This window comes from Streptopelia decaocto (genome assembly GCF_964273445.1).
Source record: "Streptopelia decaocto genome assembly, chromosome: 1".
Lineage (NCBI taxonomy): Eukaryota > Metazoa > Chordata > Aves > Columbiformes > Columbidae > Streptopelia > Streptopelia decaocto.
The window spans coordinates 192,443,794-192,508,506 of NC_138663.1; the positions used below are offsets into that span (position 1 = coordinate 192,443,794).

The following is a 64,713-nucleotide window of genomic DNA, read 5'->3' on the forward strand; positions in this document are numbered from 1 at the left end:
TAAGTACTTTTGCAGATAGCCCAATGAATTCCAGGTACAGCTTCACTTTGCATTCTTCATTTTCCTCTTTTTTTCCAAGATGTATCTGCCTATCTTATATGCAAACATACACATATCCTTGCCTGTTCTTCTGTGGGTAGTTTCTCCAAGGCATTTCATGCTGTGGCTCCTTCTAAGTAGTGTAATTCCTTTCACAGTGCAGGCGCGGTAGCTGAAGAGCAGGAGGGGCAGTTACCTACGTACCTTCTTGCAGAGATCTCAAGTCATGCAGTATATAGCTCTTCAAATGAGGACTCAGAGCTGCAAGCCGGATGCAGAAATGCTTGCTGATCCTGCTTCTTTTGAAAAATACATCCTCAACCCTTGAGCTCAGTTCCTGCTGCGAAGTAGGACAGGCAGGCAAGGTCTGTCAGAAAGCTGTGCAGACCTCTCCAGGATAATTTGGTCAGCCCAGTGTTTTGACCAAGTTAATGAATCTTGCAGAAGGACAGAACTCATTAACAAGCAGTAGCCTGGTGCCAGCCAAGCCGCACTGCTTCCCACATCCCAAACTCAGTACTTCTGTACCTACCAGCTTATTTGGATTCAGCTCAGATCTGCTTGACCCTTAGGACACTCAAGGCACCTCAAATGGGTGGGAAATGTGTGTGTATCAGGGTGTGGAGGTGTTTTGCCCCCAGTCAGAAAATCTCTAAGAACTCCTAGCGTGTTTGCTCAGTGACCACCAACAGCAGCAGAAGTCTTAGCCTTGCTTTTTTTCCTGGGATCAGCCCAGTGTTTCTTTTGAAAACCTTCCATTTTCTCTGTCCTTTCCTCTGAGAAGCTGCAGGAACAGAGGCTGGATGGACAGAGGAGACAGTCAGCTCAACACAGCTGTGAGAGGAAAGGTCTCTTTTTTACCATTCTGTCTTCCTAGCAATGCCTTACAGGGAAAAAGTAATTTTATAATGGCTGGAGTTTTCCAATGCCAAAAAGGAATGAAGGAAGGTTACTCAAAAGCCAAGAGCAGGCTTGTACCAGACATCATGGTAGCAGCAGCCGAGTGGAGGACAGATTCTTTCCATCCATGGAAAAACCTTCACAAGGAGCAGGACAAGTGGTTTGGGCCCCCAGGGCTGCCAAAAGAAGCTGAGCACATACAAACCTGAGGTTTTATGCCTAGGATGAGATCTCAGTCCTGTCAAGGACTGTAGGGTGGGAACTTGGGAAGGTGTTCACAGGTGGATTAGGTGTCTCAGGGAGACACAGCTGTGCATTGTGTGATTACAATTACAAAATGTAGAAGACAGTTGAAGCTGCCACTGAGAAGGATCAAGGCTGAAAGGCTTTCAGGGACTCCAGCAGGCCCTTGTACCCACTTACCCCTGGGTCCCTACAGGAGCATATCACTACCAGTTCCTGCTTTTGTGCCATCAGTGCCAGCTTATGCCTGGTGGAGTAGTCAGATATGAAAGCAGATAAAATCAGGGACTATACAGAATAATGTAAAGCACTGAGGGCTGCTCCCACCTTCTCTAAAATTCATTGATTTGTTGTTTTCCATGTGAGATCTTCTGCAAACTCTGCATCGCATGTAGATACATGGCATCTGCACACCTTCCTGTGCATCAGTGGGGAGCAGAGCTTGCTGTAGGGAGCAGGGACAGACACCTACTGGGGACATCATCATTGCAAATCTGCCCCTTTCCTACCCTTTGTGAGGATGAGGAGAATGCTCACAGCCCCCACAGTGTGGCTCCTGCAAGCCCTCGTTTAAGCAGGTGTCTAGGAACCCACCCTCTCTTTCCTATCCCCTGTGGGACTCTCAGTGCTCAAATGTCACAGCTTGCTTTTTTTTTCTCTCACAGGATTTTGATCTTCCTCCAGACCTTTCTGGAACTTTCCTCTCATGTAACAAAAACATTTCCAGTATTTTGAATATGATAAATTACCTAAGCCTGCTGACTCAATTTTTTTCAGAAGACATTCGACTTCCATTGATTTCAATAGGAGTTGAGGTTACCCAGTGCTTTGCAAGATCAAACCTTAAAAGCAGGCTTAATGGTAGTCCTGAAGCTCAGCTATCTCTTTTGGTTTACATCAAGTGATGATTGCCACTTGTTCTCTTATTCTATAAATTTGCAAATCTTCACCAAACATACCAATTTTCTTGCTGATGTAATCTACCATATTCCATTTATCAACCTATTAAAAAGAGATGGGTTTAGTAATTTCTTATATGAATGAGGTGTCTCAGATAATTCCCAGATACTGCTTTTCTAGTTTGCAGATTTCTGTGCTCACCTGCAAGCTCAGCCTTGATCCTTTCCTCTGCTTGGCTCCTGCACATAAAAAGGGAGATTCAATTGCCCAAACACACATTCCTCAGGAACAGTTTACATTAACATCTCTCTGCTTATCCTGTAATTGCAGTGTATGTACTCTGGCTCTTCACATTCATGTTTGTGGAAGTAGATGTATCTCATGTGTACCTGTTTTATCTATCATAACACCAAGAAAACAAAGACACTTTGAAGTACACATTTGGAAAGTGCATGACCAGATTGTTCATAAATATGCTGGTTAATCACTTCATCCATGGGTGAAAAAGGCTGCCTTAGTCTTGAGAAATGCTTGGTATATGAGGCATTCTGTGGTACTGCTTTTCAATATCCAGAAGACAGATTAAGCTATGAAGATTGTTTGGCCTTTTGGCTTACAGTCAATGCCAGCATTTGGGATACCAAAATGTCACCAGCAGTAATGGTTTCTGATCACACAATTGAGTTCTTACAGCTACACAATAGCTGAACCATGTTGTAATTTCAATTAACATTATGGTGTCTTTCTCCAATCCAAATATGTTGTCTAAATATGCATTAAGTTAACTAAATTGAATAAATAAATAATGGCATTAAATGTCTTGTAGGGTGAATAAAATGCCTTTTAAATGAAATTAGAGGATTGATGCTCCCTATGTGCTTGGCTATACTGTGCAATGCAGCACACCTATGGAACAGTTTAGGATAGAAAGGTTCAATCCTGCAATGTTCTACGTGTTCTGGACAGTCTCCAGAAAAGCCCCAAGCACAGTCTTTGTTTCAACCAAGTTATAGGCCTCCCAAAAAATACAGTTACACATGCACTCTTAAGGATGAAGGTCATGGTTCCCACAGTGTTGCAGGATCCAGCCCTTGCCAAGGAGAAATTCAATATATGCAGCAGTAAGAACCACAGGCTAACATCGTAGGACCTGGGGAGAAGGAGGGAGGGAGGGAGCTGCTCCTAGAAACAGTCTGTGCACAGGCTCCCGTCGAAGTCAATGATTCGGGATCAGATCAAAAGGGATTTAAGCTATAGCTGAAAAACAGATGGGGAGTTGGTGAGGTGGAAGGAGAGAGAGAGCAATTAATCCAGACAGCTGGCAGGGTAGTGAGGCGGGTCTGACCACCAGCAGTGGAAGGGAGCGAGGGGAAAGCCAAGGGACGGCTGCCGTGGGAGGCACCGAACAGTGTGGACAGGCTTGCACAAGTGCACATGGTACAGACACAAGCAGCTTCAGAGCATGATTTTTAGAGTAGAAAATGAAATTGCTAAAGCTCATACTAATTCTGAAAACCTTGTCATGTTGGCGGTGGGAACCTCAGAAATCAGTGATCCCCTAACTAACGTGGGGGCCCTTGACTGGGCAAGCGGGGAAGGACCTCGCAGCAACCTGGTATTTGCAGGGCTCTGGCAAAGTGCCCAAGGAGGAGCAGGAGCAATGAAAAACATGAAGTGTCCAGTGTTCAAATGAGTGATCAGCAGAGCATACTTGAAAGCCAGGGAGCTGGACCTGGACAAGCAGCTTGCCTTGCAGAAAACAAGATGTCAATCAAAGCATCCCCCTGACCCCTGTGTGCCTGGGCTCATACAAGTGCCACCGACACTGCAGCAGGAACATGCAAGCAGAATATATGTTAAGTCTGTGCTGACATGGGGATGTGAAACATCATGAGCAAAACAAGAACCTCTGTGCCCTCAGGGAGCTGCCTGGTGCACCGTGGAGGCTGTGGCTTTCCTGACCTTTTTGGTATGAGCTTTGTGTCTTGACACCTGGAGTAGTTTTTATACAGTAGAATTTCAACCTCCACATTCATAAAGAAGACAGTTTGGGTACCTGCTGGCTACAGATAAATCTTGAAAAATCTAAATCAAGTGCTTGAGAATCCCAGTCAAAAAATGTCAATATCTGCTTGTAATTGAGGTCATGGGGCTTGTGGTGATTTGGGAGTGCTTGGGACAGGTGACACAGCAGCAGGCAGGAGGCTGAACCCCAACCTCCCCCTACAACCTCCAGGGATGGTGCCTGGTCAGCTGTGCACAACACGAGTCTGCAAAGCAGCTCCTGTCTTTGGCTGTTCTGGGCAACAGAGCAAGCGCTGATTAATCACGTTTTGGTGGGTGGAATGACGTTTTCCACTCTTTGGTAAACATTAACTTCAGTCAATGTGGGCTTTACTTGTATTTCTTTTCTTTTTTTTCTTCCTCTCTTTTTAATCAGGAATGTAAATGCTATACAGTTAGGCTGTATTCGATATCAAAGGCCCTGCAGAGTGGAGAATGCTTTCTCGAGACTTATGAATCCCTTTTGAAGGGCACCCTTGATGTGGTTGCCTGCAGTACCAAAGACTGGATTCAGTGACCTTGGGGGTCCCCTCTGGCCCTATCTATTCCTTCCTCCCTCCATACAGCTTCATTTTGAGGTATTTCATTTTTAAACACAAATTCTTGAGAAGTTTTTGTGCAATATTTAAAAACTGCTGAAAACTCTGTGAAACCACAGACTGCAAACTAATTTGGGAAGTGGACTTCTAAATATGCACATCCCATCATCTGATCCACTAAAACAACTCTGCTAATTCCAGTCCTTCCGCAGAGCACTATAACTCTGTAAGAATTCTAAAAGATATCTTCTTGCCTAATAAAATGACCTGCCAAAGCGAGGGAGAATTCGGAGACAACAGAACCGTGAGGCTGCAGTTAAGCATGACTTCACCTCTCCAGTACTTATCGTGGCAATGCTATAATGCATGTTCACTCAAAAAGTTCAGCAAAATGAAACTAACTTACCTCTTCAAGCTTCTGGTTTCATATGGCTGCTTTTGATAAAACTCTCTAGAATTTCAAGGTCCAAACACAGCTAATTTCATTCTAACTAAGGTTTTTACTGGCTGAAACTCACCATATAAATCTAAATGTTTGGTTACATGTTATTTTAGCATTCTGCAGTAATTTTTTTAAAATAAATTAAGCAAAAAAATCCCATGAGTCTACATTATTAATGGTGTATGCCAGTACAATTGCTGAAAGCAGTACAATTAATCCAATTTTCAGCAGTTGTATAGTGTGAAGTAAAGCATGTATTCTAAGCTGTAAAATCATTTTTAGAAGTATAAAATTAAACTTAAGCAAATTTTCTTTTGTGCCACCTCAATATAGAAATGTTTATTTTAAATTAAAGCAGCTAAACTCAACATTGGAGGTTTTTTTGATATGTAACTTAATTCTAATAAATTACAACGGCTGTTAGTTTTCATACGTAGCATGTGGAACTTGTTAATTAAAAGCTACTTCCTTGTGTTAGGTCTTGATCACGTTCCAGAATCTCATATTTAATGTGCTATTAAAATCACTCTTTGACAGCCCCAACCTGGGAGGTGCTGAATACCATCAACTCCCAGTGAACTTTTTAGGTTGGTTTGCACTTCGAAGGTTTTCTATGGGTTAAGAGTCAGGCTGGACTGTTGTGATTGTCCCAGCTGGATGAACATCTACCCCCTGGCTCTGCATACTCCTGGAGACCTCATGTCCAGGGCTGTTCCCTCACCAAAACTAAATTTTGAGTAGTTAGGAGCAGGCGTTGAGTACACATGTGTTAGCCACATTTATCTGGTGGCTCACTAGTTTTGCTCAGGGGCTCCTAAGGGAAGAACTGCAGATACTGAACCCAGATCTCAAATATTTTGGAAATAAAAGTATTATTTTATCAGCTATGGAGAAAAGCTTTGGGGGAAACAGGCTACAGAGAAGTACAGATTTCTTACGTTCTTCCATGGGTAGCTTGAGGACATTTATATCCTTTGGCTCCTGCAGTGGCTTATTGACATCATCTTGGTACTCTGCTGACATGTAGGTCCTCAACAACAGCTCCTCCTCTGCAGAGACAGGGACTCTCTAGTCAGAGTGCTCTGTCCTTGGCAATTCAGATTTAAGTCACGGCTGCACAAACCAGTGGAGGAGACTGAGCACAAAGCCTAGCCAGGTTCCCAAGATGCCTCCATTCCATTGCTGCCTTTCCAGCACTCACTGCGGCTTTTGCTCTTTTGGCATCCTTTCCCTCCAGCCAGCTCAAGGCTTTGCCAGAGGCAGAAGCAAAGCCAGGCTCAGGTGTTAGCATGGCCAGGTCAGTGTATGGCATTCCTAGACTGTGCCAGAGAAGCCCTGGCTCTAGCACACCAGACATCTAGCTGGAATCCCTGCATAAAGCTCACCACAGAATTTACCCCAATGGGCCCTCAGTCAAGAGCAATATCTTCCTACAGAGACCACAGATAGTGTTTTAAGGTTTCTGTTCTTGATTTAAAACCTTCAAGTGATGCATTCTATTACATCTCCTTCATGAGCCTTCCTAATGATTAATTGCCCATGCCATTAACACACCCCTCATCTATATGTGTTGTTCTAGCAGGTTATATCTTTCCATTTCTCAATTCTGCAACCTTAATTATGTTTGTAGTGTACTTTTCTACATGGCTTCGTTGCCTTTTGAAAAAGGAAAATCAAGTAGTTCTTTATCTCGTGCTGCTTCTTCTCATTTACCTTTGCAGATTTTCACTCGGACCCTCAGTCATTCCCACTTCACCATCCCAACTAGTTTTCACCTTCCTTTTCCACTGCAAACTCAGTGCTCAGGGCACTCATGCACAGTGCTCCCACACTCAGGTCTCATCTTGAACTTACAGCTACTGCCAGTGGCACAGTTAACACTCAATGTGCAGACATCTGAAATACAACTTTCCAGTCCGGCCTTGTACAGCTACTCCAACCAGCATGGTCTAGTTATTTCTTGGGCCAGAGAAGTGTGGTTACAACTCTGCAACCTGGGTTTAGTGCCCATGGAAGCATGGAAAGCTAGGTTCAGTTTCTGCTCCTGTGCTACTTAATATAAAACTATGAAATGGTGAAACAGAAATTCAGGTCCTTATCTCAAATATCTTCCTGCACAGGTAAATGCTACATGAAATCTTCTTTAATTAACTCAAAGTTGGAGGTAATCTCAATTCATACTAAGGAGTGAATTAAAGATTTTGCCCTTGCAATTTGAGGAGACAGGCAGTCGATAAGCATCTACAATCTGCTGCTGTGCTTTCCTCCCTCACTCCTGCCTTCCCTTGCCTCTGAGCAGTTTGGCTTTGCTGAGCCAGGTACTCGCAGAGCTGGAAGACTGGCAGCACCTGGCACAGCCACATACATTTCGTGGAAGCCCAGCTCTGCGTGCAGTGGTCCTCGGCAGCCAGCACCGCCGCCGGGTCAGTGCCCACTGGCCTCAGCAGCTCAGGAGGAGTCTGCTGAAAAGAAGTTTTTTGAGGCAAACCTGCAGGTGAGTGCTAAAGGTCAGGATGCTGGCGGTCAAAATATATAGCAAAGCATAAAGGAGCTTTTCTGCGGAAGTGCTCTTGGATAAATAGACTTAATTCTGAGGAAATGCCAGAGTAGGCAGCAAGGGGATTGAAAGCTGTCCAAGTAACGAGGGAAGGGGCAGCAGCCGCACTCCTGCCTCCTGACCTGCCTGTGCCAGCAGCACCTGGCACGGCTCCCCGAGCAGAGGGGCTCACGACAGCACAGTCCCCCTCAGCCCAAGGATAAAAAACTACTAGGAGAGCTTGGAAGTGCCAGTGGGCTCATCAGGAGTGTGCTATCAAGTAAGCTCCCAGTATGGACTCGTTTTCTCCTAATCACTTAGCAAGTGTCATCAGATAGTGATGATATTTGCTTACTACTGAGCTCTCCTGGATTATTCAAACCCTCCTCTCAGTGCCCAGGGGGCCTTGGTGCCACCCAAAATCTTTTTTTTTTTTGAAGGAAAGTAGTTACTAAGATGTATTACACGTGGCAGGTTAAGATTAACGCTATCATTTTTACCAAACAAATAGCCATGCGTTGTTAAAGGTCAATAAACTGGCAAAGGAAAATGTAAGGCTAGTCATAAAGAAGCTTTTCTGTGAAAGTGTTCTTGGATAAATAAACATGAGTTCTTGTAAACAGTGTCTACTCTCCAGATGTAAATATTCAGAAGGTGTGCTCAAAAAGTCTGAGATGGTTCCAGCTCAGCATTTTATTCATAGGGGATGGTGAATTTTTGGTCAGCTATTAAGTACAACTTAATGTGAAAAAGTGTTTGTTTGCTTAACAAGACTTACTGTTTACACCAAGCCGCCTCCAAGATTTTGATAAGAGTACTCAGAACAGTAAAAGATACTTTGGATGTTAGCAAACACCTTGTGCAATATAGAGAGATTAGATAAGGAGCAGGTCGCAGGACGCAGGCTGGGACCGAGAATGAGGGGCGGGGGGTGCGGTTTGCAGAGTTCAAACAGGGGTAGGACAGGTTTGGTTCTGCAATATTGTTTCATATCATTAGAAAATTGTAGGTTAATTTTCTGCTTTTTCCTTTTGAATTTGAGCTTTATTCAAGCCCTGTAGTTGTTTGAAACTAGGATTTATACTTGCTGTGTGAAAAACAGAAAATTTGCTCTCAGGATGGTAACCCACCTGGGCTGGGAGGGCAAGGTGAGCTGTTGTTCCAGTTCAGAGGCACACCTGAGGGGACGGGTTTAAAAACTCCAGGTTGCTCTGGGGGCATAGAGGACGTCTGAGGCATCGCCAGAGCACACCAGCCCCTGCCATAGAAGCAGCCACCTCTCGAAGGCTGTCACCCTCGCCATAGCCCCATGGGAGCTTCAGGAAGGGACACTGCCCGTGGGCAGCTGTGCACCCCAGCCTTATTAAACCCGGTGGTTGTTTTCCTAACTTGTCCTCAGAGTCTTAATTACTGTTGCTCTAAGCACACCACCACCCTCCTTCCAAGAAAGCTGGACAGAAAGCACCTGCTGGGGTCAGGCAGTTCACCTCCCTTTTGGTTTGAGATTACTCCTACTGTGAGCTTTCTGGATTTTTTTCCCCCAGAATAACTTTAAAACCTCTAAGCAGCAAAGCTTCTGCCTCTTCCTCTGCAAGCCTGGTGCTAGGGGCTGGGAGAGCTACTGCCCTTCTCTCCCCATGGGAAGCTGGGATTGCCCACCCTGTACACTCTCAGCTCAAACTTGGTTTGCATCTCAGTGGAGATGATTGTGTAAAAATAACCGTATGTGCTTGGACTCCATACCAGCATAGGATACACATCATACATAGTACATATGCAGTCTGAGGCTTAAACACAGGATGCGTATAAACAGGGCAGAAATGCATTACAGAGACTTGCCATGCAAACAATGCTGACACCCGTGTATGGCCTTGCATCATGTTTCTTTCTCCAACAGGAGAAAGCAGCACACACAGCATCAGGCTCACTCTGGGACATGGAGACTACTTTTTCCCTCTAAGTAACACAGAGTGGTTCCCAGCAAAGGCACTGCCAAAGAGCTGAGTCTCGAAGGGGTGGGTGTGGGGGAGTGTAAGCCCCTGGGGAGAGTCCAGCTATGCAAGAAGTCCTTTAAGGGGGCTGGATCAGGTGTCATATAGCAACATATCCCAAGGCAACTGCTGAAATGCTTCTGGGCCCCATGAGTCGCTGCTTTCCAAGCCATGCACCAGTCTTCTAGCAGCCAGACAAGAAATAAAGAGGTCATTACCCTGTGCTGTAGAAAGCTCTGATGAAAGAAGAACACAATGTACAACCCAGCCCTGAGGACAGCCCAGAGCAGGGCTCTGAAGGTGGGAGTCCCAGAGGTGTTCTCAGTGACTACTCTCTGGTTTGGCTCCTGCCGGCACCGAGCTGTGCTGTGGCTCCGCTGCTCCTGCAGCACCAGCTCCCAATTTGCTGACTGGGACCCCTTGCTCCTGTCCATGTCCTGCCTGGGCCTGCCCACACACCCTCACACGGCTCATTCCCCTACCCATGTCATGGCAGAGCCAAATGGCAGCAATTCTCCCACAGAGCTCCCTCCCTGCTGTGCTCCCAAGCACCGGGGGCTGTGCTGCTGCGGGTGCTGCACCCTGTAAGCACCCACACCCAGGCGGGTGCTGCTCCTGCCGCTGGTGAGCCGAGGTGCGCTTCACCACTTCTCTCTTTATTTGCTAAAAAATAGGGAAGAGGGAAACTAGTGACATTTTAGTAGCATTGTGAAGAGTTTTCCAATGTTGTTTCGGCATCTAGGAATTTCCTCCAAATGCACGGCCGTGCGGAGAAGTCCAGGAGGGGGTGGGGAAAGGATGCCTGTGGGAGAAAAGGCTGAGCCAGTCACCTTGCACAGCAGCCGGAGATTCCCATTGTGGATGCCAGAGGAGACACAAGAACCCACCCCACACAACACATATCTGACAGGAAGGCCAGGGGTCCCTGCACACAGCTCTGAAGTCTGCGGTCGTCAACCTGTTTTGGTGCTGTGGCAGAGTTGTGTGGCTCTGGGATACCTGAAGTTGTTACAAAGGGCACATACTTGCCAGGAAAGGTCTAAAAACATCTTCCACCCCAACAGCATCTCTTTTGCAGTGATGGTCTGCCCTGGAGGACAGAAGTAGGAGGAAAACTTGATAGACATGAGGTCAGCTTGCTTTGCTTTGTGCCATGTACCAGAATGATATTTTATGTTTTTAAATCCATTTTTATATCAACCAGAATGGAAATTATTTCCTTACTGCTTCTCTGCTGTAAGAAACACTCATCTCCTTTCTTCTGTTTAGTCAGGGACCAAAAATATTCACCAGAATTTAAGAAGAAACTCACTGTACTTTTTGATAGAAATATATATCTTTAGCTTATGAAAGGTCATGCTACAAGAGGTCCTTCTTCAAGGTAGGATTAATGTGTGATACTGTCCCATTTGTTCCCACCTCTGCTCTCAAGATGAAAAGACTTCAGCCTCGAGGCAGGCTCAGTATAGGAAACTGCTGAAATATGGAAAACACTAGATAGATCTGGAGATTTAACAGATTTGCACAAGTCCTCTTTTGCTCACAAGTTCTTATTTGAATTGAAATAAATTCTTCCTCTCTCTTTTCCAGGACTAAAGTTGAATTTAGTGAAAGCCTCAAGCAAAAGCATTAAAAGGGAGAAGCAGAAGGAGAGAAAGCACGGTCCTCAGGGAGAAGAGACAAAGCTGGAGAGAACTGATCATTACTGAAAACCAGATAGCCTTCATGCACTGGTTATACATTCAGGCCCTTTTTAGATAGCTGCCTCCATCTAGCACGTGGTTGTTCACTGCCCATCTGAACATTATCCTCCCCCTCAATCCAGAGCACATTTCTTCCTCACCAGCACAGTTACATGACCCTTTATCACCAGGTTGAGCTGCCTTCCTCCGTTTCAATGCAGGTAGAAACCACCAGGGATATCATCCATTAGCCCCATCTCTCCTCCCTTCCTCCTGCCAAGAAAGCTGGCAGAGACTGTTATCTCCACCCTTTCCTCCAAAGAGGGGCTGTTCTCCAGGATGGGTCTCAGTCTCACTTCAGGCATGCCCTGGAGGTACCTGCCTGAAACAGACTGAATTGCATCTCAGTTTGAATCCTGGCACAGCTTAAGGCAAACAGCATGAGGCTCCCTCCTATTTTTTCCCCTGGATCATACATGGGTAAACTCCATACATCCCTTATTATACTACTTTAAATCACAGCATTCAAGATTTTTTAGTTTATTGACTGCTGCCACAAATCCTTTATATACTGTGGCATTAGAGGCAGTTTTTGGCTCATTCCTCACTTCTTTATGTTTAGAGCAGAGAAACAAAGGAAGGGGAGGGTGGAGTAATCTTTACACTGTCTATTTAAAGGCAGTGATGGCTGTGTGCAAACCAAAGCACACAGCAATGGGAATTACATGGCTGGAGAAAACGGTTGGATGGGTGTCTTCTATGACATTTTTTTTTCCTAATGTATAGCGAAGGAAAAGAGGTGCAGAATTTGCACATCATGTAAACTACAAAAATTGTCAAGAATGTACTAATGAGAATTAAATGCTGGTAGGTGCTCTCAGATGTCATCTGCGAAACTGAAGTGGTGAGTACCAGAAATAGGTTGCCAGCTGTCTCTGGTCATATTCTTTGTACAAGAATGCTAACAGTTCCCCCTCCTCTGCGCCCAGGGACAAACTCTGCCATTGTGTAAATCCATGCAAGCCTCCAGCTTCTCCAGGACTGCACAGCTGTAAAAGGAATCTCACAGTTTTATTAAAGGCTGAGAAAAAACACTTGGCACTGCTGCCTGCTGTCAGCTACCGCCTTTCTGGGAAGCACTTGCAGTCCAGCCCAGCTCACAGCGTCTCACTCCCCACGGCAGGCTCAGCACATTCAGCGCATCAGGATGGCAGTATTTTCACTGGCCACAGTAGGGGCAAAAATGCCCTGCATAGGGCAAAAAATGAGACGAGTGCCAGGCATGCTGAGAGTAAATCAGCCGGGTTACTTGCGGTTACGTTACTCCCTGAGCTTGCTGTCTTCCTGGGTGGTGCAGCTGTGCCGGTGCTGCACTGCAGCTCTGCTGTGCTGTGCTGCTGCATGGGCAATCACAGCCAGGCCTGGCAGAGCACAGACCCCGCTGCTGCTTTCTCCCAGCACAGCGCACAGAGCTGTCTCAAGCTGTGCAAACTCGGGACCTCTACCCACATGCATGTGAGAAAGTTATTTGCAAAAACACCATCATTCTCCACTACGACGGTGCCAGCTCGACTCTCACTGTGACAGGTCACATCTTTAATTTTGGAAATTACTATGCTCTGATTGAAGGCTGAACTGTTTATCTTATGAACACCTTTTGTTGTTACAGACTTACAAATGTCTCTACAATAATTGTATCTCTGGTTTGAAAGCTGCCTAACTGTAACATCCTCTGCCACTAGCTTGGTCCCAGCTCCCCTCTGTGCACAAAAGATAAAGGGATAATTTCCAATTTTACTTTATGGTTAACAGTTACTGGAAAAAAATCCACCTTCCTCTCTGGTAGTTTCACCACATATTTCTGCTTCACACCCCTTTCTAAAGAATTTGCCATTTATGAATAACCCTTTTCCCTCTGCTGTTCTTTAGTACTCAGCCTCTTTGCAACTTGAGTAAGTAGCCAAGCTTCAGTGTCCTACATGTTGTTTCCATTGGGAAGAGAATGACGCAAACAAGGATTTATTTTATTTTCTGCTGTAATCCTGTTTATTTAAATACTGTACATAAAGCCCTGCTGCCCTGAGCCCAGCAGGGCCCAAACCTCGGGGGATGATTTCTTTTCTCACTGATCCAGTGATGGCCCAAGACACCCCAAGGCATGTCCTGCCCAGTCCCTCAGAGGCTTCCCCGCTTGTCCGCAGCCCTTGCTCTCTTCCCCACGCTCCCCTGCCAGTTCCCATTCCCTGTCCCATATAGACAGCTGCCACCACAAAGGTTTGCCCAGCTTTGGCTTCCTGGGCAGCCCCTTCCCACCACCCCAACAGGGATATGAAGCCTCTTTGGCTGCTCCCAGTGCTTTAGCAATCTGTTAAGGCAAAAGACATTTCATTCTCATGTTAAGCTTGAATTGTGCCTTATTACACCCACTAGGAGCAATGAGGCTTCCCCCAGATTATCAATTTTAAAAGTACTATTGGTATTGTTTTGTTTGCCTCTGTTTTCCTGATGGCTCTTGACTGCTTTTACTGGAGCCTTAATGAAGTTCTCAATATTTCGGTACTTTTGGCAAAGGGGGCAGTGTTACCATGGCTGGGTACGGCCCAACACACTGGATGCTGTGTCAGCTCCCCTGGAGTCAATGTGACATTTTTAGAGGCAATGAAGGAAGCTTGTACTGGGCAAGCTGTGCACAGCAAGCAGGAACTTCCAACAAATGGGAATTGGAGGAAACGTTGCTGAGATGTTCTTTTGAAGGTGGAAATCGCTGCCGCTTAAAATTAAATCACACGAAGCTGGACAAAGAAAGATAGCAAAACACGTGCCAGACGAACCACCACTCAGCTAATACATTACTTTCTAAATATAAAAACAATCTGCTGCTTGCACTGACAGTTCAGCACATAAGCAAGAAGGGAATAATGTATAACACCAGACTGAGCTGAGGCTGCAGAAGCATATACTCATCTTAGTTTCCTCTCTGTAATTATTTATGAAAGAGTGCTGGGGAGATAGGGGAAAGCCTGTTCAAAGAAGAGAAGCAGTAGCACAGAAGTTGCTCAGCTGAGCCCCTTTTACACACAGGGTTGTCCAAACCCACAGGTGACACTGGTGTCAGAGGAACTTATACTGCATTTCCCCCACCCAAGATGATTTCTTGCCTTCTTCCTTTATGTAGCTGCTCAGAAATGCTTAGAAAAAAATGCCTATAAGCCACTGCAATAGCTTCTGACATGCTTGGCCATGAAGACAACCCTGGGCTCTCCCTAAAGTTATCCTGAAACACATTTGTGGAGAAAAGCAAGATATAAAATGCTCAGGTCTTCATACCCTTTGTTATCCCAGTCAGCTCATTCTGCACTGCAGATAACCTTCTTCAGCCTGAACCAATGTCAAGTATAGAACACCCTGCAGATTGACAGGTTTCTCATTCTTTTTTCAATTCCCCAGTCTCATGCAGCCAGAGAGTAAGACAGTGATGAGAAGAAAGAAACAGATCATTTTCTTACCCTTAGTTCTGTAACCTTTATTTCTCATCTGGCCAGCCCCACCAGAATGCTATTTCTACACTGCGCTTCTCTTTCCTTTTCAAATTATAATACAATCAATTCACTTGTGTATGAAGCTATTTTTAGATCCAGTTAAAAAAAATAAAAATCTATCTGTAACATTTCTATGCTGTTGATTAAGAAAAAACAGCTTTCTGAGAGACCATAATACATATTACTGAAGCTCACATATAAAATTCAATTGATTACCTAAAACCTTATGTAATTACATGCACTTTTCTTTGAAATTAATAAAAATAATTCTGATCTTGGGAAAGCTTGAAGATCTCTGATCACTTATGTCAATGCAAAGAAAAATTCTTTTCCTTTAGGGGGGAAAATGGATTGACTTTGGCCAGTAGTTCACGATCTACTAGATTTTACCCTCATGCTGCTCCAACATCATCATACTTCCTCCCCCAAGATTCAGCTCTCAATACATTTTCAAGGCTGCACTCTGAAACTCTGAGAACTAGAAGCATCATGGTCAGTCATCAACCCCAGCAGCTGCTGTGGCAGCTAAAGTTTGGTTAAACTGGGAATGAGAATGGAAATAATTAAGAGAGCTTGAAGTAGTTCTACTTTAAAATGTATGTTCTTATCAAAAGAAGCTAATAAATTAAAAAATATTTTACGTAGTGCCGAATATTAACATTATAAAAATTAATAGTTCACAAAACCTAAATAAGGAAGGTTCACATTTGTCCTTTTTTGTGTCTCTATGCCAGCCAAGCACAAAAACACAGGTTACTGAGAGCCTGAAGAAAGCTGAACACAAAAGTTCTTGCTATACCTGCACTTCAGTGGCTGTTTACATACAGACAAGTTCTGCCTGCAACAGGGTCTCAGTCAAGCCACTTAGGCTTGGAGAGAGAGGAAACACAACAGCTTTCTGACTATTCATCTCCCTAAATTCCAGGAAATTGTTGATACTTGACACCATTTAACGTGGAAAATATGTCAATAAATTATTTTGATTAATTAGATACCTCCTGCATTTTGAGGCCCAGCATTGCATAACCTGTCTGGGCTAGAGACACTTTGGTACATCAGGACAGATAACTTTCAGGATCATTTTTGACAAAGCAGAAATTAAAAATCTGCAGCACTGACTTTCTAGAACTTCTTCTAGTGAACAGACCTGGAAAAATATCTGAGTTTGGTTTCATGGGTCCTTTCAGCAGCTGGATCCCCAGCCAGTGAGAGTGCTTTGTATTAATTTCAAACGCCTGCATCATGATTCGAACCTGCTCCTGTGCCAAGTGGTTTGCACTAAGTTAACACACAGAAGTATTCAGGCCCATGCTGGAAATCTATTCACATTCCAGAGCACTTGAGTAGATGGGCACCGGGTTGTCATTCACATACTCTGTCTAGCAAAACAACGTTCCCAGCTTACTTACACAGAGCAAAAGTGTTCTAGGAATTTGCAAATGTGATGTTCTTAGAAACAGCAACCTGCAGCCACTTCTCCTGGAAGCATAAGTGTTACTGCTGGTCTGGCGACAGAAAGATACTCTAGAAGGAACATTTGCATTGGAAAGGTCCAACCAGTACGGGGGGAATAGCTTCAGGAAAGTTACAGGGCTCCTCTTCCCCTGGGGATATCTCACAGTGTTGTAAGCACTGGATGCAGGAAAGCTTTCTTCTTCTCAGATGTCCATCTTTCTGTCTGTCTAGCTGTAGGTTGTAAGTGAACAGAGGTAAGACTTGGTAATCCCATGCAGGAAATGTCATACCTATGCTAACAACAATCTAAAGGTAGAAAGATACTGTCAAATTAAAAAATAACAGAAGAAAAATCAAACTCAGTATGGAGCTGGAAGCTATTAACTGTTTGTAGCACCGAGTCCTCTGTGTAACTCAGACTCCAAATGTGCAGGTATCACCTCCTTGCATTTCCTTTTTCACAGTTGAAAGCCACCAAAGCAGGACACACCAGATACACATTCAGATGGTTCCAACCTTAATGTAACTGTTCAGCCTGTGAGGGGGAAATGCCACCTCCTGTTTCCTCCAGTTTTAAAATAACGTTGCTCAGCATCGATGAAAGTTATCAGACAGTAACTCAGATTTGCACAGTAACTCGCTCTGGTCTGCTGTAATAAGAATGACAAAACGATTCAACATTTTGTGACTCAGTCCTTTAGACCTCCTTTTGGGTTGCAGGAGCTCCCAAAATCACCCTTTGAATTTCCCAATCTTGTTTTGTCCCCTGTGGAAGAAAAAGTTATATAAAATGACAGTAGCGGGCATGGCCTTCCATGAGTCAGAATCCAGTTTTACTGATAATGCCTCACTTAAATATTGTCAAAATGTTACATATCCAAAATATATTTTTCCACACAGGACTCTCCTCTTGAACTGTCTAGCTGAGCTGAGGTTTTCTCACTGAAGATTTTGGTTACTATTGTTCTTCCACTGCTAGCAAATGAGGATTCCTTTGCCTCTGAGAAGGAGTCTTTTCATTTTAGAGGGTTTAAAGTGTTAAAAAATCCAGCAAGAAATAATCCTAGTTGTTGTACAATGTCCTAAGAAGTTTTTTGTCACATCTGTGGTATATGTTTTTGGATATAGTGTGTAAAGATCAAAAACTATGTACCAGTTTGAAATAACATTGTGATCTTTGTGTATATTTATAATGAAATTATTTAGTAGAGTAACTTGTATAGCTTCCCTTTATTTAGATACAAAAAAAGGAGAAACTCAGACTCTGCTGAAGCCAACAGCAAAACTCTGATTGGCACAAACAGCAACAGGCGCTCACCCGTAATCTATATCATAAAACCATAATTGGCTGTCTCCATTAGGACTAAAGTAAGAGGAATGTTGTAGGTCAGGACGAAGGTGTATTTGCAGCCTGCATAGTTTCTGCACACATTAATAGTCCTTCATGAGTATTATGTTCACATTTTTCAGAATGTATTTGTGGTATTTTGTTTGCTAAAGCCTGGTCGGGTGGTCACTGCTGTCTGAGACAGAAAATTATGACAGTCCCAGGCCTAATCAACAAAACTAAACAGCAGCTGAGCTCACTCAGGTTGCTTGATAAGCCATACTGGTCAGGAGCAGCGCTGCCCATTGAGTATCTTTCCCTATCTGTCTTAGGACATCAGGAATTAGAGAGGAGAAAAATCTCTTTGAGAAGGATGAGAAATGCTGAAAGTGCACAGTACGTACGGGATGAGAACTCTACGGTTTGTTTAATTTGCCTCTTTTTCTGCCCCAGCAGGAGAGGAAGCTGAGTTTACAGAACGGCAACTATGGAACAGCAGGGAACTTGCTCAGCCGAATCCTGACTCATGCTGCCGGTCTTTCTTGGGGTCAGGAGCTCTGGTTTTGCTTATTTACTGCAGTAGTGGTCAAAGAAAGTCAAACCTGGTGCATTAGACAGGAGCCAGTGTTATGCCTGGTAGCTGCCATAATGCTTGACTTTCAGGGCCAAATCAGTAGGTATTTTTTGGTGGCAAAAAGAAGGACAAGCGAAGGGTGCCCTAAGCAGGAGCTGAGCTGAAGTCCACCTCCAAGCCTGTGAGACCCTTCCCAGTGCCCCCAAGTTGTCCCAGCTGCATCCCCATCACAGGAGCTGCTGGCTCTGCCTCTGTGCTCCTCCAGCCCCTCCGGCACTGCTGGTCCAGGGGGCTGGGTGTTGAGGACCACTTTGTGTGCTGGCCCCAAGCCCTCAGACTTCCCCACATACAGATGAGCCCGTTTCACACAGGGAGGCTCCGAGAGCAGCAGCGTTGCCCATCTCAGTGGGCTGCAGCATTGCCCACCCCAGTGCGACTCCCAGCTACTGCCTTCCCCGCTTGCCGCAGCAGGGAGTGAGCGAGCTTCTGTAGCACTAAAGCAATAAATGTCACGTGAAGGGAAATTATATTTTGATCTATTTCTCTGTACTTTGCTTTTCAGCTACCTTTTCACACAGTTCAGACAGGTCAGTCCAAAAACCAGCAGTTCAAAAACTCCACTAAAAAACAAAGTATGTGAAACGAAATGAGAAAATTCTCCTAAAATTCCCCTGGTCCAGTTTCCAAGGTAAGTACGGACCCTTTCTCAACTGCTTCTCCTCAAATATGTGTTGTCATGAACACAAATTCAAACCAAGCCTCCTAACTGCAGATTAATTAACATTCCAAATGAATGGGGCTTTTTTATTTTCAGATAAAGGATTTTGCTGCAGAAGGTCACTTTGCTCTGAAGGAGCTGAGAAGAGCATACTCTGCTGCACCACACTCTGCAGCAAGTGCAGAGATTTAGTCCTGTCAACCCAGCACTTCTATCAGATCTGCACTTTTTTATATGCTTAAATAACTGGACATGATGCTCTGATCCAATGCTTTAAAGCAGGGACAAAGAAGAGGATGAGGGTTCGATAATTGCATCTTGTGATATGAGAGGGACTTGGCTTATCAGAGATCCTTTATTATTAATAAAGGAGACAGGGCATGTCTGCAGTGCGTCAAAAATGTGAAATGCTGTGCCCAGTTTTGCATCACATGCTTACAGTTCAAGAGGGATAGCAAGAAACCAGAGAAGGTCTAAACTGGAGCGTTACCAAGACAGTTACAACAAATGATCTGCAAGGGCAGATGAGCATCCTATAGTTACATGAAGGACAGAGACAATGAGACCTGAGACAAGATGGTGGCAGAAAATAAATCAAGGAGAAGCCAATGGGCTTACAAGACTGTGTAAACAAAACAGCTACCTAGTGAGCTGAGCTTCTGTTTCAGCTCGCTAGTAGCTCTTCATTTTGCCATTAAAATCAATTTTCCAATGACTTGGAGTGTTCAGGAGCAAATGAGGTCTTTTTTTATGGATCCCACAAGAGTTCCACTGTTGAACGTTCAGCCCCAAAAATATTAGGAAAAAAATTAAAGCCAAAATTTCGAAAGGACAATAACTCTTTCCAGCGCTTCTTTATTTCAGTATCACAGTTTGGGGTGAATTTCTTTTGTTTAGCTTCAGAAATTGAATATTCTGCTATGTTTTTCTTAAGCATATAATGTTTTTTCATGTTTTCATTAAGCATATAGTCAAATATGGGTTATTGGGTTGCAATTTTAAACAGCTGCCTTCCAAAATCACAACACGCATCCAGGTATTGGCTCAACAACTACTGTCCCCTTGCAATGACTTGGTTTGTGCAGGTTATTTCCAAAACTCCTGTATAACTTACTAGTCGCAAAGTGGATGCTACCTGTGTGTTTTCACATTTTTAGGAGGTGCCCCCACCCAGATCTCTCCAGAACCAGGTTCTAGTGCCAATTTCCCAATCCTTCCTCCTCAAACTAAATAGAGCAAGCACTTGCATGTGGCTCCCTGTGATTTTTCAGAACAATTCACGGCCAGCTTCTCCTCAAAATCTCATAGTCTGATATATTTAAGACATCTATCAAAATAAATGTTCGCTATGAGAGATCAGGGGCCTTTCAGCTCTGTTACTACACAAAGAGCTATAGCCTGTTTACGTGGGGTCACAATCTGCTATTTTTCAAGTGTATTCATGTGGGACAGTTTGGTGGCTGTGCTGTGGCTTTGCTTCCCAAGAATGGCTTCAGGTGAGCTGCTAAAATACTGGAAGTTCGGCTGGGCTGTGTAGTAGACACTAAGCCAATCTCAGTCTTTGAGTTTGGTTTATCCTGCTGTTACCTCAGTGGAGTTTGTACAATATTTCCATGAGTTCAAATGTCAGACTCTTGGCCCAGACTTTCTTTGAATATTGGGGAAAGTGAAGAAGAAGGTTCTTGTACATCTCAACAAGAGCCGTTCTGTTTGGATGAGCAACATCTTTGTCTGCATCATGGAGAGCACACAACTTTTAGCCAGGGCAGGAACAGCAGCATGGTCAGAGCATGAGCAGCAACATAAGGTTCCACAGAAGACTAATTGCCTACTCTTACAGGAGGTGAATGGAAGGGTGGCGAGTACTACAAGATCATGTAAGCCGTAGCTCCTGATGAGGAAACAATAACAGAATACGCAAGTTTTCAGCTAAGGTCTAAGGGCAGTTTCTTTGTTTGATTTGTTTGCTTTGGGGAAGAGGACCAGTTTAAGAAAGGTCAATTCCTTGTCTGGATCTTCCATAAAACATAACAGGTGCCAAGCTCTGTGCTTCTGATATTTTCCATCATCATAACAAACACCTATGAGAAGGAATAGGAGAAAGCAGAAGCATTTTGCTTCCAGATCAATAGCCAGTTACCACCTCATAGAATCACAAAATCATGGAATGTCCTGAGTTGGAAGGGACCCACAAGGATCACTGAGTCCAACTCCTGTCCCTGCACATGACAACCCCGCATTTCACACCATGTGTCTGAGGGTGTTGTCCAGTCTCTTCTTGAACACTGTCAGGCTTGGGACTGTGACACCTCCCTGGGGAGCCTGTTCCAGTGACCACCACCCTCTGGGGGAACAAACCTTTTCCTAGTATCCAACCTAAACCTCCCCTGGCACATCTCCCTGCCATTCCCTCGGGTTCTGTCATTGGTTACTAAAGAGAAGAGTTCAGCACCTGCCCCTCCTCCTCCCCTTGTGAGGAAGCTGTAGACATGATGAGGTCTCCCCTCAGTCTCCTCCAAGCTGAACAAACTAAGTGATTTTAGCTGCTCCTCATATGTCTTCCTCTCCAAACCCTTCACCAACTTTGTAGCTCCCTTCTGGACACCCTCCAGTACCTTTATATTCTTTTTATCCTGTGTCACCCAGCACTGCACACAGTGCTCCAGATGAGGCCACACCAGTGCAGAGCAGAGCGGGACAATCACCTCCCTGCCCGGCTGGCAATGCTGTGCTGGATGCACCCAGGATATGGTTGCCCTCTTGGCTGCCAGGGACACTGTTGGCTTATGTTCAACTTGCCATTCACCAGAACCCCCAGATCCTTCTCCACGGAACTGCTTTCCAGCCTCTCATCCCCCAGTCTGTGTGTACGGCCAGGGTTGCCATGTCCCAGGGGCAAAATCCAGCACTTGCTCTTGTTGAACTTCATGTGGTTGGTGATTGTCCAGTTCTCCAGTTTGTCCAGATCCCTCTGCAGGGCCTCTCTGCCCCTGAGAGTGTTGACAGCTCCCCCCAATTTTTTGTCATCAGCAAACTTACTAAACAATCCCTTAAGTCCTTAGTCTAAGTCATTTATGAAGACATAAAAGAGCGCTGGCCCTAAGATGGATCCCTGTGGGACCCGCTAGTGACTGGTCACCAGCCTGACATAGGCCCATTAACTAGAACCCTTTGAGTCCAGCCTGTCAGCCAATTGCTCATCCACTGCATTGCATGTTTACCCAGCTGTGTGATGAACATCTTGTCACCTCAGGTGATAAGGCACTGGTGTACTTGATGGTCAGTATTTAGAGAAATGATAAAGTGACTGTTTCTGCCATTTTGGGAGGCAGAAGCAAGTCAAAGTAACAGATTCTTTTCTTAACCTCACATCTCCTGCCTTCTTCCTAGAAGAATCACACTGCCATGGATTTCTGTTAGTCTTTAAAGGCCCTAATTTAGGCATTAGCTTTATGGACATGGTTAAAGCCCTGTCTATCCTAATTATCTGCAGACATAAATTTTCAGTTTGAGAGTGGGAAGGAGAAGAGGCAGACACAGTTCATGGAAAGCTGCTGTTTCGCTGGTTTTTACTAGGAAGGATAAAATACAAAGAAAAGAGGAAAAAACATGCTTGATAGCTTGCTGTGGGAAATAATTTTTCCTATTTATCTTAATCAAATCTTAACTCTAAGAGAAACCTCCTTTTTTAAACTGGATGTTAATTCTGAAATCCAGGGAGCTTTTGCTGAGAGAGAGCTCAGAGACATTGATGCCATCACTGAAATGGTTTTGGTCTTGCCCAGCAGTGCTACAGCTTGAATGCATGGAGATGGTGAGTGCTGGTCCTTGGTTCCTCTGAAGTAAAGGGCCACTGCACCCCTCCTGTACCAGCCCTTACCCCCAGCACACCAGGAGGGTGAGCCAAGGGGGCACTGTACACCCTACCCACTGCCTGTTGCGGTTGCCCACAGAGACAAGCAGCAGGTCCCAGGAACATATGCTCTTTTCACCCTGTGATGCTCACAATGTTGTTTTCATCCTATGTATTTATTTCTACAGCAGGCTATAGCACAAATAATACATTCTAACTGGCTGTTGGAGATCAAGCAGTGAATGAGCATGACCCCAGCAAGAAGAACAACTCTACAAAAACCATTGATTCATGTCTGTGATGAGCAGCATTATGGAAGAAAGGAAGACTTCAAGGCTATCCTACCTTCTCTCACTATTAAGCTCAATTCCTCAGTTGCATCAGTTATACTGATTGTACATGTTTTAATTTCCTCCAAGCCAGGACTTAGCTATAAACTCATTTACATTAATTAAAAATAAGAACTAGTTGCCCACATCTTCAGTAACTGCCTGTGGCCACCTGGGAATTTTGCAAAGAAGGAGCACAGGTGTCTTCTGACACAAGGCAGTCACCTGCTCAGCAGCCACCTCCATTGTCACCACCACAGCCCAGCAAGCACCTTGCAGACCACACTCTACAGCACCAGCTTATGTCAACTGCAAGGCTGTTACAGACCTCAGTATATGAAGGAAGGGTTCCCTAACCCCAGCAAGGCAGGACTGGTTGCAAACCAAACTCTCTTCTATGATTTTAATATTTTAGTGTCACCTGAATTACGAAACTAACCCTTGAGGAGATGGATCACTCACTAAAGGTGTGCAATGCATGATCTTCTAAAGCTGCTATGTACCAGTTACTTCAACTACAATTCATGATAGCTGGAAAGTGAAGAGGAGCAGGTGTGCTTGGAGGAAAAGGAGCAGCACACACAGGCAAACTGGGGAGAAGAAACAGGAAAAAATGTATTTCTATGTTCCGTATGTCTCTGTCCCTGTTTCCAGCCTGTGCTAGTTTTCACCTGGCAAACCCAGGACCTTCCTTGCACCCTTGCTTAGAGGAACCCTGCTTTCTTCATTTTTCTCTTTGCTGCCTCTCTCTGCTCTCCACAGGGACATGGCTTCCCCTGTTTCAAAGAGACTTTCCCTGCAGCATGGACAACCACTCCAACCTGTCTGAGAAAGCACTTTGCCCCGGTGGAAGTTCAATCCTGCAGCTGGGTGACAGACAGCTGAGGGGAAGGTTTAAGGGGCATCTGTAGCAGCGGGTAGAAAGCACTTTTACTGTGCATTAGAGGCTTCTCTTACCCATGAAACAGCTGAATATGGTCTCCAAGCCTACATTTCTGCAAACAAATCACATTTTCCATCAAGAAAGCAATAGGCATCCAGCTGCCCATTGCTTCATAATCATTATCACAACTGAAACCATGACTACAAGTAATACAGCTTTGAATTCAAAATTTCAGCTCAAGAGTCTCTCAGCTCATTTTTAATTGGTTATTTAAGTAATACAAGAGAGAAGCTGGAAAAAAGAAAAAAAACAAAAAACAAACAAACACAAGAACAGTTTGCATGTAGTCTCAAGCCTGTTGTTCATCTAGATCTTCTATTTTTTTTTTAACATGTCACAGCCACCAAGTTTATATAGCGAAGACAGTTACTGACAACTAAGACAAGAATTTTGCCTGCTTTCCATGACACTGCTGCAGGACAGTGAGGATATTCCTGGGGTGGAGTACCCTGCCTTAGTCTAACCAAGCAGGCCTGTTTGTCTTAAGGAGAAGGAAGGCTATGAGATGCTTCTAGCCATCCTTGGGAGAAGACATAGAGTGTACCTGTGTATCCACCAATACAAAAACAGTCCAGAAGGAAAATACTAGTCTGCTCAGAACAGCCTTCTGGCATACACCAGCAGTGCAGTTTTCAGAGAGATAATAAGGCCATAAAAATGGAAACATTAATTAAGTGTGTGGAATAAGGGCCGAGGTGGGAAAGATAAGAGGTGCAAATTCTACTGAAGTCAAGTACGAATTCCTTCATGTGTTTCTGGAATGAGGAAGGTGCCCTTTTTCTGGCAAAACACCCTGTGTAGTACAAGAAACCAAGAGACAGCACCTTCCTTTCTATACCAAGCAGCAGCCTGGCAGGAACACGATTATGAAGGCTGAAATAAGCAGGAGACATTTGACTTGGAAAAGAGCAGGCTGATCTCAGGAAACAGGAGTTCTCTGTGGCTATGGCAGCATGTGAGAAAAGCCCCTGAGCAGAGTATACAGAGTTCACTGTATACTAACTTTATAGATATTTATAGATATTGAAGAAAGCTTTTGCTAGGTTGACACCTGAAAAATAATTATATCACCTGAAAAATAATGGGACTTTATACAGACCCAGAAAGACAGTTAAGAGTATGGAAATCTCTTAAGAGGGAACTTAATATAAGCAAGTTCATATTGGCTCCTTCAAACTCACTTGAGACAAGGAGTAACAAAATTTCTTTTCCTTCACTGTTTCTTTCAGGTTTTTTACTGGATAAAGACCGGGCCCAACCACAGAAATTACAAAATACAGGTTTCATTGACAGTATCTGCCTCAGCACCCAAATACCACAAAATTATATTAGGAAGACTAAGGTGATTGGAAGAAGTAACTGAAAAAATGGTTGGAAGAGAATAAAAAAGAAAAGAGCAAATACAGTAGTGCAAGTGATACAACAAGCTATTTGGGAGCAATTTACCTTCATTTTGAGGAGGCCAAAATAACTGTTTTCCTCTGAAAGACAGTGGGGTGTACTGTGAGGAAATATCCTTACTGGAACTGGGGACGTGTACATGACTTTCATTCTTCAGAGAACAGTTCAGATCTTACAAAAAATGTGATTGACAACCAAAGTTTGCATCCTCAGCACACATATCAAATCATTATGATCCAATGAGTTGCAAACATGAAGTAATACAAAGTAGCTGATGAAGAGATATCAAGTTAATAAGGTGTTCTCTATGATGGGCTTTAGATATTAACTAATCTTAATGGATAATAGGCAAGGGCTTGCACAGAACAGTCCGTGGAAGGCGAAACAGAAATGGATGTGCCACATCTTACTAAACTGACATTATATATGGAACAACCTTCCAATGATCCTGTTAGGAATATGGGGGAGATAAAGAGCCAAACTATCCTGAAGAGGAAGATACGAGCACTGATTCCATCTGAAGTCAAACCAAACAATGTCTCAAGGATGAAAATGCACAGAAGGTCATTACCAGCAAGTCTTCTGCTTCCCTAGAATGAAGATGAGAGGCACAGTCTCACCACGCAGGGTTTTTGTGAAGGTTTGTGAAACTAACTGCAGTCCATGGGTAAGAAAGACTGATTGTGGCAGGAAGAAGAGAAAATAAAAAACAAGGGTCCTAGCTGAGAAGCAGTAGTATACAAACTAACTGCCTTTCCTGCCAAAACATGAAGGAGCAGAAAGAGAAAACTGGCTTAACTGAAGAAAGCAGAGGTACATAACTTGGCTGTAATTAAGTCGGCCTGTGTGGGACATTTATAACAAGCATAGAGGTTTCTAAAAAGTAACAGAAATTATATTACATAAGAAATATAAAAGACAGAAGTATGCATTCAAGAGCACAGCTGTGAGAGAATATTTCAAGCTGCTGTTTCAATGTTTACATCTACTCTCTCAACAAGGGTAGGAATAATAATAATTTTAATTAAAGCTACACTTTGAGGGCAGAGGGAGGAGGCTGACAATAAAATTAATGAGTTACAACATTACAGAAATGCACTTTTCACCTAGGCTTACTGCCTCCAACAGTAAGATACACATAAATCCAGGCCCTCTGGACACAGAAAATAATCTACAGGGCATATTTTGCACATCACCATAATTTGATGATCTATGATTTCTCAAGAAAACAGAAATGTGAGAAACATGTTGACAGCTCAGTCTAATTCCAGAATTCTTTTGACTATGCCGTAGTTGCTACTTGTAAGCACTACACATAAAAATAACTTCCCTCAACCTGAAGAAAAAAGTGCTTTTTTTTTTTTTTTGCTATGAGGTGAAACCCTTCTGCCTCACTAACCAGTATGGAGCTGAAGTTTACTTTACGCACTGCTCTCCATGACAGGATATTTGAGAGTGCGTGTTCAAGAGAACAGATGCAGGTTTAATAAGGTCTGGATGACTTCAGGATCATTTGAAAAGGTCTCTCCTACTGTTACGTGATAACAACAATCACATACAATGTAGTAAGGCACCAATAATATTGTTGCCCTCTGTATGACAGCTACAATAAGACAAGGTCATACTGTGGACTATACCAGCTACTCTGAGCACAACAGCAGCATCTTTATAATGCATATTATCCTCTGTCCCAACCCAGGATCACATGGAGACTCTCCTGCCCTGGGGTTCAGATCAGAATAACCCTGAAAAATTACACAAAGACAGCTGGACTTCAGAAATAATGAACGAAAAATACGAGAGTCTTTTCCAGTATCATCAGGTAGAAGAAAATGCACACAAGCTATTAAAGATACATAACCATTGGGGAAAAAGGCAACAAGAGTGGGTTTTATAAACTCCTTTGCAGGCAGTACTTGCTTATTATTCTCCTTTTAAATTCCCTGAATATCAAGAAACATTTTCTGCTTTCAAACTGCACACAACTGAGCTGACAAGACAGCTTGGACAACAGCATTTTTTTGGTTTATAATTACTAATTGTCTTTTCCTTGATGGATACAGTTTACAAAACCTAAGTTTAAAGTGCTAATTAGCCATGCCTTGCTCACTTCACAATGCCAAACTGTTCAGCAACAAAATCCAGACAGGCTGATCCAGCTTCCTGACCAGATGAGATGAGGTTACACCACTGGTACATATTTAGGGGGCAGATGGCAAAACCACCTGGTAGTGTTATGGTAAGGCCAAAGATAACACAAAGGCAGGACAGAACGGACCTGTGAGCAACCCATGGAGAACTCTAACAACTTAAGAACAGAGATAAAATTCTGGAAAACAGAAGTCTTCTGGTTTCTATTCTCAAGTCAGTAAATGCTATGCTGCATGGAAAAATATATTGAGGATGATGTTGTTGGTTACTTCACACAGATTCCCTACCTATAAATACAGCAGCCTACACATAGACAGCTACATAAGCAGGCATAGAGTTTCCAAGAGTTCATCAAAATTTCAAATAATCTGGAACCTTGTGTTTCTGCAAAACAAACTGCAGTTGTAAGGAGCCTGGCCACGTCCCTGTATCCACGTTTGCTAATGTACCACACAGGGACCTTGTGGAAATTCACTAGCTAGAACAGGAGTTCATACAAACAGGTATTCAGCATGGCTCACAGCCCACCTATTTCTACTCCTATAATAATGGGCAACAGAACTGGCCGTTATACTCACTTCTTTACTTGATATGAGAGTATGAAGAGCAGAGTGTAAGCTAGGAAGATGATGCAAGGGATTCTGAGAGACATGCTGCATCTTCTCTTACCTCCTGCCATATTCTGTTTCCAAAGAAACTTTGAAACTGCCTTAGAAGCAGTCTCTTCATCTCCCTCCTATTTGTATGCTTATTATCTTTTTCTGGGAGGACAATAGCAATGCTTGACTTTTCAAATCAGAGAGTCCCATCTCCAGCCTCCACATGGTACACCCAGTCATTTATGAAAAGCGTTTTTTCCCTTCCAGTTGGAAGGCAGTTTATGTTCTGCACTGGTTGGTGACAATTTAAGACATTTTTCCTCTGATTTTTCTCTTTCCATTCTCTGCACTGCCCAGCTCTGCCAGGTTTCATCCATCTCACTTAAGTTTGGGAGCACTGCCTGATACGTTACTCGATGCGGCTCAAAACCAGCCTGTACAGTAACATTGCTCTGGATCTCCGTCACCTTTTTGCCCATGTTGCTTGCCCAGACGGATCTGCTTCAGGTGAAAAGCTAATGCAATTCTTGACAAAGAGATAGCCCCCTGCTTTTTTCCAATTTAGCAAGAAGACATAGAAAATATTGATGATTTTGGTCTTCCTGGAATTTTCTTATACCCTCGCTAGGAATAAGAAAAGATATCTTTTTTTGCAATCCCATTATTACACATGTACGTGGTTGTAAGAAAATGTTCTGAAGGGACATCAAGCAAATAATACCAATTTTCAAAATTCTGTAGCAATGTATTTATACAAATTACATAATTCTGTATGTATTTACACACCATTACAGAATATCAAGTAAATAACACCAATTGTTCTTTTGTTTTTCCCTCAGATTTTTCTTCAAGTGAATTTTAGCACTCGGGAGAGGTGCCAGATGGACAGCACTAGAAAATGAGGACTTCTGTTTGTCCACAGCACAGGAGGAGCAGCACAGGAGCCTCCTCGCTTTGCCATGTCAGCTGTCTCCAGCCCTGCTTTAGCAAGACCACATAAGGAGCGGGAGGGCATCCATACCCCTTCCCACCTTGGCAAAGGAGCTCAGCAGCACCCAGGTGATGATGGTTTTGCCCATCCCCGCCAGAAAACAAACAGAAATAACTCATTTTGCACAAGTGACTGAACAGAACCTGTTGTTCACTACCCGAAACAGGGCAAATTTGACCCGGTGAACCTGCAGGGAGTGGCAAACTGCCAGCTCCTGGACCATCCAGTCTTGCAATAATGCCTATGTTAAATTACATGTTTCTATATTTACATAAAGTCAGTATTTACACACCATTATGGGTTATTCGAGTAAATCGGTTACAGTTTATTTATATGGACTGCCATAAACTCATAACATTTTTCTTGTGTTTAATCCTTTCTTTAGAAAAATTAAAAAAAAAATAAATTAAATAAAACATGTTAACTAGTAGTAATGAATTGCCTATAACTAAAAATCCAAGTCGATTTAACATTAAGACTCAAACCATGGCCTCATACTGTGGCCTCAACTCATAGTATTTTTAACCTTTATGATTAATTTCCTGGTATATGTCAGATTTACTGAAAAAGCAGAGTTGCAACCTCCCTTCCTTGCGGTAGGATTGATCTGTTTAACACCGAGCAATGAACTCTAATCCTCTCCATAAGCTTATTTCTTCTCCTGTGTTCCAGCACAGCTTTGCACTGCCTGGACAAATGATTCAGCACCTGGTTGTCCCATAGGAGCCAAACTACCTGCAGGTCTTAGCAGCTCCGAAGGGTTAAAAACAAACTCATGGGCTGCAGTCAAAGGCTGTAAATTCCCAGGCAATAACAGTCCCTAGAAAAGTATGACTAACTGCATCCTACAAATCAACTAACATAATTTACGTATCTTTATCATTCATAAACAATTGTAATTAAATGCACATTTTAAGATTACTGATATTGCTGGTTGAGACATGGGCCCTCCTACCTGTTTGAGTACAGAAAGGTCACGTTTATTCAAGACACCAAGCCAGGGGTCATCGCAGAACAAAATTACAATTCAAATAATATATAACATCTGGACAAGAGTGCCTTAGGGAAAAAATTACTGAATTACAAATAGGCTAAAAACTTATGTATAGCTCCTCCAAAGTATGTTTCTGCTCAGCCTCCATGCCTCTGTGGACAGCCAGGGGGTCAGGACCAGCCACACTCCTGACACACCCAATGGCAAAGGTTACATTCAATTTAATGGCACCAGATTAAAATCCTAATGGATACAACAAATACAAAATTCATTTGTCATATGCACCTTACATGGCTTTTCTCTTTTTTTTTTTTTTCCTACAGGGTGCTAGGGGGAAAATGCCTCTTCCTAAATGTTAATTCCCAAACAGTAACTGCTAATCAACATGTATCTGTGCTTAACATAAAATACTACAATCCCTTAAATATTACATAATGTCAGCTTACAGTTCATGAATATTTGAACATACTTTAGGAAAAAAAAAAAGTCTAATACTGTCCCCCTCATTGTCATTATTGATAGAGATTTATTAGTTTCATTTTGCAAGTTTAACTTTAGGAAGTGTGCTAATATCATGTACTATGACAGTTCACACTGAAAGCAATTTTCCATAAAAGATGTTACAATGGCCCCTATGGAACTTGTATAATTTTGTAGTAGATAGTCAAGTGCACAAATAAACATGTTTACAAGAGTGATCCTGTTAACCTGGTTCTTGCCCTCTAAAGCCATTACGTGCTATTTGTAGAATCTCAAAACTAGTACAACTGTTGATATTACTTATGTTGTTTCTGACATTCTGCTTTAGGAAAAAAAAAAAAAATAAAAGAAAGCATATTTATCCTTCAGCTTTGGTATAATCTGCAATAGATTTTAACAAGTGTATATTCCAGCCCCTATATTTTCCACAGCTGTGAAGTTTACAATGATGTAAGAAGTCACTTTATCAGAGAGGAAATATTACAGACACATAAAGTTGAAGACCCAGTTTTCTCTTTAATCCTCTGGGGGTAAGCTATGAAACAAGCAGTCAGAAGAGTGAGGACTCAGTGTCATGAGTGGTGTGCATATTTGTACAATAATATGGGCACAAAAGAGATTGTCTCCTTCAGTACATGAGGGTCACTAGAATTTATTATTATTATTACCTTTTTATTGTTTGTTGTTTTTTTTTTTATCCATGCACCTTTATATTTACTTGCATGAATTTACCACAGGTTCACAGTGGCCTTTGCCATCTTAATGCTTACAGAGCCTAAAGCTTCCAAAATGCCTATCTGGCCTGTACATATTTCATTAAAAATAAACTCTATATAATAAATAAATATATAAAATAAATAAAATGTTGCCTTTGGAATTTCTATAAATAAATTTAACTTTTTATTTTTATTTTTTTTACTAAGAGGTCTTTGCTTTAAACTCAGTGGGGTGAGACCCAGAGAGCGATTAACTGAAAAGTCTCTTGTTTAAGTAAGACTGCACCCTCCATGCCTTTGTAAATGCAGCGTACACTTGAGCAGGCCACCAGCCAAAAATCCTGATGAATCAAAGTATGGCAGCTATGCTGATACATGACGAAGTACAACTGATCAAAAATTTAAAAGCGTGTCTATTTCCCAGCATGCATCAGGCCTTCCTCCTCTTCCTCCTCCTCCCAGTGGCTCCTCTCTCTCGCGCTCTCACTCCCATTCATCCTCTCCCTTTCTCTCTCTCTCTCGCACTCACTCTCTCACGCTCCCTCTCGTACTAAATCAAGCGAGTGGGCATAGGCTCTCCTCCAGGAGGACAAACCTTTAAGTGCAGGACAAAATCAGCATGTTCCATCCAAGCCTCCATCATACATTATGCATGCGACAAAGTTTGGCAACAGTGGAGCTGATGTGATGACACAGCTAATCAATAAGAACCCACCGCATTAAACCTTTATAGTGGTTACTTTTTAAGGGCTCAAGTGAAGGAATTGTCTTTGTCAACTTTGGCTTAAAATATCCTTATATAGTTCCGGTACTTTCTCAGGGTCCACTGGTCTAGGTAAAAAATGTGTAAATTTTTGATGCCGTTTAGTCCTAGTCCCTTCTCTTGGAGTCCCATCTTTATTTAATGCAACGTAGTATCGTCTTCCAGTGTCCACGTGTTTATATAGATTTGATGAATATGTGTTATACCAGTTTTCTTCAAACTGCTCTCTGAATACACACTCCTGGGTTAATTTTTCCTATGGAAAGAAAAGAAAAAGCAGTAAGAAGATAGATCGCCACAAAAATAAGCTGTTTGTTCAAGGATTACTATTTTCATGGCTTGAAATCAGTACCTCCCTGCTCAATTCACAAAATGAACTATTTCAATATTCCCAGTTTTAGCTAAGAAAAGCTGTATTGCTGAGTATTTCATTAAGCAGTCACAAGGCTGGTCAACTCTATGTGAAACCAAACTGGTTCTGCAAAAGCTTCATTGCCCATATCAAAACAGCAACAACGAAACTGAAAATAGATATTTTAATCTCTCATCATTCCCAAGCAGCTCACAAGACATTACTGGAAGTGTATAACTAATTACTTCAATCACGAGTGCAGGCATTCAAACAAACAGACATAAACAAACAAAACTGGTTTGCAGGGCTGTAATACGATTTAGGGCCTTAAAATCTTTATGTCCTTTCATTGCATGGTAAACTCAATGCATTTCATTAATTTAAAGAGATAGAATTTACTGCCTTTAGTGTCGTTTATTATTTGTATCACAGAACTACAACCCAAGAGAGCTTCAACCAGGAGCACGAACCCCTCGTGCCAAGTTGAAGTTAGGCAAGGAAAACTCCTTTAGGCTTGCTTTACTAGGATTGTCCTTGTGTGTTGCCCTACTGACAGGACCTCCTGAAGACATCAACCATTAATCAGAAACCCCTGCCACAGACTCCCATGACTTTCAGTTCACTGACTTATTCAGTCTTTGTGTACCCTTCTGCATACTTTTGGTCTACATAGATGGGGGTTTGCTTAAAAAGTAGCCACCTGATAATCAGATTCATTTTAGGAAGGACTCACACAAGTGACTGAGCAAGAAGACTGGAAAAAAGGTGGTGAGATCTAGCATGGGAGACCTGACAGAAAAATGGGAAAATATAAGCCTGGAAATAGTCTTTTCAACTGGCACAAAAAAATAATAATGGTAATTTAATAGATTTTTTTTTGATAACCAGAGTTCTCATGTGAATAGCACTCACATCAACCGAACTCAGCTTGCAGCTGAGGATCAACTTCTAATTCTTACAAAGATCCATACAATGCACTCTGTGGATGTGTTTCACAAACATTAAATCTTGAAACAGTCCTTTTAGACAGATACACAGAAAAGAGAAGCAGAGACCAAGGCCCAGATGCAGCAAAGCATTCATGGCGCCTAAGTCTGAACACAACTAAGGAACCTCAGCTCAAACTCCAGTGCCCCCAAGAAGCGACCATCTATGGCTTAATACAGGAGCTTCCCAAAAATCACCACCATTGAAGCTTGCAGCTTGCCCTGGAGCTGCAGGTGCCTTTGGAGCCACCTCTGCTGCTCAGGACCTCAGCTCACAACCCTTTCCCAAAGCATCTTGTGTCAGCCCAGATGTTTCACTGCTGCTTTGCATAGCAAGCACGCTGCTCCCGGGGCAGAGCTCTGCAGCCCACCAGGGCTGGGGACCCTACACACCTTACAGGAATCACCCAGGAACCATCTCACGTGGGGAGAGCAACCTCTGCACAGGTGGGGAGAGCAGGCTGGCAGCCCTCTGCACCCCTGCAAATGGGGTCCTGGGCTGCAAAGCCAAGGTCCTCCTCAGTGTCTAAAGGTTTGGGATTTGGAGGTTTATTCTCAATTCAACCTGTCATAACTCCAGTAGAGCAGAAAGGCAGCAAGAAAGCAGCTCCTGACTTTTCCTTGGATGGGCACTGGGAACCTCATCACCCCTCAGGACCGGTAAACCCCCAAGAGGACCAGGTTTCGGATGTTAAACTCTTGAGTATACACTATGTCAGCACCCACGTCCCTGTGTGGACCCAAGTGTCTGCAGCTTGCGCAGTCACAGAAAGAGCCTGTGGCTGAGAAGAAGACGACAATCCCATCCCTTTCACCCTCTCCTGTGGTTTGACCAGTGGACTTCCCTCCCTTCGGGTCCAGCTGAGCATCACATGCAGAAGCATCAGCACGTGCGCAGGCTGGCTGTAAGTAGCAATTTATTTTAGAGGCGCTTCTGACCGTAATATTTTTAATGTGCGAAGTATCTCAAACACAACAACACTCCATACTGGTTACAGGGAAAAGAAGCACAAATGTGTTTACACTAAATCTTTATCTCTGGGCCAGATCCTGCAACCTCCTTTTGATAATTGCCTCTATGTCCCTTGAGAGCTAGAAGCTGCAGCAGCAGTGAGTATTACTGGATTGCAGCAGCAGCTGAAGGTTAGACACATTGCAGTAGTCTCCTGTACAGCCTCAGCATACAAACTATTAAAAAACTATTCAGCTGCTATAAAGATTGTCTTTAAGTACAGCTTTCATTAGTGTTTTATTTTGCATGAGGTTTAAAATCACTTTGTTTGCTTTAAGGCAGAAGCAGATGCTAAGATGCTATATGCTAGGCCTATAGGTCCATGGGGAAAGAGAAACTAATTCATATTGTTTTCCTGCTCTCAGAAGGCAATAGGGTCACATGACAAGCACTGCAGAAGCACTCCCTGCTAAAAATAGCAACATTTTAGGAAGATATTTCAGTCCTGTCTTGAATTCATTAATTATTCACTTCATCTGCATTTTTTTAGTATCATCATAAATTTCTATCTTTGCAAGAACAGAACTTCCCCATGCCCTGAAGGAGAAATTTTAAAATAGCCTCTTTTTATCTGACAGGTTTGATGCATCATGACAGTGCTGAGGAACACTTAACTAGCAGACCTTGAATAAGGGGTTTTGCATTGTACTGCACTCTGGATGAGTTCAGTGGATTTCAAGCTTACAAATTCAATCTTAATTTTACAAGCTTATCCTGGTTTTGCTTTTCACCCTCTTACAGCACAACTACACCTCTTTTGTCCGTCATCAAAATTCTCAGAAATTCATGTATAGACAGTGGGGCAAATACTTCAACATGAGCTTGACACAGTGTTGTGGTTTAACCCAAGTGAGCAACACAACCACGACAGCCGCTCACTCACTTCCCTCCCCAACCCACAAATAGGGGAGAGAATCAAAAGGAAAGGGAGAAACTTGGATTGAGATAAACACAGTTTAATAAAATAACAAAATACTAATACACTACTAGTAAATATATATATGATAGAAATAGAATATAAAATAAAAGATACTCAATGCAATTCCTCACAAACTCTGTCCACACCAAGAAGTCAGTCCCAGGAAACAGCACCTGGTCCTGAACAGCTGATCCCAAAGAGAGAAAAAAGGAAAAAAGGCGGAAAGGCCCAGAGGCCTCTACAAAACAGCAAAAGGCCAAACTAAACGTGCCAAACAGAACTCCCCACACCTCCAATAAAAAGAGCAAAGAAGGTGAAGAAGCGAGAGGGAGACTGGAAGGTCCCGACTCTTCTTAAATATGAAGTATGACGCTAACGGGATTGGAATACTCTTATTGATCAGTCTGGATGTCTGTCAAGCTCTGCCCCATCCATGCCCCCCTTGCTTGATGTCTCACACCAGTGGGCACAGCACTCAGAAAGTCCTTGGCTCTCTTAACTCTGTCCTGGGTATTATCTCTTGTTCTCAAACTAAGTCCAAATAATGACCGTGCTAGCTATGAAAAAGAAAGGTTTCTAACTGCATGAAGAAAATTAACTCATTTTCAGTCAAACCAGCACACAGAGCAATCAGGATGCAGGTTCAGATATGCAGGGACACTAACAATCACACTTTCAGAGAAGTGAAATTATTTCTTTATAAATTCATCAAACCATTTCCTTCTAGGCAACCTAGAAATTCTGGTTGTAGTCACAGACCACTGGAGTAAATCAGTGTTGGTTCAGGCCCTGTAAATAATGCAGAGACCAAAATCTCAGAACACCCTTTTTCCCATGCCCTGGAAGATCCTTATGATAACGGTTTATCTAGTACCACAACAGACAGAAACCAATAATGACCAATAGTCATCTATGTAAAATCATAGAATCATCTAGGTTGGAAAAGACCTTTAAGACCATTGAGTCCAACCATTAACCTAACACTGCCAAGTCCACCACTAAACCATGTACTACCACAATACTACTTAAGACTAGCTTACACTCATGTTTTGTGCACACATGCCTTTATTCAAGCCAGAAATGAGCATAATACATGGGTGAGGCTGGTCCATCCTGCCAACAAGCACCTTCTTGCTTCACCAGTTCTAGGATGGGAAGCCTTACTGAAAGCAAATTCTCCCAGTACAGGAAGGAGATGGTGTTTCCTGATCACAGGCAGCTTGCATTTCCCCTTCTGACTATGACTTTCACGAAGTCCCTGTACACACAGTTGAAAAGCAAGATTTAGCCCTAGAATACAGCAAGTTTTGCATACTTTTATTCTAGCAACTGACTTCTCTGTCATTTTCCAGTGCCAGTATTTCCTTTCACCACACTTAATGTCACTAGACATCTTTGTCGAAGGCTGACACAAATACCAAGCATACCCAACTGGAACAGCTGTGGAAAGTAACCAGCATTCCTGGCTTGATCAAATCACTTAATTTAGGAGACAAACAAGGAGGTCACCTCAAAATTATATAAATCTGATGTTTCACAACATAGCACATATTTTCTCTGAGGACTGTTCATAGAGTATTCCACTACATTAGTGACTGATTCTTATTTTACTACATTTCCACACTTTACCTGGGTATTTTTAACCCGTTACTTAACTCAACATTCAAATAATTGACTTGTGCAAAGATGCACATATCACAAGGGCAGAAACCCAAGGCAGATTTAATTCAGAAGTCTGCTAATGCCTGGTCACTGTTAGCAATGCCAGAATCCCTTTACCTTCCTACATTACCCATCATCTAACCAGAAAGAAAAATAATTATGTTATCTTATTTCCAGGTAGATTGATTAAAAGTGAGATTGCAAATTAATAGCTACCGCCATCAAAACAAAAGATTTGCCAGCTTGTTTAAAAATAGATATGCTTGTGAAGCAGCTAATTGGATATTTAGCAAACATATGTATACTGTCCAGAGAATGGTTTAATGTCTCTAAGGAATGGTAAAAAAATTATGTTGCTTAGCAATTGAAAGCATAGTATGGGGTCCTGTATAAAACAAATCAATATTCTTTTTTTCTTTCAAATAACTTTACAGAGCTAAAACTCCATTTTATTTTGTAACCTGACAAAGGAAACCTCTTCAGACCATCATTCCTAAAATCATAACAAACACATTTCATGTCTAGCAAACTACTCTTTTTTATGCCATATATAGTTTTCCCTTTTGCAACTGCTACACTAACTCAGTAGAGACACTTCACAAGAAAACACCTAATCCAGAAGTCCAAACAACTATTAACAAGAAGTATATTTGATATAGTCAGCACTTCCTACACACCTGCTCCATGTTATTGCCATGTTAATCCACACTGTCTTAATAAAATAATGTTTAAATATTTAGTCTCTTAAATAAATTCATGCATTATGGCTATATGACGTTAATAAAAACTGCATATGTGGTGAGGAGAAATCAACAAAAAACCCTTCTATTCTCTTCCAAAGTGGTTTTCTTTGCTGTTTTGCCTACAGATACACACATTTTACACACAGTTGGCCCTTCCCATGCTGTAATGCAAACAGCCTCTAGAACATGCTATGTTCAGCTAATAATTAACACTCATCAAGAGTTGTCATAAATAAAGGTGTAGTTCAGCATTTGCTGTGGTGTTGTCTGATCTCCCATGCTAAGCCTGTAAGTCTCTGGCTGGGAGCACAACCTCCCGCCACAATGTGCAGCCAAACACCGGGGGCCAAGCAGCAGCATGTTCCTTTCCAAGTCAGACAGCAGTACCAGGTGAGCCCTGCACTCAGTGTCTGACTTGCTGAGTGTCACCAAGTTTTCCTTGGACAGTTTCTCCAAGTAGTGTTTGTTTCAGAATGCTTTACATAATCGTTTGACAAAACATGGAGGGTAAAAAAAAAAAAAAAAAAAAAAAGACAAAGAAAAAAAGGAGAAAAAAGGTCTGAAAAGGACTAGCTGACTGTTTTTCTGTGTTTGTGTCAGTGCTGCTCCACAAGCACTTCTGAAAGACAGCAGGAAACCCTGCTGGGCCAGAAGAGAGACCAAACGAATAGCCAGGCACCCACGCTGCCCCTCACATGCATTTCATTTTCCATGGTACTTTTTATAATATGAGTGAATTAGGCAAGGTGTTTGGCAAAACTGCAGTTGGGCAATTGCATTCTACCTACCTGAGGTCACTTTATACTTTCACAGAGATGGACTATTAATCTTAGTTTATCCTCTTAAACTTCTAATTAATTAATATGAAGTTTATATTATACATAAATCCCTACTTACTAAAAAAAATATAAAAATAAAAAGTGTTACTGTTCCGTACCACTGCCACGGAACAGTTATAAGAGTGCTTAAAGATTAATATATTTCATAAAAAAAGCTTGTAAAGTTCCCAAGACCCAGTTGAACCTGGTCACCTTGGGAGCATTATCATCAAAAGCCACAATAGCCACCCAGATATAGACACCGTGATGCTTCCATGTCCTGATGAAGGCAACAGAAAAGCAGAGCTTCCTGAACAAAGCAAATCAACTCCAACATCAACAATAAAATCCCATGAGACTGTCAGTGCAGCAGGGATTCCATTGCTTCTCCCCTTTGCCCCATTGCCCCTCTTTTCCCACTCCCTTGCTCTCCACACTCTCCTCTGGACAGACCAGACTGGGACCCAGCACTCTGCTGGCCCAGGGTTGTTTACAGAGCTCTTCTGACATGAGCTGCAGGAGGATGAGATGCCAATTAGGCTTACGTCCATTTTTGCCACTGCCAAATCCGCAGCTCTCGGTTTTACTGATATCCAGTCCTTTGAGATTTCAAGTTTGCAGCATCTGTCAAGCTTCAAGCATGCCCTCCCTGAACATGAAATCATTGTAGGAAGAGCAACCCCACTGTGCCCAAGCTTGCATCTGCCAGCACAGGCTGCCTACCAGCAGCCATGCTTATGGTCATATAGGTTTGATTTAGATCTGCCAAGTGCATTAGATGAAAACCCATTTTCACCTAAACACCCAGGGTCTGCTCATGCTGCTGCTGGAAGCCATGACAAAGCTCCAGAGACAGACCTCAAGCCTCGTAAGCTGTCACAGCACCATTTCTTCGGAATCTGAAGAGCTTCCTTCTCCACAGCACAACGAAGCAGGACCAGTAAAAAGTCAACTCTTAAAAAACAAAAAAGTGGGTGTGTTCCCCTCCCTTCTGCACCAGCAGGGCCAGGCCCACACTATGTGCCATTAACTAGTCACATTTCTGACCTGCATTTTATTTTTGGTTTCCCTGGCACAATCAAGAACTGCAGTCATCAATGTTATCTAAGCATCTAATTCATAACGCTTGGCTGAACCCTTCCAAGAATCAGAAAGCAAGGTGGTATGCAATCTGATACAGGGGCCAGAGCCAATTTTTAAAGAAGACAGGAGAGAAGTTCCCATCAGCTTAAATGGGACTTGGATCAGGCTTGCAACAATAAAAAGGCAACAAATACTTTAAGACACTGAAAGAACCATTTCAGGCACGTTCAGATTTACTGAAAGCTGTAACTTGACCTACCCCGGCTCCCCACTCCACAAATTCTCTTCTATCAAAAGACAACATGTATGTCAAACGAGGGCTGTTATTTTACAGCTACACACACTCTTTAGCCTGAAATACTAGTTAAGCTTTTAACCAAATAGAGATTTTTCAATAAAACATGCCTTCCTTAAATACAACTAAGATGAAGCAGAGCATCAAAGTGTTTTGTCAGTATTTTTTACTTTGTTTTGTGGTTCTCTGAGCACAGAATGCTGGGTTAAATGAAAGAAAGCCCTCCTTCAGCAGAAAGTGCTGCCTTTTGCGGGAGCAGCTAAACTTACACGCTCAAAGACATTGTAAAGTGAGTGATAAAAAGTACTCAATCTACACGCTCAGTGAGTATCTCCCCAACTGGATTTATCCATCATTAGAGAAACACCTTATCCCTCAGCTACAAGGTGTCATCCTAAAAATAACAGAATGCTCAGGGCCCTTCAGAAAACACTTTGCCACAGGGACAAATAATTATAATACAAGGCAGTGATAATAATGTACACTATAAAAGTACCTTATGTTTTATTCATTCAGCAAGATGATTTGGTCAAGGAATGATGAACAAAAGTCTGTCTCTATATTTTGTTATTGATTTTATGTAAAGCTACCTGCTAGGTCCTAGCTCAGAGGACAGGGACATTACTGATCCCATTGTCATTCTAGATGAGGGTCATCAAACAAACAAAGCAGCACAGGCTATTGCATGTTGGAAAGATCCAGTCCTCTTCACTGAAATGCCCAATATCTGCAGCAGTTTTGAAAACCAATAAATTTGTCAGAGAGATTTTAAAATGTACAGTGCTTTGGTGGGCAGTACAGCAAAGGATTGATACCCTAAGATCCTTATGCAGCAGGACTGGATTGCATATGCAGTTTAAGTTGTTTAAAAGTGAGGCCTTTTAAGCTCCCACCTTTTTTTTTTGACACAAAGGAAGGCCAGCATTTCAAAGAGCTGCTGCAGAAGAAAAGATGTCATGTTTGCCCTTTTAGACAGCAGTGCTCCTCCATTGGCAAACATTGCTCATAAGTAGTCTCTCCAGAGACAACTCTTTGGACACTTCCCGCATTATTTTTTCCCAAAGGTAATCCCACCACAAAATCATGGATCTAGATACAAAATTTATAGTATTTCACTTTCTGAGCAGAACAAAAAAAGATTCCTCTAACATTTCTCAGAAAATCCACATATCTTTGGTGTTGCCATGCCCTGACTTAGGTTCTCAGCGATACAGCTGATCCAGCCTTTGGAAAAAGCTGGAGAAAGTTGGGTGGCACTGCTCCTCCACAAGCCCCCTACTCCTCACACACATATGCATCGGTGGACCTGTCTTTCAATGGGTCAAACTTTAGCCATGCAGTTAATTTCAGCTTTGATGAAAGAAGTTGTCAATCTGTCTGGAAAAAAAAAAAAATAGATATACAATAACAACTTCAACAGAACTGGTGATTGAAAGCTCCCAGACCAGGCAGTTGGTCTACCAGATACCAGCAGCACACGGACCTTACAAAGAATTCAGATTTTTAAGGTATAGAGAAATAAAAACCTGATGATTTTGATTAAACTTTATATTATTTGTGTATTCTAAAATGACTCAAAGGATTTTTCTGAAGTCTTCCCCAATAAGTTCCCTGTTCTGAGTCCAGATTATACACTAGGTGCTATCCTAACAAAGGCATCAGCAGGCCAAAATCTCCCTTGCTATGCAAAAGCAATAAACATTTACATGTTAAAAGACTGTCTTTAGATTGCAGACTTTCACAGGCAGGAGCCCTGTCAAGATTTAGGTTTTTAAAATGATGAATACAGTAGAGCTCTTATCTTGATCAGGGTCTGCTGACACAACCATAAAATTAATTGGTGGTTTTACAGGAGCAGGTCTAATCCTGATTCCATTGAAGTCAATGGCATTTCAACCGTAATAGAATCAAGTCAAAATTTCTCCTGAGTCACAGTTGCCTCCATAATTGCGTTAAATTTGAAGAGTAAAGTTTAGCAGATTAAAGATGCACAGCCTGGGCCAGACCTCAAAAGCATGCAGTATCCACACCAGAAGCCAAGTTTTTCCTCAGCAGCAGCTGTGGAACACTAATATAAAATCTGATCTTCAAACCAGAAGTAACACCAGAGGTCTGCATTTATAAAAGGAAGGAAAAAGAAACCAAAGGGCTTAACAAAAGGGGGGGAAATGGATTTGCACTGTAACAAGTTTTATTTCTCAAGCTTTTTGAATGTGACACAAATGAACTGCATTACTGCACATCACCAAATCAGCCTGAGCACATTCAAATTGCAAAGCAAACCTCAACCTAGACAAGAAGGTTCCACAGGGCAGACTTTTTCTACTCCAGCTTTGAAAATGATGAATGGTAAAGTGAGAAAGAGTGCCATGTTCACATCCCACTGGCTCCTGAGTCAGAAACAGAGCACATCAGATCTTTGTCTGATGCCATGAATAATCCCCAAACATCTCTCAATATGACACTGCTGATGATACTCTTTTAGCTTGTCACTTCAACATGGTATTCTCAGATCAACTAAAAGACACTGAACCTTTTCACACCTCTGTATTGTTAACACGGCTGGTTCCAGAAATGTTCCAGGCTGCAGCGACTGGGGAGCTACACAACTGCAAATGTGTGAATCTGAAGACGTTCAAACTGAATATGCCCCACACTTGCTCGCTGGGTAGGATTTGAGTTTGCAATGCAGTTCAGCCACTTTAACAACTACCTGCTGTCAACGGTGCAATACTCAGCCCCTCTCCATCCCACACTGCAGGTGATTCCCCCTCTGAGCGCTAGTGCTTGCCCAAACAGGCAACAAGCCAGTTCAGAGAGCTAAACTGGCAGAGAAGCAACCAAAAAAAGCAAGCTTTCTTCTGTGGTTTTATATCCCCAAATTAGCCTCGTGTCAAGTCAGATGAGTGCTGATGTCGGAGCAAAGAAGAAAGCAGAAGCACGCAGCGGAGGCACGGTACCAGGACTGCCCTTTCTGGAAAGAGTTTTCTGCAAGATGCAAGATCACCTTGGTTTCCCCCTGAAGCAGCACCTCTAATCTCCTATTTTTGTAAAAATACAAAATTCTAGATATCTTTAGTTAGGGGAAAGCAGATCATTAAATGAAGGTTTGAGTACCATCTTGCTTTACACACACATCCCCATACATATATATCATTTATGTGGGAGATATTCTCATACTTTCCTGTCCCAGGCATGTAGTGAGAATCCAAGTTGAACACAGAATTGCAGACCAAGGCAAGGAGATCACTGAGAGTTTTCTCTCACATAAAATTATCCTCAGACCTAGTAAGCACCTGGAATGAATTCCTCTGAGGAAAATCAAAGACCTGAGGAGAAGTGTAGTGTCTATCCCACAGGACACTATTAGCAGGTGTCCCTCTTTGATGACAGGTGTTATAATCTGTGAAATTCTGTTTTAAAAAACAGACCGAAGCCTTAGTTTAAGAAGAACCACAATAGCTGCACTTTCTTGTAGAGCAAGAATGTTAAGCATATGGATTCACCTATCAGTTCTTCCTACACCAGTACCCACATCTCAAAAGACCTTTACTTTCTACAGAGTCGTTCATACCTTGCTGAGCAGGCTACAGATTCTGCTCTCATTGCCAGTGCTGGTACCTGTGAGGAACACCATTTGACAGTACCCGGCTTTCAGCAAGGCTGCCCATCCGAATTCAGAGAGCAGCTGTCTGCAAAGGTGAAGCAAATGAGGCCATAGACAAATCTTCTCAAGTAACTAAAGTTTCAGGGCTTTTCTCAGACCTACACATTCCACAAAGAAAATGTCCACACTTATGAAGCTGTTTCCTGCTGTTCAGGGCAGAGAGAAAGCATTTATGCTTCATCTCCCATCTTCCTGCAAAAATTTCTCAGCCCAGCTTAAAAACTCACTTCCTCATGACCTCATTATCCAGCCTAAGCTATTTGTCCTCTATTTCAATAACTTTTTTTCTCTCTTTGGTGTTAAACGTCCACGTACTTACAGAGACCAAGAGTGTACCCTCTCCGTTTTCATTCTGCAAGCTAAATAAACCAAGATCTTTAAACTCTATCATTTGATAGCCTTTTCATCCCCTCTGATCATTCCAGCAAGCCCTTTCTGCACCTGTTTCAGTCTCAATTCATCATCTTTAACACAAGTGACCAACTGCACTTTGCATTTAGACTGGATCCTACCAATGCTGTATGCAGTGGCACTGATAGAGCTCTCCCTGAGCCAAACATGCAAATATTTTGGGCACTTTAGGTCACCAAGTCACTTCTGTGAGGCTGTCTTCTTTGCTGAAAATACTTCCCAACAATGCAACAATTTTTATAACAAAATACTACTTTTTTATGACATGATGCTTAATGTCCCTAATAAAAACAGGGAATAAAACCAGCCCAAGGACCAATCCATAAAAACTCCACTAGCAGCTTCACTCCAATCTAATACTTTTCAACACCCTCCTTGCTGTCTTCTCTTCAGTTTTTTCACCATCATACAAGTCCACATTTTACCCACTGTAGCAGTTGTTGTATTCCATGGGTCATACCTAGACCAGCCTTTCAGATTAGCACAACTGTATTTCTCTTTTCTAGAAAAAGAAAATCCTACCAAAAATAAAACACTAGGCTTGCCTGAAGCTATTTATCCAGCTTCAGTGAACTCATCTTGCGCGTACTTCGAGGTCCTCCTCTACTCTTTCATTTAAAAGTGTGTCCCTACACCCTGAGCACAACCCAAGTCAGACTGACAGTCCTCCAGCTCCCCTGGTCCTGCCCCTGGCCAAACACAAACCAGGTGGCCAGAGATCCACAAACACTCCAGGCAGGCAAACACTTGCATTGTCTTGGAGAAAAGCAAACCCTTCCTTGACCGGACTTGCTCCCAGCTTTGCACCACATCTTGCTGTGACCTGGGAGGGAACCACTGGGGCTGAAGATGGCCCTTCTGCTTGGCCAGATTGTCTTGCAGTTCCCAGCTTCAGTTCACTGGGTAGTAATAGAAATGCTTGTGCCAGCACAAGGGAGAGGATGGATGGTTGGAGGGAAAATAGCCACTTCTCTTAGCAGTGGCATCAGCTGCCCCTACTCCCTTAGTTCATCACATGAAAGGGAATCCCCCAGCCCCATGTTACCACCCCTAGGACTCCATCAGAATTACTGGCTAGCCCAGTTAGCAGCCACATTCAGACTACATCGCATTTCCACTCCTGCCTGAACACTCCATCTTTGTAAAGACTCTCATTCCCTTTTCATTTATATAGGTTAAAAAGTTTTTGCCTTATATTTTAATATATGTTTCAGGGCCCTTGTCAGCTTTATTGCAGCAATTTCCATTTTATCCCTGTCCTTCTACAACTCTTACGACATGAGCTTTTCTGCAACCTGCCCATCTCCCATTCCTCACAGACCCTCTGCCAAGCACCCACAGTCTATTAGTCTCCAAATCCTTCCTGGCAGCTTCACCCTTGCTGCAATTCCCCAGGATTTCTGCATCTCTGACAAAGTTTCAAGTTTCTTTCATATTCAGAGCCATAAGCACCTTTTTGAACTGGTCCTCTTCAGATCTCGAAGTTTGCCCTCTCATACTAACTACAGGCCTGCTTCTTGTAACTCTTCTGCTTAAGGTGGATTTACTCAGGAAGACACAAGTGGCTGTTATTGCTAAAAGACACCATCAGGTTCTTGGTCACAGGAATGCCAGGTTTTCCTGAGCAATGCTGCCCATGCGGAAAACCTGTCCACTCCTCACAACCCAGTTTCCCCAGGAGCTGCCCTCTGCCTCTGCACTATTTGTACCATTTACCAAAAAGGCACTTTATTTTACACACAAGCAGAAAGGCATTAAACCTGCTGCCGTAGCCATTGTCTTTCCTGGGATTTGACCGCTACCAGCCCAGAAGTCTGCACCCTCACTCAGGGAAATTGCATTTAATTCTCCCTCCAAAAATTGTTGTGCGCTGCACCTATCCTGTTTCCAGGCACAGGCACCTGCATGTACACTGACAGACAGATAATCTAGATTATTAAAAAAAAAAAAAAAATCAATCATTCTGAAGCACACGGAATTGCTGTAGATCAGAGGTTAGTGTTTAACACTAACCGGAAAGTGTGAATGATACTGCAGGGTAATTTATTTGTCTGTCTTATTCTTAGATATCTGTAGTAACCATATACTTGGCTCAAATGCTGTTCCAAACATGCACCTTCAACCTGTTTTTTTCTTCACGTTGTTTTTCATCACGTTGTTTCCATGCACCTTGACCTACCATCTGAAGGGCTGAACAGTTCCCTTATTTGCACGGGAACATAAAAGATATTTTTAGAATGCAGCAAAACAAAACCTTACCTACACTAAGCAATCTTCAGTAAACTACGAAAAATTCCCTTTTTTGTCAAAAAAAAATCTGTTCACCTGTCTTTGCAGCTGCATAGTCCTTCCAGGACTACGGAGACCCAAACAAAAGCACAAAACACCATAGGTGCAGCCCTGCCAGGACAATAAAGAGGCATATCGTCACCTCCCTGAACACTTACTGTGAAAACATGTTTCTTCAAGGACACTACTCTCTCTCTTTCTCTCTCCTCCTCCACCCTCTCCCCAGCAGTTTTAGGAGCAAAAGACACGTTTACTGTCCCCAAAACACTGGGACAAACAAGTTTTCAGTTAATTTTTTGAAGGACAGCTCTTTATTATGCTATTATAAGCAATCCTGAATCTCAATTTGCTGCACATACCATGTGAGTCTGAAACCCAGAGGTGAGAATTCTCTCTCCTTGGCTCCAGATCTGGGCTCTTCAGCTCTGTCCCAGCTGCTCCATGGGCACAAGAAGCCTCTCTCTTTCTATCCTTCCCTCTCCTCCCAGGCACTCCTAGCCCTCTACACCTTCCCCAACAACTCCACCACCTCCCTTCCTGCCTTCCTCTTCCTCCCTGCATAGCTCCCCTTGTAGTTGCTCCAGATCTTCCAGCTCTCAGTTTTTCTCCTTAACATCCAGCCTCAGTTACCTTTTGCCACCTGCCAAGGACACAAGGAACAATAGAGACACCAGCATTTCATAGAATCATAGAACCATAACATCACAGAATAGTTTGAGTTGGAAGTGACATTTAAAGGCCACCTAGTACAGCGCCCCTGCAATAGGCAGGGACATCTTCCACCAGACTAGGTAGCTCAAAGCCCCACCCAACCTGATCTTGAATGTTTCCAGGAATGGGGCATCTACAACCTCTCTGAGCAAGAAGTTCCAGTGCCTCACCACCCTCATCATAAAAAAAAATATCTTCTTTATATGTAGTCTGAGAAGAGGAATGAGGCAGATCCATGTCCATGGGAGATCAATGGGGCAGGTATGCCAGCAGTGGGATGTAGCACAGCTCTCTACTGCAGCAGAGGCCAGGACAGCGAGGGCAGTCGAGGCAAGGGTGTCCCATGGTCCTGCTGTGCTGGAGTTAGCATAGGACCACCTCAGAGGACAGCCTGCAGTGCAAACAATAGGCACCCCATGATGTAGGTGTTCACCGTTGCCTGCTATGGGCATATCAACTGTTGATATTCCCAAAGGCAGCGGTGCAGGGCAGTGTGAGGGTGGAGACAGTCTCATGAAGGTCATGGGACTGATCAGAAAGACCTCCCTCATTCCACGATGAGGAGCACAGCTAGAACACATTTGCTAACACTCTTGCCAGAGGTGTTGGCAAGAGCTCTTTGGCACTTTGGAAGGAAAAAGGTCTTCATGCCTTGTCTTAACACCCTTCAGGTCCTATCTGTAGTTTGGATTTTTCCTCCTCTCCAGTGACAAGCACAGTAGCTGTTGTGAAACATGATGAGTCATAGCTGCAGGCTGCAAGGGGAAGGCAAGGTAAAGGGAGAGCAGGAACAGAGCGAGGCAGGAGGGAAAGCTGCTGTCACCAACCAGCCTCCAAGTCATCGCTGTGTAGCTACCACTGGCTTCTCTACAGTACTACACACATATATCTTCAGCTTTCCCTGGATAAATCCATGAGACAAAGAGGAACTTGAGAACAGCCACCCTATGTTAGACATTGCTGCCTGAGAGCAGGATGAGAGTAGCTGTGCTCTTTTAACCAGAAGATGCAGCAGGAACTTCCTCCTGTAGCGGTGGCAAGTTGGAAAGAGTTTGTCAGGCAGCTAATCTAAGAGGAAAGCAGCACTTTGAGAAGGCCAAGAGGAACATGTCTGGATCAAAATATGCTGAAACTGCCTTTACTGTTGCCTTTCATGAAAACTGGCAGCGATCACCCATCCTGGCTGCTCTGCTTTGCCATATGTCCCATCTCCAGTGGCACCACAAATATGCTGGGAAAAATCTTCCTGTGCCAAATGTTTCAAATACAAATATAGAAGGATAGAAGTCTTCTAGGTCATTTATTTGATTCACATCTAATATATTTTTCATGCAGTAATTAGAATATAAATATGATAGTGTCATAGACACAGGGCATCTATTACAGCAGTGTCAAGTGCTGCAGTACTGAATGCCCACAGAAACAAACCTGCTTAGACCCACAACACTGATATAGAGCAGGACCAGATATTTATTAAGTTGCTATTCAGTTTTGCATGGAAAACAGTTTTCCCACGTTAGAAACACATCCACAGCCTTGTAAGAGTACCTGTTCCATGACAAACCTGGTGCTATTCACAGCCCTTAGTGAGGAAACCAAGACAGAGAAACCCACCTCCCAACACAGGCAGCACAAGGACAACTTGCTGGTGCTACAGAACCATTCAATTCAGGTGATCGTTCCACTTAATTCAGGTGAAAATCTTGAACCTCGGTCTATGACTTATCAGTCTCAAAACTAACTTTGGCTAAACTGGTCTTGTCTCTTGACAGAAAGATAATTCTGTGCTGGATTGTGCCTTGCTTCTGGTTCACATTGCAACGTTTATTGCTATCAGAGTATTTCATTTTCAGTTAATTGCATTTTTTTGACCAAAAGCAAAACACTGTCACTTAAAAATGTCCAGCCAATTCTACACAAAAATCAGCTCTGAGGCCTGCTTATCTCAGTGTTTCTATGAGAGCTGACAGTTGCTGAAATATAGGCTCTAGGATTGCCAGTGTTGACAAGGCTTTAAAGCATCATCACACTGAGTAGCCATTAGAGGTTATATTTCATTGGAAGTAATGTAATTCAATTAACATCACTCTTTAGTATGTCCCATCTCTGGAGGCTGACAATAAGCCATATCATCCATCAGATTTTAACCTGAACTTTGCATTCTGGCCCTACAGATTGCCAGTTCTCCATTATGAATGGTTTCATATTTTTAGCATCATTTCTTAGGGAAAAGAGGTTATCCAACTATATTGTACAACTAGCTGCCTGCCTGTCTGTCCCTCTTTAGCTTTTCAACCAGTTTCAATGAGGAGGCAAAGGTCTTCAAGAAAATAAAGTTCCTATCAGTTTTGCAACTAAACAGAGGCAGGGTAAAAAAGAGAAATCATTTGCATGTCCCACTTGGGAGTGGTGAGCTATGTAATCTCTGCAAATTGGCAATCTGGTGAGCAAGGACAGCTAATACTGTCTCTTTCTCCATGCGAGAAACATAAAAGGCTGGGGAATTTGTGCTACTGCAGGGACAGAAGGTCAGGGAGATACATGATTTGGACCATGAGACACAAACCCCTAGGAAAGCAGGCTCTTTTAGAACTGCTGCTCACAGAACAACTATTTTATTAACGCAGTGAGCTTAGTAATTTACAAATAATTTCTTGTGCACATTTCTTCAGCAAAGAATGTTTTGAGTAATTCACTCTGACAAACATATTGCAAACTTGAAACATAAATTGCACAGAAAAGTGATGTAACTTTTGCTTTCCCAATCCGTGCATTCAAGCTCTATCAAATAACGACATTTCCTTTTTCTGAGTATCTGAAGTGTAGCATAACTGATTCACCATGTTTATCTGTTTAAATGATTACTCTTACTGATTATTATCAACATTACTGATTCATATTACTGTTGTTGTTCTGCTTTTTTGCTGCCTAACTGAACCATAAAAGCACTCATTACTTTGGCAGTTCTCTATCCCATTCATCAGCTGCACAGGATTGTAACTTACGACAACTTACTTCTCACAGGCAACTTGTTTACATCTGTCATTGCATCCATTCCCTTTCTCTGTTTTTCTCCATCCTTCCAACCTTTTCCTCTTCCATACTGGCATTTACACTAAATCCCTTCCTCTGGCTCTTCCCACTCACTGGTTCTCATCGTCTCTGCAGCTCCTGTTCTCCCATGTCCACACATTCTCCATCCCAGCCTTGCCCCTCATTCTACCACCTCTTTTTCTGCTGCTCACATACATTGTCATGATCTGTACCTTCCAGCTTCCTCTGCTAGCCTGCACTTTGCTCAGAAGACAACCCCTTACCCTCTCTACCTTCCTTCTCTCACACAAAATGTTACTAGAAAGGGATTGTGTATTTGGACACCCCTATAAAAACACTTCCGCTGGACCTTCCTGGTCTCGCTTCCTCACACTCCTCTGTGGATCACATATATGGAAGCTGGACTTCCCTCTTACTCCTGTTTTCCCCTGTCCAGTCATCTCCATCTTCTCGTGTTTCTTCCCACTCCCACTGCTGTCTCACTCAGTTCCCTCCCCACTCTTTTCCCAGTTACCAATAATCCTCTCTGACACAGGTATCTTCAGCTACACTCAACACTCTCTATCACTGAAACTCCTTTTTGAGTGTCTCTCTTTGCAGCATTTACACCATCAGTTGACCACTGTCACCTTCTCCTCCGTGCTTTTCATGAACCCCAGTGAATACACTTTAGACATTTGTTTACCCTGCAAACCTGCCATCCTCTTCCTCAAATACAACTGCTTCTCTAGTCCTCGTCAGCTTTGGAGGTTGATATTTCACTGCTACAAGAGGTTGCCGCCTACTACTGGGGAGCTGCCTGCTCAATTTTACATTCCCCCGGCCCATGACCTACCCAGGATATGAACCCCAGTGTACATCAGATGTCTCAGATGATCCCAGATAAGGGTCACATCATGCACACACACACACATACACACACACAGAGATACTCCTCTGCTGCAGGACAGCCCACATTGCTGAGATCAATCACCCATCAGCTGCAGGGAGGCTGGTTTGCCAGCCCAGCTCCCATGTCTGAAATACCAAGTTTTACTCCTCTCTCACACCCGTTACTCACTCCTGCTGCCATCCCTCAGGAAGCACTAGCTGGACTTCCAGGACAAGACCACCAAGCCTCTTGCCCTCATTCCTATAATTTTTATAACTTTTATCCACTCCTGTGTCTCATTTTCTCATCCACATATGCCACCCTTTTCCTCCTTCTCTACTTTCTTTTGTCAATTCCTAGAAAGTTCTCTGCCCACACATAAACGACAGTCACTTTTTCTCCATTTAGGTCTCTACTGAAAGGACACATTTACAAATCTTACAGTATATCCTTTAGTCTTCAATGACCAGCTCTGGCCATCAGTCTCCATTGTTTTTACCTAAATTGTCGTCTGTCCGCACTATTACTCATTCCTGATTTTGTCACCTTTTCCCTCTCCTGTATTCTTTTACCACCCACAGGGTCTTGTTTCAAATTAGACTGCAAGATACTTAGAGCAGAAACCGTGTTCATATAGCACCTAGTGCAACAGAAGCTTGTAAGACCTAGCAAGTATTTTTCCCACAGAACATAAGGATCACGACTGCCCAAGGCTGGTGGGAACTTACCGAGCCGTACAGTTCCCCTTTCTCATTCATCCCAAGGTAGAGTCCACTGTCGACTCCTCGGATGCTGACCAAGCCCACTGCTATACTGATAAATTCCAGTATACCTATAAAATGCAGGAAAAAAACAATCAATGTACGTATTGTTTCCATTGAAAGATTTTTTTTTCAGATCCCTGAGCACCACACAGCTATTTTCAAAGGTGTTTTCCCATTTTCAGAGTTGTTTGAAGGAAGATGAGGAACAAATGAATGTATCTCAGAGTATGACACTTGAACGGTGAAGTCCTTTGAGTCTCTGCTAGAACGATGCATTAACATACCAAATTAAAAGATTGCTCTCAATCTTTCTCATCATTTTTAAACACAGATGTAAAGTTCAGTCATATTCCAATTCACACAACATAAAATACATTCAAAGAAAAAAAAAAGCTTTTAGGTTGCCAAAATTAGCATTATTAAAGAACCTATGAAATTTGTCTTGCAAAACAAATTCTGAAAAATACATTTGAATCAGAATTGTGACATAAATACTTTACACATGGAACCAAAATATCTACTTCTAGGCATCAATTGATTGGGAATAGGGAGAAAGATTTACTCACAGTATGATCTTCCAGAGGCTTGAAAAATGAAAATCCTTAGTATAGTCCAGAATCTCACATATTTCTGTCTAGATAGTTACCATTTTTTCTGGTGTGCTATTTATTACTCATCTCAAATTCAACAATTAATATATTCTAAACCTAAGTAATAGTGTATAAATGATGAAGTCTTCCCATGCACATAACAACAAGCTCGCACAGACATTTGTGCACTAGAGATAAGAACATTTTGCAGGGAAGCACAGCTTCTGCAAAGCTCCTCAGTTCAGCATCAGTGTGCAGGGTATGGCAAGTGTCTGTATCAAGTATTAGTTCATCTGCTTCTTAGGGTTTGGGTTTTTTTGGCAGCCTTCCCTGCAAATTGCTTACTTCTCCAATGAGGATGCTACCAGTTAAATCGTGCATAAAACTAGAAGTCTTGTGGAAAAAAAAAAAAAAAAGGAAATTGCTTCCTATTTGGGAGCACTTGTGTAAGACTATAACAACTTCATAGGAGTTATCCAGCAACATTCAAAAGCACGCTGCTGTGTTATGCTACTTTCTGAGCCACAAAATAAAGCACAGAGTAGCATTTTCAATATATTTTATGAATTTTCATGTCTAAGCACAGCACATAACTATTTTTAAAGCTTACTGGAAACTATATTTACTTGAAATAATAAAATAGCAGTATAGCATGTGTTGAGCCTCACATGGCCAATAAAAAAGCACTTTCATGGATTTTTTTTAACAATTAATTTGGCATCTCCCAGAAAATAGTTGTGCACTAATCAATAACAGGCATGAATCACATAAATCTAACATAGCACAAGTTGAACCCAATAGGGAAAATTTATAGCCAAGCTAATGTAAAGATTAAATGTGTTCCCTGTAAGGGACTATTGATCATTACCTTGTATATTATTCAGTACTACAAACACCATAGTCTTATTGTTTTGATAACCCTGTGTTAAGGCCTGGGCATCTTAAATTATTCTCTACATATGCACAAATCAAAAATACTGGGAGGAAATATTTAGTAATTATGGAAATTTTTTTTAGGTAACGTGCTGTTTATCTGGTATATACAGTATCTCAGATACAATTGATCCATTGAAACAATTTAAACATTCCCATTCTATCTGGACATGCAATACTTCCAGATTTCTTTTTAAGGCTTTTTCTGTAAAGCTTTTACCAAACTATCATATTACCAAGCAATTTTAACTGAGGTTAAATCTTATGTTAAGTGTGTGCTATACCATATTATAGCTAAGTTAGTAAGTCTGACAACTTTCTCATCAGTATAAATGCAGACTCTAGTTGCTGTCCTCATTTCGGATATTTGGGTGCGTGCTGCTTAGACTGTCAAAAGAACAAAGAAGCACTGTCACATCCTATTGTAAGTGTAGAATATGAATTTAAGATACTTGGCAAAGAGCATCCACATATTTGAAATCAGAATATAGACTTGTAATCTGAAATATTCAGAAGACTATTCACAGCAAGTTTTACGTGCCATGCTGTTAAGTCCTTCAAGAGATTATGCGAGGCCAAGTATTTAGCCTTACACAAGTCTTGCCAGTTTAAGGATGGCATGATTTGGCCCAATACTCCTGTGAATATTTTCACTGTATAGTTTCTATAATATACAGGTAGTACTTAAGACCTGAACCAGATATTAAAATAGATACTCCTCTTCAAAATTAGGCTGGACCAAAGGAAAATCAGGACAGTTTCAAACTTTAAAAGCTCAGGCCCTATATATAGGTAAAAATGGGGAAAAGAAGAAAAAGATAAAGGAAATAACTGTCTCAGGACCTGGGATGCTGAATATATTATTGTCAAACACTGAGCATTTTCTTTAATGAAACCATTTCAAGGCAGAGACCCAGCCCTCCATAAAGAAGTTAGGAAGAAAGTTTGGGGGAAAGTGATTTCTTACATGTCCACATCAGCCCTTCACGCACCTTCTTCCACATGAAACAACTTTGACCATGCTGAATGGCAACAAGACACCACAACACTGACCATGAAGGCCAGTCCTGCTCTCCTCACAGGCTCACAGGAGAAAGGAGGTGGGCGGTTCACACAATGTGAAACATTAAATTTGATCTAGATTAGCTCTGGTGAAGAACAGACCTACACATGTATTTGCCTTGGCTTTCAGCAATGAACATCTCTGCAACTACAGACCTTTTTATTGCTGGTGTTGTGCGCTTTGCACATTTTTGTCTTTGGCTATATATAGGCTCTGTTTATATTGCTGGACTGTGGCAGTTTAGCTTCCGTTTAGCATCCTAACACACCATCAACGAATGCGGTAAACAAGCGCTTCTGCCAGCCACGTCTTTGTACGACTGCCCTGGGCAGCAGAGAGAAGGGACCCAGCGGGGACCCGCAGGCAGAGCGCAGGTCCCTGGGTTTGCCCTGCCCTGCGTTCAGCCAGCACTCATGAACCCAGGGAAGAGCAGAGGGGAGGGCAAAGCGGAGCTTTTCGCGGCTAAGAAGCTACCGGGAGGTCAGCCCGATGATGGGGCGAGGGCAGGGGCTTCCCCGGCGACCCCCTGCACCTCCCTCCCGACAGCCGGCCGGGGCTGCGGCGCTCGGCTGAGCAGAGCGCTCCGCCGGGATGCGTCCCGCCTGTCGCAGCTGTCACCGCTCCGCCCGCTCCCCCACATGATGCCAATTAAGAGACGGCAGCGCCGCCAGCCACAGCCCCCCAGGAGGCAGCGGGGCCCCGCTTCAGTTTCAGGCTCCTACAGCGCCCTTGTGTCGCCGGCCTCCCCCCCTCCCACCAGCCGCTCCGCGTCCCCTCCCCTCTGCAACGCTCAACTGCGGGGGATGGTTGGGGTCCTTCCCTCCCCCTAAAACCTGGACTCTAATTTCCACTCCCGGGGCCAGAGCCCTCCACATGCATCACCACCCCACCGGCCCCCGACCCGGTCTGCGGGCTCTCTGCAAAGGCAGTATGGGGAGGAAGGGGGAAAGCCCCCGACCCGTGCATCCAGCAGCAGAAGGGACAGGCGGCCGCCGGCCACCCCCCCGGCCGGAGCCGCCCCCTGCGCCCTCCCCGGCGCTGAACCCGCCTCGCCAGCCCGAGAGCCGGCAGGGCGAGGCGGAGAGGCGGCAGGGCGGGCGGCTGCGCGGCTCCCGCGGATGATGAACGCAGCGGTTCCCTGTAGCAGCAGGTCCCGGGGAGCGGAGGTCACCTGCTGACAAGCTTGCTTTTTTTTTTTTCCTTTTCCTGCATGCTCCTATTTTTTTAATGCTGTGCATGCAGTACTTGTGCTGACGCACACAGGCACGCCCCTCGGCTGTTACAGAGTTCCTGAATTTACAATGACTCCACTGTCTAGCAAATGCCCTAGACCAAAGGAGACTGCATCAAAAAGATTTCTTTTGTCACCCAGGAGAGATAAGGCTTTGATCACCTGAGATCGCGTTACAGGGGGGACCGAGCAGGGCTCTCCCGGGGAGCTTTTCTTTTAGAGAAGGACATCTTGCTGCAGGAATTGCGAAATGCCTGGGCTCTCAGAACCGGGCGAGTATAGACACACAATATGGCTCGGTTTATTGTATGCAATAGGCACACATCCAACATAGCATCACAAAAGAATTACTCTTATCTGATGTCTCTCCAGAGGTGTGTGCGTGTGTGTGTGCGGGGAGGGGGATTCCCACAGGGCTGAGCCCAGAAAGGAGTTTACGCGCAGCCCCCGGGGTTTTCTCTTTGTCCTCCTTATTCCTAGAGGAAAACTTCCTTCTGACTCGTCCCCCCACGTCTACACACACGCAGGTTTACCGCACACGCTCAGAGAAGACCAAGTTATCCTTCTCTCCCCCGGGCATCTCCCGCGTTGGGATGCAGACCTTCCCAGGATCATCAGAAGACTTTATAATAGTCACCAAAACCCAAATAGCATCTGCTGTTCAGTGACCTCCCGCAAACACAACAGCAATGTCACGGCACCGATACAAAAGCACCAAAATCCCTTCCCCGCTCCCAGATAAGACGGGAGCCCCGACACATCCCATGGCTTTGCTGTGCCAGGTCTGCCCGACCCTGGACCGAGCAAGGGCATCACCGGCGCACTCCATGGGAGAAGAGTTATCACAAGGGTGCATCCTGGGGAGAAGAGGGCGATCAAACCGAGAAGGGAAAAAATAAATCTATTTAAAGCCAAGGCGCTGCAAGTGCTGGAAGAGCTGCCCCTCGGAATTGTCGGCTTTCTACAACTGCGGCTGGAAAGCCATTTTTAAAAATAGACGCCGCGAATAATGTGGTCACCGCCGCCTTGCGAAGGGAACAGCTGGCGGCCCTCCTCCGGGGGCGGCGGGGCCCTGCGGGGAGCCGGCCCCCCGCAGCCCCGGCTGCCGGTGCGGGCAGCGGCGCGGCCGCCCTACACCTGCTGACTGCCCGCACCGCACCGCGCCTCCCCCGCCAGCCGCGCACCGCGGCCGCCTCTGTGTGCCCGCACCTGCAGCGGGCAGGGGGAAACCTGCGGCGGTAGTTCAGCAGCTATGCACGGCGTCTGCCTGTGTCAAGGAAAATGCCTAGATGCACAATTCCCGCATTACCCGCACTACGCGACTGCCTGAAACACTTTCCCCACTTTTTCTCGCCAGCAAGCGTGAATGTTGCGCCCCCGGGAGAGCCGCGATGCTGTCTCCCTCCCCCCACCCCGCCTCCTCCCCGGGGAACCCGGGCGGGCGGCGTGGGAGCGACGCAAAGCATGGAAGCAGCGTGAGGGTGTCAGGGAGCAGCGGCTGACGAGGGATGGAGGATAAACCTGCGACCTCAGCCTTTCCCTCCCCCCGCTTCCCTTCTGCGCCCTTTGGAGATCATCTCCTGCAACACCGGCATTATCTAAACAGCTTCACAAGGCAATAAAATACAGTTTAGATATCGTTCAACATCTGGCATTAAAACACGTAGAGAGGAAAAAAAATCACCACAGGACTTTGTTTTTACGACCGAATTTCAGTGCTGTCAGGTTGGTTCACTCACAAGTTAACTCCTTCCAACAGCTGGGAGCGTGGTGAGCTAACCTGGCATATTTTCCTCACCCCTCCTTAAAAAAAAAAAACACAAAGAATCAGCTCATCCAGGTTGTTTTAGTTACTTTCTTACGTTCAATCTGCCGGGCTTTTAACAGTCTCCCTGGCATCAAAGAAGCTCCAGGCCCACTTGACTCGCGTGTGCATGCACAAGCTCTTCAGCGTGGCCGAAGCCATGAGCCCCCCAGCCTCCAGCCCTCGCTGCTGAGTCACAAACAGCGTCCCCTGGAAATGAAATCCAGGGGATGCTCTTTCCAATTCGCTGCCAGCTTCACACGCCGCACAGCTCAGGAAAGGCAGGTTTCGGTGCGGCTTCCCGGCGGTTCCGGGTGAGCACGGCGGTACCTGCGCTCCCTCGTGCCCGCCGTGCCGGGCACCGGCAGCGCCGCACGGGGCCGGGCCGGGCTCGGCGTGCGGCGAGACCCGCTGCGGATCGGCGGGCGCTGCCTGCGGATCCTCGCCGAGAGGAGAAATAGGCTGGGTTTGCAGTTCAGGCAGTTACTAGGGCAGGTAATCGGCAGAGAAAACGAAAGAAAAGCCCCGGTTAATTTGCGTACAGGGCGACAGCCACTCCCTTCAGGAAACTCGGTGAATTTTAAATTGTAGTGGTTAATGATTAAAAACCCTTTAAACTCGTGAAATCATATCATTCGGCAGAAACGTCCTGAGCAAAAATTCCACCACCACCACCTCCCAGTACGTGTCTGCTCTTAAGCAGAACTTGGGGCTACACCAACATCGCTACCGAACACCCGGCTACTTCAGCGAGGGCTCCTGCTCCGCTGCGGTGCTGCCGCTTGTGTACATCTGCAATCCCGGAGACGTTCATTTTTGCCCCCGGCGGACCAGCCATCAGCACAAACCCCCCTCCCCACCCGCCTCGCACCCCCCGCCGTCCCCCCGCCCGCAGTTCTGCCCCATTATTTCATCACATGACCACTAAAGGGTTAAGGATAATACCTACCAAATCTGCTGTGGTCTTGCCTGGTTCCCTGGATAGTACCATTGGGGAAGATTTCTAAATGAAATCCAGTCCTGCAGTATAGCTGCCTCCGCCTGAGGATCCCCTTTAAATGATCCAAGTCCGTGACCGCAGGCCCCCTGGGTAGCCCACCTGCCTCAGACTGACCCAGGTGGTCACTTAACAAAACCGGACTATCCACCGGCAAAACGGGCACATTCCCAAAGGGTACTGCATCCTGCACACCGAAATAGTTCCCAACTTCACCTAAGGGAGCCATCAGAAGATTCTGCTTTTAGAGAATAAGGATAAACAATAATGATGGTGCCAAACCCAGGAGATATAAGATATATTCCACTCCTCTCCCCTCCCTAGCGCAGTTACGGAGAAAATGTTCTTTCTTCAATCCATTAAATGCATAAATAAAAGTAATATTCTGTTTTGACTGGTACAGGTTCAAGGTCAAACCAGTTAGTCTAAGAAACCACCACTTTATACTCACACACTGACATATTTATAAACATATAGATGTGTATATCTATATAAATGCATATATCCCCAGCTCTTAGCAAGCAATACGGTCTTCAGCCCATCCAACTGTAATAAAGAAAAAAATCCGTAGTTTCTCCATTTGGTTTAAGATAAGAATGACCATAGCAACTTAAATACCTAGGCGTTATAGGGATTTTTTTTAAGATGCACAGGCTACGTCAGGATTTATGGATTCTGACTCCAGAAAGGCATGCGCTGTTTTTACTCTATAACAGACTGCATACATCAGCATGAATCCTGCAAAGGGGGAGGGGGAAATCGCACGTTGTTGGCTGAGATAAATCCAAAAAAAAAAAAAAAAAAAGGAAAAAAGAAAAAGGCAAAAAAAAAACTTTTGACGTCCAAATCTATTATCCAGAATTCTCAGGAGGCTCAGCAGATGTCCACTGGTTTAGGATTTTTGACGATCCACAAGCAAAGCAGCAACATACAAGTGCTTGTGTCTTTCTTGGCTGGCTCGAAACAGGTGTTGCTTCTGCAGGGCTCCTTGTGAAATGTTGTACTCCAGCACTGAGCTGCAGCTCTTGACTGTGGATCTCCATCCAGCACGCAGAGTGGCGCAGGAAGAGGCATTGGGCTGGGTTTAAGGTAGTCCTGATTGCTGCTGGAAGGATTCTCCGAGGTCCTAGCGCTCAGCCCTACCTGCTGCAATACAGAGTCGCTTCCAGCTCCAGGCACGGCGTGGAGCGGCTCTTACTGCTCTGCGGCAGCGCGGCGCATGCAGGCAAATAAATAAATAAGTGGGCGAAACTTTGGGGGAGGAAAAAAGCGGCGCGGCGCTAAATATACCGGGCCCGCCCGCTGCGGGAAGCGGGCTCCTCGGGAGATGCCCGCATTGCCCGAGTCCCCCGTGACATTGGCGGGGGGAGCGGGGCGGGCAGCGCGGAGCCCGGCCCGGCCCCGCCGCTCTGCCCCGCCGCAGGGGAGGCGGAGGCGCGGCCGCCCCGCAGTGCAGCCCCGGCCCCAGCCCGCGGCCGGCCGGACCGCGCCTCAGGTAACCGGGCTGCCGCTGTCCCAAGCAAGGTTGAAACTCAGCTCCGGAAGGCAAACCGGCGGGGTCGCGGGAACTTCGGGATTCGCGGCGGAGTTGGGGGGAAGGAGGGGGTCGTTATCGCCCACGCCGCATTTTTTTCCTTCTGCACTCCGGCCCCCCGCACCGGCAGCCCGCAGCCCTCCCGCTCTCGTCCTTGCGCTGCTGGTGGCGCCGGGTGCTGGGGTGGCAGTTTCGGGGATGTCGCCTCGGGAGCGGGTAGTGCCAGGGCGCCGCCGCCGCCTCCGCTGCCGCCCGGGGCGCTCCGGGGGCGACCTGCGGCTTCTCCCCCACCCCGGGCTCGGTCCAAGTTTTTAAGAGCGCGGTGGAGGGGAGAGAGAGGCGGGCAGGAGGTGGCATGGGTGGAGGCGGGGGTGCTGATGCTAAGTACGCGTTCTCCTCCCCTCACCCGCAAAAAAAAAGAAGTTATCTAAAACCGCCAGGAGAGACCCGGCGAGGAGGGAGAGGATTTCTGTTTCTCCTTATGATACCGCAGATTGGTATTATTGTGGTTTTGCCGCGCTCCGGTATAGCTGCATTAATTAGCAAAGGGACGGGAGGGTCTCCTGCCTTTGCAGAAGGGTTGACTGGGCAGACCTCAAGGACCGGGCACGGTGCGGGGGCTTTGCATGAGGGAGCAGACTGCTCCGGCAGCCCCTTGAATTAAGTGCAAAACCTGAACACAGGCTCTTTCAGGGCGTGGGGCGGGGGGGAGAGAGAGGGAGAAAAGGGGAGGAAACAGAATATCTTGGGGGCCGGGGGGGAGAGATTGCACGGTGTGAATGATGATGTGCATTGCTGAGGTGGCAGGGCCCAGGAAGGTCACTGGTGGAGGCTGGAAGCAGAGCTCTGGAGAAGGAGAATTTTGCAAGGGGGTTAATTAAATATAACTGACTCTCTGCATGTCCTTCTGCATGGTGGGCATGCGGTGGAGGGAGTCGCTCTCCTTGCCTTCCCCACCACAAAAGCCAGCAGTACAGCTCTGACTGGCGCAGACTTTCTGCATCCTCCCCCCCCACCCTTGCCACTGTGAATTCACACTTGAGGGAAAGAGACTTCTAGTTTCCAGGTCTAGCGGGGAAACTGCAGCAGGGAATGGCAGTGTCCTGAATTCCCATGGACCTGCAGGGAACTGACACACTCCATACCAGTGGCGCATGAGCCACCTCCCTTTCATTTGACTCCACCAGTTTTTATTGCTGCTCAAAGGACAGGATGCAGAAGCTTCAGAGCAGGGTCCCAATCACATTAGTTGTACAAACCCACAAAAAGAAACAGTTGCTGTGTGTCAGTTCATGCATCTCAATGTGCAAGAGCAGATGAGCCCCCCAACACCAAAGCAGGAAAGTCAGCGCTCTCCAGTAAATAGTTCCATAGCATTTACCCTAAATACCGGGTTTAAGGACACTGCTCACACACACACATTGGTTATATCAGTGTGAACAACTGCAGAATGACTTGGGAAAAACTGCAGAACTCACCATGTCAAAAATCATTATTCTTTATCAACTGGATCATAGCAGTACCCAGAGGCCCCGTTCGGGGACCACAGTCTCATTGTGTCGGATACTGTAGACACATGTAATAAGAGAGATGGTCTATGCCCAAAGAGCTTATGATCTTAACCCATGATGAAAGACAACAGGTGTATACTACAGACCCATGGGGGAAGGATAAGGGAAAAGCAGCCTTGAGAATAAAAAGCAACAGGCCTGGCCAATGACAAGTGTTTGGTGTCAGAAGGAAGTTTTAAGGTGATCTGAAGGAGAACAATAAAGGAGCTTTATGGTTATCAATAGGAAAGTTTGTCGGTGCGTAATGGCTAACTTGGTAGAGAATATGAAATTGCTTGTTAGGAAATTGGACCACTGAAAAATGCAGGTTTGTGCCACTGGCAAAGCAAGGGAATATTGCAGAGTGACTGAAGGGCCTGGTATCTGGTGTGCTCTCAGTCTAGGAACAACTGGCAAAGAGTCTCCCAGCTCCTTTCCAGTGCTTTGAAATTCACATTTCTAGTCTTAGTGAAGAGTATTATATAGAATTCTAATTTTTTCCCTAACCCAAGCTTCAGTATTTTCCATCTTGTACTTCACATCAGCATACCTTATGGAAAATATCTGAAGGTAAAGAAGAAAGTATTGGTATAGTTCCTTTTTTTTTTTTTCTTTCTTTTTTTTTAGGAGCTTAAATGAAAGCCCACAGATTATTTGCTATAGGAATTTTAGTGTTATAAAAGTGTTATCTAAGTTGAGGCTTTGATGTCTGAATTACTCATAAGTATCAAAGCCACACATGAATTATGCAGGACATCCCCAAAATTATACCCATCTGTGAGTAGGTGGTGTTCTAACCCCGCTTCCCATAAAATCTATCTGTGATGTGTAACATCAAACTTACCCCTTACAAAAGTTTGGCTTTACTGATAGCTGGGGCCGTATTAAAACTTACACTTTTATCCCCAAGACACTGAGGCAGGAACACCCCTAGTTCTCCTCTACTCAAGATTCACACCCACTTCCCTTATACCCTCCTGGAATTAAAGACTGCATCTGCCACAGTGAGTCATCAAGAGCTTACTCATCAGCTCTATGCAGGATTTTAACTCCTGAGAGCAGAGCTGGTCAGAAGGATTCTGCACTTCTTAAGTAGTTCCTGGCACATGTTCTCCTCGCATGTACCACGCTAATGTGACACCTCTGGCCAGTTTTAGACATTATGACTTTTTTCTTCTTTCACCTGTACTCTGGCAACTAGTTCAGTCTTACATGAACTTTTCACATATTAATTTTGAGTGTCATTTAAAACAAAATAAATCAGCCTGTCATAAGTATTTTTATTTTTTCATTCTCTCAGATTGTGTATTTTCACCAAAAGTACAGGATCCTATTCTGGACCTACAATGTATCTAACTCATTTATTTTCCAGCCTTGCAGACAGAGAACTGGGAGACTTATATTATTAAAAAGAGAGATGCTACAACTTTCCCATGAAACACATGGCATTTGCCACTTTTACTAAAATGTCTTGAGTCAGCAAACTTTTAAAGCTGCTTTTTAATAAATCACGAATAATACAGGAAGTAATGCTATTTTCAGTTTTCTTTACAAGTAAGAATTTTTAGGGTACTTTGAAGCATGATATAAACCTGGATATGATAAGAGTATTAACTCATCCCATCTCACTTGAGGCTGCTACAATGGAGACATCAAGATCTAAACTACTTGCTCTTTAATGAAGCAATAGAAGCAATTTTAGGGCACAAACCATCTGACCTATTCTAGGCGTCTACTTTAGGATGACATGACTCATGCTCTAAAGATGCTTAATTCTTCCTCATGTATGAAGGGAGCCTATATTAGATGTAGATTTCTACATGACAGATGTCTAGATAGGACTGGATGGGTCGCACCTGCTGTGCTATACATGTGATTCAGCATTCCCCCAGAATGGCTGGTGAGGGCACTAAACTATTAATATAGCTGCACAAATTAATCCTCCAGAGAAAACTCACACCATCTCAGCAATGAAAAGTTACCAAAATCATTATTATGAAACATTAGATTGCCTAGAAGTAAAATATTTGTGAAAACTTATTAACCCTGTAACTCAGGTTGATTTGATTAACATAAGAAGTGTCTACAGGTTTAGAAAAATTCATCTAGAGCAATATATTTGCTTTCTCCCTTTAAAAATGGTAGAAAAAATAGAAGCATTCATGACGAAAAAAGATTACCTGTAAGAATCCCAGAAGACAACACGTAAGGGCCTGTTTCCCAGTTCACCAAATTTTCAAACCAGAGGAGTGTAAAACATGTCGTTTAGATGGAAAAATCCAAGAAAACAATAATATCAGTGTCATAATGCGATCACAGCCACACCAGGATATCTGACATGGAATTCTTACAGCATTATGGTATTTTGTTGCATACAGGAATTAGTGAATCCACATTAAATAAGCATTGGCAGAATATGATCTTTGTGACTGTCCTATGGAGGGAGTTATCAGGTTACATGTTTTAAGATATCTTAATTTAAGTATCAAAGTAATAATGCCATTATTGGTCAGACACAGTCAAGAGCATTGACACAGGTGTTGATACAGTCTTTTGGAATGCGTGTCCTTGTTGTTGATACTTGAAGATAGACAGTGTGATGTAAGCGTGAAAGCTGCCAAATATGTTTAAAATTTCTCTGATGCATGTATTTGTACATGGCTTGTATCTGCTGTTCTTAGTAATGAATTAATTTTCCATGATGTTGCAACTCCCTCCAGCTCAAGAGCCAAAATGCCGTTGATCAGAAGGAGAAAAGAGGAAGAAATCAGAGTTACCACGTGTGCAGGTGACTGCAGAGGCCTCTGCATGGCAAGTGATTTGTGTGGCATGGCAAGTGATTTCTGTGGCATGGTTCATGGAACTGCTCACTGCCAGAATGGCTCTGCCACTTTGCCCCACACATCTGTCCTGCCCAAGCACACAAAGTGTGTCTTCAAAGGTTTCTGCCCTCTTCATGCACCCATACTCTTGGTGCTCATTTGTGACTGCAGGCTCGGCAGGGTTTGCCAGCAGGCTGCAGGGTGTCCCTAAGGTTCTTCCTTTGACTGACAGACTTCTTTTGTAAATAGTTCACTACCTCAAACATGGAGTGGCATTCATATAGCAACCAAGACACATACCCGGACCATCAGCTGGACACTACTTACCAGTGCTAGACTGGAGCTGCAACCAGCAACCAGCTCATCATCACCTCCCTTGGGGC

At 43.9% G+C, this 64,713-nt stretch overlaps 1 protein-coding gene across 1 annotated transcript; it reads right to left on the minus strand.

The window, feature by feature from the left end:
- Positions 1 to 29,049: 29,049 nt before the first annotated feature.
- Positions 29,050 to 59,605, minus strand: FGF9 (fibroblast growth factor 9). Its single transcript, XM_082076067.1, has 4 exons — positions 59,357 to 59,605; positions 58,377 to 58,640; positions 51,771 to 51,874; positions 29,050 to 32,425 (listed from the first exon to the last, which is right to left on the minus strand). Exons 1-4 carry the CDS (start codon positions 59,496 to 59,498, stop codon positions 32,180 to 32,182), a joined length of 756 nt encoding a protein of 251 aa, XP_081932193.1. The 5' UTR covers positions 59,499 to 59,605; the 3' UTR covers positions 29,050 to 32,179.
- Positions 59,606 to 64,713: the final 5,108 nt, after the last annotated feature.

Excerpts from the sequence above, each read along its gene's own strand:
- FGF9 (XM_082076067.1), bottom strand. The coding sequence starts at position 59,498 with ATGCCTCTTCCTGCGCCACTCTGCGTGCTGGATGGAGATCCACAGTCA. Across the intron at positions 58,641-59,356 it reads CAAGAAAGACACAAGCACTT|GTGAAGTTGGGAACTATTTC; the intron begins GTATGTTGCTGC and ends TGGCTCCCTTAG. Across the intron at positions 51,875-58,376 it reads GCAAGACCACAGCAGATTTG|GTATACTGGAATTTATCAGT; the intron begins GTAGGTATTATC and ends TGCATTTTATAG.